The 72089-nt window shown below is 44.9% G+C and overlaps 1 protein-coding gene across 1 annotated transcript; it reads left to right on the top strand.

The window, feature by feature from the left end:
• Positions 1-43598: 43598 nt before the first annotated feature.
• Positions 43599-55178, top strand: LOC119650785. Its single transcript, XM_038053900.1, has 4 exons — positions 43599-43720; positions 54284-54433; positions 54503-54673; positions 54899-55178. Exons 1-4 carry the CDS (start codon positions 43652-43654, stop codon positions 55076-55078), a joined length of 570 nt encoding a protein of 189 aa, XP_037909828.1. The 5' UTR covers positions 43599-43651; the 3' UTR covers positions 55079-55178.
• Positions 55179-72089: the final 16911 nt, after the last annotated feature.

Below are 72089 nucleotides of genomic sequence, written 5' to 3'. Positions count from 1 at the left end.
CTTGCTGCATCAAAAATTTCCTCTTCTACCACTTCAGGGATTTCGTCGGGGTTTACATGCACTTTAGGCAGATTTGTGTAGTTCACATCCTCTGGGAAGAGAGTGTCCACTATGTTTTGTAGTAATTTTGGACAGGTAATCGGTGGGGAGCGCTTGCCTTTCAGTGATGACATTACAGACCTGTAGGCGCCACCCCATGGATCAGAATCAGCTTCGGTACACATCCGCTTGAAATGTTCGGATTTGCTCTTCGTGATAGCTACTTGCAATTTTTTCCTCGCGTTCTTGTATTGCATGTGCAGCTCAACGAATTCAGGTTGATTTCTTCTGCGCTGGGAGCATCTCCTAGCTCTGAGGCAGTTTTTCCGACATTCCTCAATTTCTGAATTCCACCAGAAATTGGGATTTCGTCTTCGGAAAGCGCTACGCCGTGGCATAGAGGCATCGCATGCCCGCTGCAATTTTTCCGCGGCCTGTAAAGCTTTTTCTTGTGCGCTTCCCGATACTAATGTGTCATCTAGAAGTACCTCCTTGAACATTTCTTCATCGAATTTGCTAGTTACCCAGCTCATCGTTATTCTTTTTTGTGGCTTCATGTAATTCCTACGCGAGGTTTGGAAGACAATAGCCTGATGATCGCTGTGTGTGTACTCTTCGCTAACATGCCACTGCAAGTCTTTGATAAGGGTGTCACTGACGAAAGTGAGGTCTACTACCGATTGTAATTCTCCCCTCCGGTATGTGTTGGCTCCCCCAGAGTTCGCAAGTACGACATTTAGACGCGAGAATGCCTCTAGCAGTATTTGCCCCCTTGCATTTGTTTTTCTGCTTCCCCATTCTTCTGCCCATGAGTTGAAATCACCGGCAATTATTTTGGGATTATAGCGCCTGGCATCAAAAGATAGTTTCTCAAGCAACAAAGTGAACTCCTCCAGCGTGAGGCTCGGGGCTGCGTAGCAACTATAGATGTATATACCTCCTATTTTGGCACGTGTAAATCCGTTCTCTGGATGTTTTTTTACATCTTCTATAGCACGACTTCCGCAGCTCCATATCGCGGCTTTGCTGTTTTTGTCAGCTACCCATACTCCGCTATGAAGATTTTCATATTGTTCGCATACAATAGCTACGTCGACATTATTTTCAAACACGCTCTGGGAGAGCAGGTCTTGGGCCGCTCGACAGTGGTTCAGATTTAGTTGCATAAACTTCATTTGTGCTTATTTATGAACGCCTTTCTGAATACTGGGCAATTACTGCTTCCTGCAATGTGGGCGCTGTCGCTATTTTTCATTTCGACACAGAACACGCATTTGGGCTTTCCGTTGCAATCCTTCGCAAAATGGCCTTGCTCTCCGCACTTACGACACAGACTAGATCTGTCTTGTGAGCTGGTACAGGCTTTCGCAATGTGGCCGAACTGCCAGCACTTAAAACATTTATGCACCTGACTTTGCTCTCGTATCCGGCAACTGTCTGTCTGTCTGTCTGTCTGTCTGTCACACCCGATTTATTCGGAAACGGCTAGACCGATTGTCACGAAAATTGGTGAGAGTATGTAATCTGGTGATCCCTTTACATGCAGTAAGTGGCGCCATCTTGTGTTAAGTTTAAGGGGGGACTTCCCGTACATGTGATTGGAGGGTGCAAATTTTTTTTTCGCAGAATGTAGCCATGTAGGGTATCAAATGAAAGGTCTCAATTAGTACTTTTCGAATCTGGTTCAATATTTGATATTAGATGAAACATAGGGGAGTGAGGGTTCAAAATATGACCCACAAAAAGTGTAACAGGTCTCGTTCTCAGAACCTATCCAACCGAAAAATCTGAAAAAAATCACAGTGGTGCTTCTCTACGAAATCTAGGCCTCAAAATATATCCGGTTCCGATATCTGCACAAATAAAGTTAATAATAGTATATTTCCACATTTTAGAAATTTACCCAGCACTCCCCCTTATGTTCATCCCAGAAGTACAAAATTTGGCATGCCTATAACGAAGAATATAGTGCACAGTTTGGTCAAGTTTGAAGAAAATCCAACTATTACTAACAAAGTTATAGGGGGTGAAACTTTACAATTTTTTGTGAATTTCGTGCACTCTTCAACCTGCATGACGTCATCATCACATATTAATTCGTCAATACCACAACGAAATGAGTTCTTAAGAATGAGGTCCCAAAGAATTATTTTGTTTTAGTTTTTTAGTCATTTGCATATATCAATTACTCCAACCAGACATGTTTGTATGTAGGTATATAGTATATGCGTGCTAATGAACTTTGCGGGTAGAGCCGAATTCAGATAGATATAAGAAGTAAATCGGAAATATGGGCACGATCAATTTATATACGTGCATATATGTGTACAGTATTCGGAAATAGGCAGTTTGTTTGTTTAGGGTGAGCGTGATATCTATGGCTGCAATATGTACGTATGTCTCGTAGTTTGGAAAAATATGAAGGATTATGTTGGATTTGTAGCTATATACGAATAGAAAAATGTGCGTTGAAGTTTCTTCCATAAGATGAACACAAAACCTTTATACCCGAAGCGCGAGCTTCCGGTATTCCGACTTGTTATAGTTTTGTGTGAAACAAAACCTTATTAGAATTGAGACGGTGTCGGTCGGTCTGTCTGTCTGTCTGTCACACCCGATTTATTCGGAAACGGCTAGACCGATTGCCACGAAAATTGGTGAGAGTATGTAATCTGGTGTTCCCTTTACATGCAGTAAGTGGCGCCATCTTGTGCTAAGTTTAAGGGGGGGGGGCTCCCCATACATGTGAATGGAGGGTGCAATTTTTTTTTCACTGAATGTTGCCCTGTGGGATATCAAATGAAAGGTCTCAATTAGTACTTTTCGAAACTGGTGCAATATTTGTTGCTGTGCTTGACACCAAGGTGTTTCGAGCTCGTTGAAACCTGCTATGGTTTTAGTTTTCTTACTCTTGGATTCAGATGTTTATTGCATGCCCGCTATTCTTCCAGTGTTGCTTCCATGGGGGATATTCCCTTCTACGGTGCGGTGCTCCCTTAATGTATTGAACTTGTTCTGTCAGCTGTCTGATGACGAAAATGAAATTGTTGTTGTCAGAGAGCGTGGGGGTAGTAAAATCCTTGTATTGTTGGTTTCATATTTCCTCTTAGCAGAAGGATTCAAGATCAAGGTGCTAATATTGAATAAACTCCTGCAAGAGCCTACTATTCAAGGCAGTCGAACTTGGACTAATTTTTGGTAATTTCATGATTTCGGGAGTGGAATTTAGTTGAGAGATCCTGCTTTCAGGGTATTAATTGTGTAAAGTAAACAATCTGCTGGTATTGGCCGGTTGAAGATATGTTGTGGACGTACCCATATAGCCAACGCCGTTGGGTCCTCATATTTTTATCCTAGACGTCACTTTTACAAAGTATGTCTGGGCTTCGTAAATAGATATGCTAATACTTACAGGTAGGTTCGGATGTTTCAGGTCTGTAAAGAAGTCTATGGTATCAATCATCACCCACAATACCAGTTCAATCCTTTTTGAAATCGCATTAGCTGGATTAACCGCGTGCTAACATGCATCCTGCTTCTATTATGCAAACTTTAAAATGTCACAAAGTCTAGGTGAAGATGCATTTCTCCATAATTGTTTGTTGAAAACTGAAAGAAAAGTGAACCAGGGACTCGTTCACTGCAACCTGCGACGACTTCAAGTTCTACTATTCGGGGTTTCTGGTTATACCAACCTTTCTGCTGAAGATAATATCTAAGCCTATTATCCTGATTTTGAAAAAGCCTACTTCAGCCTAAAATAGAGATCAATGCACTAAAACGTGATGATCCTTTTTTTTTCCTTTCTGAGAAAATTATCAAGTTCGTCTCTTAGGATATATATATTTTCCGAATCCCCACCATAATTCGTTTCGTTTAGAAAAGGCTCTCGTTTGCGTCAAAATGCTTCCGAAAACTAAAAATAAATTTAACAACACATCTGGAAGCCTCTTTTCAAATCAAAAATGTACTTTAGAGCCTCTTATCAAATCGCACGTCCTTTTTAAAGCCCTGTAGTTACTTAAACTTCTTACGCACACTTAATAGAGTACGAAACCCTTTCCTACTATCTGAAATTCGAGAAAATTTTCTGGGAGTTTCAATCAATTTACTCCTACGTATTGAATTTTAATAGAATTGAAACGTATCCTTTACGTCAACATACAAGTATCAATCATCTCATTTTTCATGGTCCCCATGAATTCATGTCCAAAATCTACAGTTCCCATCATGAATCAATAATAGATTCCGATATCGTCTCTAACATAAATTCAAGTAATGGCAATGACAGAAGGACATGTTTCTTTGCTGAAACCAATCGTCCTGATTAACGACTTTTCAATGCATTCAGTTTTGCTCCAGAGATTTCTTATAAAAATGTTATAAAATAACGAGGTACACATGACTTGTCGAAAGGTTTGTGGTTAAGCGTGGTACACATGGCTAACTATAAAATATTATTTGCTTAAAGGATACTTGTTGATTGGGTTACCAGTCATAATTTTTTTTTTTTTTTTTTTTTTGGGAGTAGGGTAGGTGAATGCGTTTACGCACAGAGTGTTGGACTCCCGCAACAGCACGCTGGCGGACTACCAACTAAACACCTCCCTGTCATCAGAGAACTAGCCTGGAACCGTTTGACACATTACTTCGGGCTAGCCCTCCCGCTCTCCCGGCTTTGGGAGCCTTCAAGTCAGGGAATTCCCTTCACCAACGGGAGGGGAGGGGAGGAAGGGAGTTGTTAGCTCAGGGAACCCCTTACCGTCCGATCCCTCTGCCGGTCGAGTTCAATCTTCTTCGTAGTAAGAAGAGCCCGAACATAATGCGCAATACGATTCCAGCTGCCAGCGCTCTTCAGCATCTCTCGCACAATGTTATCTGGAGAGAGCTCCCCCGTGTCTGCATAAAGCTGCTGGCGGAGGCCGTCCCACCTCTCGCAAGAGAAAAAGGTGTGTTCAGCGTCATCCGCCACTCTATTGCAGAACACACAATCAGGAGATGGCGCCTTCCCAACCCTGTGCAGGTAAAACTGAAAACCTCCATGCCCACTTAGAAGTTGGGTAAGGAAGTAATCAATCTCACCGTGCTTTCTGCTCAACCACGGATGTAATTTGTCGATGAGCCGTGCAGTCCACCTGCCCCTTGGCTCATTTTGCCAAGAAAGTTGCCACTCGTTAAGGGTGCGTTGACGTTCTTCACGGGCAACCACTTCTCTTAAGCTTTCGCTCTTACGGCGATAGATAGCTTTGCGCTCCTTGGCAAGGAGGGCAACGGGGATCACTCCTGCAATCACCATCACAGCCGGTTCGGAGACCGTGCGATAAGCAGACGCCACTCGCAAAGCTCCCCGCCTCTGCACTTGAGCGAGGCGTTTACGATGCACCTCCTTGTCAAGGGCATCAGCCCATACCTCCGCACCATAGAGAAGGACGGACTGCGTTGCTCCCATGAGGAGACGTCTTCTAGTTGATATAGGGCCCCCGACATTCGCCATTAGCCGACTCAAGGCCGCGACTCCTGCTGCAGCCCTGTCCGCTGCTGCTTTGATTTGCTCGAAGAAGCTCATCTTTGAGTCGAGCATTAAACCAAGGTATTTAATCACTGGTTTTGACTCTATAGTCAACTCGCCGATCGATATGGGACGCAAGGTCGGGATTCTCCTTCTGGTCAGGATGACTACTTCGGTTTTTTCCAGCGCAAGGTTGAAACCGCGAGCAGTCATCCATCCGCTTACCCGTCGCATCAATATGCCAAGTCTGCTTTGCGCCTGTTCAACAGTGCGTCCGGCAACAAGTGCCGCAACGTCGTCTGCATAACCGACCAGGCGCGACTCTTCAGGCATATCGAGTCTCAGCAGACTATCGTAGGAAGCGTTCCAGAGGTCCGGCCCTAGGATGGATCCCTGCGCTACTCCCGACGTGATTTCCATCCTCCTCTGGCCCTCTAGCGTCTCATAGAACAGGGAGCGGTCTTTCAGATAATCCCTCAATATCCGCAAGAGATAGCTTGGCACGTGAAAGAAGTTCTCTAGTGTGCCTAGCATATCTGTCCATCTTACGGAATTGAAGGCATTTCTGACATCAAGCGTTATGAGGAGCACTATCCGTCGAGATCGGCGGCTGTGTGCCCCGGCTCGATTAAACGCATCTACGACCTCCATAACAGCATCCACTGTAGATTTCCCTGTTCTAAACCCGAACTGCCTTGCGGATAAGTCCCCGGCAGCACGGATCGCTTCAGCGAGTCTACTCCTGATGAGCTTCTCGAGCACTTTTCCGGCCGTGTCAAGCATACACAGCGGTCGGTATGCAGACGGGAGCTCCGGGTCTCCTTTACCCTTACTGATCAACGCGAGTCTGGCCACTTTCCAGCGACAAGGAAAAATGCCCTCCTTCAAGCACGCGTTGAACGCTTCGAGCAGCAATTCTGGCCGTTGGCGGAACACCAGTTTGTAAACTTCCGCCGGGATGCCATCAGGACCTGGCGCCTTCCTGTTTTTCATAGTGAGAACCGCTTCTTCGAGTTCTCCCATTGTGAAAAGGGGGCAATCCACGACGCTTTCCGCGCTGTTTACATCAACCCGTACAGGGTGTCTGGGGAACAATGCCCGCACAATGCGGTCCATCTGGTCGGTGCTCAATATGCAGGGCTTCCGCAGAGCCCCGATTTTCCGAGTGACAAGCTTATAGCCAAGTCCCCACGGGTCATCATTCACCTCATTTACAAGATTTTGCCAGCCGCGAGCTTTGCTTTTATTTATAGCGCTGCGGAGTCTCCTTTTTGCTGATCTATATTGTTCCTTTATGGCACATGCCTCCTCGTTGGCGTACAAACGTTGTGCCAAACGGCGGAGCTTATGACACTCCTTCCGTAGGTCGGCAATTTCTGCCGTCCACCAGTACATAGAAGGCTTGTCGCGCCTGGGGCCTCTCCGGGGCATGGAAGCCTCACACGCCGTCGTTATCAGGTTCATCATTGAATTTACGACGGTGTCAGCTGCGACACCACCACCCCCCGGAGTGCCCCCCAGCGCGGCCCTACCTGCTTTAAGAGCTTCGACGAACCTTCCGATGTTCACCTTCGCGACATTCCACACGCAGGGGGAACCAGTCATAATGGCATCGTTGCTACCGTCCTGTATAGACAAAACTGCATAGTCAGCCCTTTCTTCCATCCTTTTTCTGCTGATACTTTTTGTAATCTCAGTTGGAGCCAACATTCCTAATCCTGGGTGCTTTCAAGCAGAAAAATAAGTGTCCTTACATCCATGACTAAGAGAGCATCTGGACTTTTTAAGAAAGTCTCGACTCTCCTCTATAAGAATATTAACCGATTGAAAATCATCCCTTAAAACATTCCACGAAGCTAACACTGATTTTCTCTAGAGTGAGATGGTAGCCATAAACTGACTCCGTCGTTGCGCTAGCATCCTGGCACGTTTTAGCTCATGCTTGTCACCGACTGGAACAATGATCCTGATCTGATAACACGAAGAACACATGTGGAACATGAGACATATGTATCTATACGATACTGGAAGCACCCCAAGGTCATGTTCATTCATATCGACTTATGTCGAATGGTTATGGAATCGGCAAAGGATTATAATTTACGATAGACAATGGTGTGGTGTGCGATTACGGAATGATTTGTATGAGGAGTTGAAGACGGGTCAAACGCGTGAAGTGGAAACAAAGTCAGTCAGTCGGTTTCCATGCACCACTTTGGGGAGCATTAATCTGGAAAATCGGTTTTGAGGATGCCTGCACACAAATATTTATCTATGAATGAAGGGTTTTCACAGTTGGCTTGAAAGGAAAGATTAACATCCTTGAAAATTATTTCAAGGCTGATGCGGGCGTTTGTTTAGTGCGAGTTGAATAATTCATCTCAGAAACGATGACTTTTCGAGGCAACTGGCAACCGCTAAAATCCGTTCTCATATAATTTGAATGTTCACATTTACATTTTGTCAGAAAGGCACCGTAAATTACTCCCTTGTAAGGTTTGTGATGTATATGGTATGGTAGCTGGGATTATTGGTATAATCCTTGTTTCAATTCGTCCGAGAAATTATATGGTATAACCCTTGTTCAACCCCATGGAATGTAAGATTTCGCGTGGCAATATTCGTCATGTCTAGATAGCTTAATGATTAAAGCACTAGGTTTAGTATACAATGATCTAAGGAACCGAGTTTGAATTTCGGTAGGTACAGGGGGGGGGGGGGGGGGGGGCTGCTGCAGCTCCCAACAGTCAGTCCTTCGTTTGGCCTATTGCACTATTCCCAGAAATCGACTATTCAATAGGTTCTTCCCTGGGGTATTCGCAGGCTTTTCCAAATGTGAAAACATTCTCCGGAGGCAGAGAGCTCTCTTTTATAGAAAACTTTACCTTAGGTGATTTCGTCTGAGATCTGATGAGGTATTCCATGACTGACCTGTTGTGTCTTCTCTTTATATTAACCTGCGCCAGAAGGTTCAAACGGACTTCCACTTGCAAGTTGCACAACTGATTTGGAAGCGTCTCAATAGCTCAGGATGAACTGCGAAAACCAAATTCAATTTTTGTTCTTTGTTTTAATCTTGCCTTTAATTTAATTTAATATTTTTAGCCTTTTTTTAGGATTTACATAAGTTTAATTAAAACAAAGCACCGAAACCGATCAAGAAGACACGTCTGCTTACACCGCCGCGGTTGGAACACAAGAGACCGACTTATTTCCATGCGGTCCTTACTGTCCCAACCAACGGCATATTTTTCGCCGCTAACTCTCCACTCCCCCGGTGCGTTCGGAAAATGAGTGAGTGGAGAGCTCGCCATCTACCCGTCCGCATCCGCAACATTCGAAATAAATTTCGAATGCCGCAGATCCTGCCGCGCCACATCACTCCGCCCCCAGACGAAACCTAGGGGGTTTCGGCGACGGATCCCCGAACTTCGTTCGCCGTTAATCCACAAAGCGGACACGACGCTGCTTCGGGGCGCACACGGGTTTCAGCCTGGACAAAGAGATCGCCTTTTTGTGACCACCGATCTCGAGCTGGAAGAAATGCTCTCCCCTCTCGAGAACGCGGTACGGGCCCTCATATGGAGGCTGCAGCGGCTTCCGGACGGCATCCGTCCTGATCAGCACGTGCGTGCATGTGTCCAGTTCCTTGGGCGAACAAGCAGGTATGGACGAGTGTCGAGTGGGTGGTGGCGCTTTGATGCGTCGGAGATTGTCCCTCTGCAGACGCACCAACCCCGACTCCGTGAGACCCGATCTCTTGTCGAAGACCGGATCGCTTGGGAGTCTTGGGTTCTCCCCGTATACCAGCTCCGCGGGGCTGGCAGCAAATTCCTCTCGGCGGGTTGTACGAAGGCCGAGTAGGACGAGAGGCAAGACTTGCGTCCAGGACGGGTCGTCGCGTGCCATAATGGCGGCTTTCAGCGTCCGGTGCCAACGTTCCAGCATCCCATTGGATTGCGGGTGGTATGCCGTAGTCCGCTGGCGTTTAAAACCCAGGAGTTTGCCTAACTCCGAGAAAAGGGTGGACTCAAATTGCATTCCCTGGTCAGTGATGACCACTGCAGGGACGCCAAAGCGAGGTATCCACTCTCGGCAGAGGGTTTCGGCACAAGATTGCGCCGTAATGTCTTTCAGAGGTATTGCCTCAGGCCACCGCGTGAACCTGTCGATGATTGTGAGGCAATACTTGTAACCGTGCGAGTCTCGCAAAGGCCCTATTATGTCGAGGTGTATGGTGTGGAAACGCTTGGTAGTGCGGGGGAATGAGCCCACTTCTTTTCTTACATGCCTGGAGACTTTACACTTCTGGCATGCGATGCACTCTCTGGGCCAGGAATTGATATCTTTGTTCATGGAGGGCCAGAAGTATTTTCCGGTGACTAACCGGTTTGTTGTCCTGATGCCGGGGTGCGCCAAGTCGTGAACTGCGTGGAACACTTCCTTGCGAAATGTGGCCGGAATGTATGGCCGAGGTCCCTTTTCCGAGTCTTCGCAGCAGAGCGAGAGGTTTGAGCCGAAGATGGGCAACTCCCGAAATTTGTATTTGGGGTTGGACTTGAGGCTCTGAAGTGCTGCGTCATCCACCTGCGCCTTGGCAATAGCCGAGAAATCGAGTGAGGCGGGGATGTTAAGTTCGGAGACACGAGACAAAGCGTCAGCAACAATGTTGTCCTTCCCGGACACGTGCTGGATGTCTGACGTGAACTGGCTTATGAAGCTCAGGTGTCGAAGCTGACGAGGGGACGCTTTGTCGGGTTTCTGTTTCAAAGCAAACGTGAGAGGCTTATGGTCCGTGAACACTGTGAACGGCCTGCCTTCTAGGGAGAAACGGAAGTACTTGATGGACAGGTATGCGGCGAGCAGTTCGCGATCGTAGGTGCTGTAGTTCCGTTGAGCGGGATTCAACTGCTTCGAGAAGAAGCTCAACGGCTGCCAAACTTGGTCCACCTTTTGGTGAAGGGCAGCACCTACTGCGATGTCAGAGGCATCAACAAAAACGGCTAGGGGTGCATCTTGTAGAGGAAATGCCAAGAGTGTAGCATCAGCCAGTTGCTGTCTGGATTTATTGAACGCGCAGACAGCCTCTTCAGACCACACAATCTCTCGTGTGTCTTTTGTTTTGGGGCCAGACAAGTACGCGTTCAAAACGGACTGGTGATGGGCGGCCTTGGGCAGGAAACGAGGGTAAAAGTTTAGCATGCCCAAGAACCTCCTCAACTCCCTCACTGTTTTTGGACGCGGGAAGCTTGTGATTGCTTGCACCTTTTCTGGGTCGGGCTGTATTCCTTCCGAGGAATCTCACCTGTTGTTGAAGGAATTTGCATTTCTCAACGTTTAGGACTAAACCGGCCTCAAGGAGACGTTGAAAAATGCACTCGAGATGGGCTAAGTGCTCAGACTCAGTGGAAGAAGCGACCAAAACATCATCCAAATAGACGAAACAGAAATCAAGGTTTCGCAGGACTGAGTGGATGAACCTTTGAAAGGTTTGCGCCGCATTGCACAATCCGAAAGTCATTCGGGTGAACTCGAAGAGTCCAAAGGGTGTGCATATTGCCGTCTTTGGGATGTCTTCAGGAGCTACTGGGATTTGGTGGTAGGCCTTGGCTAAGTCCAAGGTCGAAAAGATGCGGCAATTCGCGAGGTGATGCGCAAAGTCGTGGATGAGTGGAATCGGATATCGGTCAGGAACAGTCTGTGGGTTTAGCCTTCTGTAATCCCCACAGGGACGCCATTCGCCATTTGGCTTAGGGACCATATGTAAAGGGGAAGACCAACAGCTGTTTGAGGGCCTGCAGATACCCTGTTGAACAAGTTGTTCAAATTCTTTCCGCGCGATAGCCAGTTTCTGGGGTGGTAGAGGACGCACCTTTGAGAAAATCGGGGAACCAGTAGTATTTATGTGGTGCTGCACATTGTGCTTCACTGGTTTCGAGAGACTACACTCGGTAGTAATCTGGCTGAACTTTTGGAGGAGTGTCCGAACACGAGAGTCGGAGATGTCTTCCAAAAGAACGAAAAGGTTATTGTCAGCGTGAGATACCATTTGGCCCGACGAATTTAGGTTGGTTGTGGGGTCTATAAGGGACTTATTTTGCAAGTCCACCAGCAACCCATAGTGACACAAGAAGTCTGCGCCTAATATGGGGAAGCTGACATCCGCCAGGATGAAACGCCACGGAAACGTCCTACGCAAGCCTACGCAAGCCAATACTCACGTCCACTTGCCTGTACCCGAATGTATTGATGCGGGAGGAATTTGCTGCCGCCAGTTTGAGGGGTTGTGGAAATAGTCGATGATGCTGGGGTACGGGAAGAACCGAAACCTCCGCACCCGTGTCGACGAGATAGTTGCGCCTGCTGAGGGGGTCGAAAATAGTTAGGCGACGTGGCGCTACGCTCTGGGTGGCCGTCGCCAAGACCCCCCGCGGACCTAATTTTTTGCGGTAGGCGCGAATTTGCAAGGTAGCGTACATCTTGTCGCTTTATCTCCGAAGTTACGATGGTACCAGCAAATACCTTGGTCCGCAGGCTGTCTTGACGACTTGCTACCCGAACGCCCTTTTCGTGTGGCAGACCGTGAGCGAACTCGCGACCTGGCACTCGAACGCTGAGCGTCCAACGTCGCCCGCATCTCGGCCACGCTGGCAGTTAAAGCCGCTATCTCGCGCCGTAAGTCGCTCACCTCATCCGACTGTGGTTGAACGGCCGCTATGGTTGGGCGAACGTACACCTCCTGTACCTGGTCGGCCGTCGCTGCTAGTTCCTCCAAGGAACCGGAGACGCAGGCTAGGATCGCCTGGGTGCCCTCCGGGAGCCGACGCAGCCAGAGCGACCTGATCAGATCGTCGCCGATCTTGCTCCCACCCAATTGCCTCATTTCACGAAGCAATTGGCTGGGAGTTCGATCCCCCAACGTTAAACCCGCCAGCAAGTGGTCTAATTTTGCCGACTCGCTTGCCGACAGGCGCCTGATCAACTCGCTCTTGAGCTGCGAGTACGATGCCGACTTCACTACGTCGGACACCAGAAGTATGGACTCTTCTTCCAGGCCGACCACCGCGTAGTTGAAACGGGTCGCGTCCGATGTGATGCCGGACATTTGGAACTGCGCTTCCAAATGCACGAACCACAGCTCGGGGTTCCGCCGCCAAAACGGAGGAACGCGTACGGCGAGGGCGGTCACTTGTGGGTCCGATGGACCTGCCGCGTCTTTATTGTCAAACGACATTTTTCTTACCGCAAAGTACGAGTTTGTGATGCAGACGCGGTGAGTTTATACTGAAACGCGGTGAAATTTACACCGACACGGCAGGCCGTACCCACAAATGCACGCACGAACCGAGAAAAACGACGACCGAAGCGGACGCTCTCCAGCGCAGACCAAAAACACCAAGGAAATGGAGAACCCGCGATGCGAAACACTTCAACGCCGTCTCTTGCAGCGATTTTTGGTTATTATTATCACAATTTTAACTTTAAATATAATTAACAATTAGATGGATATAAATGAATATAGAGATGGGATAATAATAATTTCACTTGATATAATAATAAATAATAACAATAATAATATTGGCACGCAGTATAAATGAGGTCATGAGTCGGCCGGAGGAATTTCCACCTTTCCTCACTGCGGGAATTACCTACCTTATCCCTAAGAAGGACACGGTGCAGGACCCCGCAGACACAAGACCGATCACTTGCTTACCAACCCTCTACAAATTCATCACGTCCATTATTAGTGGAAGGATCAATGCGCACCTCGAGACCAACAACATTCTGTCCGAGGAGCAGAAGGGCTGCCGAGTTGGGTCAAGGGGTTGCAAAGAGCAACTCATTATCGACTCGGTAGTTGTAGGACAAGCAACTAGAGGCCAAAGAAACCTCTTCAGTTGCTATATCGATTATGCCAAGGCTTTTGATAGCGTTCCGCATACCTGGCTAATCGACATCCTACATCTGTATCGCATTGATCCGAAACTAATAAAGTTTTTGGCGACAGTCATGGAAGGGTGGCATACCACCTTATCAGTCCGTACATCTGAGGGTGCTAATACCTCAGAGCCCATCCGTATTCGGAGGGGCATCTTCCAGGGGGATTCATTGAGTCCTCTTTGGTTTTGCATGGCACTGAACCCCCTTTCATGGCTACTGAATGATGCTAGAGGGCATGGTTTTGCAATAAAATATGGCCTACGTGCTAAGTGCGAACTGACACACTTGATGTACCTAGATGACATCAAGCTGTATGCTGGTACTGACAACCATCTTAGAAGTCTGTTGCGAATAATAGACATGTTCAGCCGTGATATTCGGATGGAGTTTGGATTAGACAAATGTCGAATCCAAGCCATTCGCAAAGGTCATCACGAGCCGCATGCCGGACATAGCATTGGTGACCTCCACATCGAAGCTATGACCGAGACAGACTTCTACAAGTACCTAGGAATTCTGCAAGGAACCCATGCTCGAGTTGGTGATCTGAAGGAAGCTCTGCTGTCCGAATTCCTGCGACGTGTGAAGCTGGTGCTGAAATCGCATCTCTCGGGGAAGAATAAAATAAGCGCGTTGAATGTATTCGCTATCCCTTCACTGGCTTATACATTCGGAATATTGCCGTGGACGAAGACCGACCTGGAAAACGTCCAGCGGCGGATACGGACAACTATGTCCAAATTCCGAATGCATCACCCAAAGTCTGCCGTGGAGCGGATGAACCTGCCTCGTGACATCGGAGGTAGGGGCGTGGTTGACGTGGCGGCACAACATCATCGCCAAGTCGACTCGCTGCGCGCTTATTTTTACAGTAAAGAGCAGGCGAGTCCCTTGCATGCGGCGGTCTGTAAGGCAGACTGTGGACTGACTCCACTTAACTTGAAGGATCGAACTTTCAATCCTCTGAGTGGGGTGAAGTCGGACCAGGAGCGGATCGAGGAATGGAAGTCGAAGGCAATGCACGGTAAACACGTGAATTGTCTTTCGCAGCCATTTGTTGATTTGCATCTGTCGAACAGGTGGCTGTGTGCTGGGGAGCTCTTTGCTGAGACGGAGGGGTTCATGTGTGCCATTCAGGATGGCGTGGTCGCCACCCGAGCTTATAAAAAGCTCATCATGAAAGAACGGGTGGAGAACGACCAGTGCAGAATGTGTGGTTCGGCGTTAGAGACGTTGGACCATCTCATTTCTGGCTGTACTGTTATGGCACCGGTGCAATACATCACCAGGCATAATGCTGTATGTAAGGTTATCCATCAAAACCTTGCATATAAGCATGGGCTGATCACGGGAACATGTCCGGTTTACCGATATGAGCCGCAAGCAGTACTTGATAGTTCTGCTTACAGCATGTATTGGGACCGGCAAGTTCTGACTGATCGCCATACCGCACACAACAAGCCTGACGTACTGCTAGTTGACAAGACGGGTCGCTCCGCGTATATTATTGATGTTGCTATCCCCCATAATAGCAACATTGAACGGAAATACGTGGAGAAGAAGGTGAACTATGAGCCATTGGCTCGTGAAATCAAAGAAATTTGGCGTCTCGAGCGGGTGGTTGTAGTTCCCATAATATTGTCAGCTACAGGTATTGTACCTAAATCCCTGACGGCTTCCCTTGATGTCCTGGGACTTTCGCACAGTCTGGTTCAAACCATGCAGAAGTACACCATTCTGCATACGTGCTCGATGTTGCGGGGGGTACTCGACGGATTCTCCCACTGACCTACCACCGGCCACCACCACCAGTGCCCCTTTAGTTTTTAAGTAGGTAGGATCGTCCGAACCTAAATGCTTGGCACTTAGTGCTAGTATTAGGTAAAATCCGGCATCTGCCGAGATTGTGATAACTCGGAAATAATTAAATAAATTTGAAATTGATATTACTAGCTGTCCTCGACGGCGGCGCTGGTTCGAATTCGTCGGGCTGTAGCTGCGGCGTTGGCGGTGCTAGGGACGGCCGTTTGCTGCTGTTGTTGGGTATAATTGTCTGCTGATCTTTGTGCTGCTGTTGCTGGACAACTGGCTGACTGGACCCGTAGACGGACGGGGATGTATGCGCTTATGCGAAGTGCCTGCCTATGCCCGTCGTAGAGTGCGGAAGGTTTGCTATGCGACGTTGTTTACGTCGTCGGCTCGTAGCACAGTTGAATTGTGCGTAGAAAAGATGTTGATGAATCGCAGCTATTTCCTGCCCTTGGTGGCCTTTTCGTCTTGATGGTGGCGATGATTGTGGCGGCGGCGCTTGTGCGTTTTCCTAGACGGGCTCTAGTATCGGGGTCACCACTGTTGTGTCTTCTCTTTATATTAACCTGCGCCAGAAGGTTCAAACGGACTTCCACTTGCAAGTTGCACAACTGATTTGGAAGCGTCTCAATAGCTCAGGATGAACTGCGAAAACCAAATTCAATTTTTGTTCTTTGTTTTAATCTTGCCTTTAATTTAATTTAATATTTTTAGCCTTTTTTTTAGGATTTACATAAGTTTAATTAAAACAAAGCACCGAAACCGATCAAGAAGACACGTCTGCTTACAGCGCCGCGGTTGGAACACAAGAGACCGACTTATTTCCATGCGGTCCTTACTGTCCCAACCAACGGCATATTTTTCGCCGCTAACTCTCCACTCCCCCGATGCGTTCGGAAAATGAGTGAGTGGAGAGCTCGCCATCTACCCGTCCGCATCCGCAACATTCGAAATAAATTTCGAATGCCGCAGATCCTGCCGCGCCACAGACCCATTGGTGATGATTATTGGGTCTGGAATAAAAAAAATACTGGTAGCCATTTATTGGCCGTTCTTCCCTTGTGGTGATAGAGTATGCCTTCTCAAAGACGAATCTGAAAAGAGAGTCATCGGATGTTTGTCAACGAATTTCCAGATGGAGCAGAGCCATCGGATGTTTGTCAAAGAATTTACAGATGGACATATGCTTGTATGATTCGCCGCCTTTTCGCGCACCAATTGTATCGAGTCTATATGCGTCGTTGGTTGCTTTACGTTTCCGGTGTTCATTTTCTTCATCTTCTTTTTTGTCTAAAGTCCTACTTTGCGCATCTTATGGCCTACGAAATGCATATATTCGCGTCTAACGCATTCCCAACAATTTTCGTGAGAAACATTTTTAATTGTACAGTCTTGTCATTCCTTTGATTATAACTCACTAGCTTAGATGAGTATGAGCATCCAAGTCTATTGAACACGACCCAAAAGCGTGTAATGACTCGCGGAGGTGGAGAGGGGAGGGGAGGTGGTGGATGATCTTCTTAGATAGTTCAGTGGCTTTCGACGAATGCACATTTTTGGATGGAAACATCTTCTATATTCTACCTTAACTATATTTGGGGGTGTCATGCCAGCAGCTGATGAACTGCTCCTCCATACAATTTTAGCGAAGGTCACATTACTGCATCGGGTGGTGACCAACACCCTCAGACTCTCTGGAGATTAGTTCTTGTCTTTAGCTCTTCTATCTGAAGTCAAATGAAGAGTTGCGCCCAAGTTACCTGTAGTAGATTGTGATCTTCTTCTTTCTTTAGCCTTTGTCTCGTTCACAAGCGGGGTTGCCTCTTCGTGGTCGTTTCCGCCATTTGGTTCTATCAAATGCCTGGTCAGATACAATCACGACGCTATCAACTCTCCACCCAGGGGATCAAGCCATCCTTGTTTCGGGCGGCCTTTTGGTCGCTTACCATCGACCCCGATGTTCAGGTCAATCTTGGCAATTGAATCCTTGTTAGCGCGAATAACGTGACCCTATCATCGAAGACGCCTCCCTCGCAATTTTTCCACGATCGGTGCAACTCCATATCGATCGCGAATATCCTCATTTCGGATGTGAGGGGGAGTTCAAAAATCCTATTCCTAGCCCCACAGTTCAAGTTGAAGGAAAGAATTTTTTTATTAAACTTAGGCTTCGCGCTGCATTCCTCAACAAATACCTGAGTATTGTACGCTGATTTCACATCTACAGCCCTTTTAACAAATCTTACTCTTATCTCGACGTTGGTAACTCCTGCGCAATGCCATCTGTGCGCGTAAAACAGAGATGGTTGGGCTGGGGGCTATGCAAATGCTAACAGCTTGTTCACAGTAGACCATTGTCCTACAGCCCTAACTAAGTTTCGGATCGGATCAGAAATACAATGATTACGACAACAGGAAAGGGACTATCAGTTTGGAATCAGGAACGTGTTGTTTAGAACTGGCGCTCTTAAATCATTTATTGAACAGGTCGGCAAACAGAAGACAGATGTCTAGGCGGTCCAGAAACGAAATTATTAGGCAATGGAGAACAGGGTGCATTATAAAAGTAATGCGCATTTACCGGGAGAAATAAATTTATTCATCTGATTCTTCAAAATAGACTCCTCCCGCATCGATACACCTGCGGACACGATTCTGCCTGGGAAGCACCCTCGACTGGAATGTCTCTCAGGAACCTGTTCCCCACCGACTCCCAGTGCTTTCTCTCCAGCTATGTTTTTAGTCGGGGGAACAAAAAAAAATCATATGGAGACAAGTCAAGGCTGTAAGGAGGTTGGAGCACCACGGAGGTCTTGTTCTGGGTTAGGAAGTTGGTAGCGACGAAGGCATTGTCGTGGTGGAGTTTCAAAACTTCCCTGATGTCAGGCTTGACGCGTTTGACCAATCGTTTCAGTCTCTTGAGCACCTCCAGATAAAAGACTGCGTCGGCAGTTTGTCCTTGCGGTACAAACTGAAAATAGACGATTCCTCTGACGTCGAAGAAGACAATTAGCATTGTTTTGATGCGAGGCTTGCTCATGCGCGCTTTTTTGGGTTTGGGAGAAGATTGTGTGTACCACTCGGAGCTCCTTAAAGGCTTCCTGAAGCATTACATAAGTTCCCAAACCACACACAAAACTTGATAGCGTACCGCTGTTCCCATGAGCGCTCCATTCCATTCATCCAGTGACACAATCGAAAAAAAGACTGAGTCAGATGAGCCTGTCCACCGTGGAACTTATGGGTTCATAGTCTTCACGATATAATTAATTCGCTTGGAGAACATGGTAACCGCCGCCGGATATCAAATAATAGGAATACCAGTCTCACCTCAGCTGTCAGTTTTTATATTGAAAAACCCTTGAATGAAGAAATAACATGGAAACATGTCAGAGTGTTAGAAGAATAAAATATGAAAGCGTTGAATCAACCCCAGAAAGCAGATAATGAGTCAACTTCCATCCTTGACATTCTCATCTAAGGTTTATTTTGACGGTTGCCAATTGAAGAAATGATGAAACCAATCGTCAAAATAAACCTTAGATGAGAATGTTAAGGATGGGACGGAACCTCAGGGGCAGCGCCTCAATAAATATCTAAGGCAGAAGAAACTATGACCGGGATTGTGATCCGCCGTTGGTCTTCCCTCTCGATCGCGGCATTCGGCTCCGAAGACTTACGGCTCCACGCGCGCGGTCGAGCGGTTTTTTTATTTTCCATTGTTAGTTCGCGTTCTGGTTTTCATAGTTAGGCCGTCGCGAATTCCTTCGTTTGTTGTCTATTTTGAAATCCGGTGCGGATCCACGTATCAGTATAGACACGTTAATTTTGTAATAATGACACGTAAGGTTTTAGGTTTCTGGGATAGCTCTTCCCACTAGGACGTTTTCGGCCACTTAGGATGATCGTTTGATCCTCCTACTCTACTAAGTTCATTACAGTATCCTAAATTCCAATCGGAGGTAGATAGATTGAACATTGTTTTTCTAGCATTCAGAAGGAGGACAGGACACTATATCGAAGGCACTCCTCCAATAACTAGAGGAGAAGTCCTGGGGGACATTGAAAAGGGTCCAACATAATTCACCCTCCGGTATTGATTGAATCTTTGACAAGGCGCTGAAACTGGCAATTAGAACGGCATTAAGTATACTCGCACAGATGTTCATCGAATTGCTTAAAAGAAGGGTTTTTCCCCACTGAGTGGAAATCACAAGACCTATCTATCTTCTCAATACAAAAGGAAAGGTATTTTTTTTGAGAAGTGTGGGGTCCTAAATCCGCATCAACTTGATGCCAGGCCGGACCAAATGGGGAGCAACTTACTCCCTCTTTTTTTGGTCAACGGACCCCTTCCTTAGGGCTTAGCACCCAAACTTTAAAAAAATGTTAGGCGATGGCGGCTTTGCGGTTTTCCACCAGGGCAAAGGCAAATCGTCAGACGCTGCCTCACCTCTGCCCTGGGAGCGACTCGCAGATGCTAAGTGCTCCTTTATATAACCGTAAAGCGTAAAGCCGTCACCACCTGACGTTTTTTAAAGTTTGGGCGCTAAGCCCTAAACGAGGGGTTCGACCCTTTGTCGAAAATGTGCGTGATACGGAGATAATCCCAATGGATATTTTCGCTGATGAGCGAATGCGCTTGTACGGAAACAGGAAGCGAGCCTAAGTTAGTAAACTCAGCAAAGAGGTCATCAGTTGTGTGGCAAACAGCGTGGGACTGTGCCAAGAATGGTAGATGAACACACGCACCTATCCCAAACCCAAGTATTTGGACTACATGAAACCACGGGAGAAGAGTTATAACGTTACTCAGTTCCTAAGCGGATATGGTGCATACTGAGAGTATCTCAATAGGTTCGGCTTGAATGAATCAACAGATTGCCCTACGTCCGAAGGCGCAGTCGAAGATGCAAAACATGCTTTTTCCCCTTGACCTAGGTTTGAAGTGACTAAAAGAAGCTGAAGTAGAACGAAGGCACAGTAAGGGAGTTACTACTAATTTATCTAGAACGAATAGTTAATGAAGCATTTCTAAGACGGTGGTCACGGGAGGAGAATATGGAGAAAGTGTGGGTGGTCCTAATTGATAAGAGTCCGGCATGCGCGTCCTCAATTACAGTTGCGTGTCTTTTACTCAAATCTTTTTTAAAATTGGTTTAATGTCTGCCTATTTGTCTTTTTCGCCTGAGGGAAATCCATCATGGATAAGCAGCTGTAATCCAGGACACACATGTCGGATTAATTGAAAACATACACAGGAAAACAAAGTTAAAAATATATATAACTCTGATTCGTCGGATTTTGCGGTTAGTTATCGAGTCGTGAATGATGAACCATGCAGGAGAGCAAAAAATTAATGTTTTCAAAAGTCGAGTCCTCAGGACTCCCTTAGGCCCAATGAGAGTGGACAGCGGATGGGGAACCAGACATAGCAGTGAGTTGCATCAATTATACCACAAACCAGAAGTCGCCATCCATATTAAGATTTGATATCTCCGGGGGTGACCTATGTAAATGATAAGGACAACAGAAGATGCCTACTCAAAGGGAAGGTTAAAGGTAAACATCTATCAGGGACACCCCGAAGGAGATGAAAGTCCTGGGGGTTTAACGTGAGTACCTGCCGTGTAGGCATAATCCCATGGTCTCCTTCAGACGCGGATTGATTTTGGGACCACAATCAGAGCCCCGACATGCAAGCACAGTGGTCCTGGTTTATACTGAGTGCAGGCTCAGCATTCACACCAGTGGATGCGAGGCCTATCTAACACCTCTGCTGCAACTAAGGAGTACGGCACCCGATTTGTACACGCTTGAGCTCCGAGGCATAGGCATAACCACAACCACCATAAAACTCCCACTAGGGGCCAACCGCAAATAATCGGGCCGAGAACACATCCTCCAGGAATTCTCCTGGAGCATATGCTCTCAGAGGGCCTTCCCGGTTCCCATGGTACCAGATAACCTCCGGTGAGGGTTCGTGGCAGAGCCACTTCAGATGAGTCCCTTGCAGACTCGGGTCTGATCGCCCTCCGCGAGTACGTGGGGCGACCCCGAAGGAGATTTGAGGACTTAGTGGACAAGGTAAGTTACACGCTGCTTGAGGAAGCGGTCCCCCGTAATAGAAAAATGGAGATGTAGACTACGGAGGCCAAGGACCGACACCAAACTGTAGGGTTAGGGAAAAAGAAGATACCCTAGCAGTTTTGTTTGATTTTTTTCGGGTGGTGCCCAGAAATAATCTGCCCCAGCATCTTAAGAGTCGGGTTCCATTTTTAGAATGGCTTTTGCTATCAGCAGACAAGTTGATCAATTCTACTGAGGTCTTAAGCTAGGCACCTTAGCTGATGGCTACCAAAAGGGTTTGATGCTAGAAAAGAAGCTTTTTCCTGTTGTAATAAGTAACTGACCTATAAGACTGACCTGGCGGAAGAAAACTACAGCACTTAAAGTCAAATCAAGTGAGTGGAATATTTGAAGATACTTCTGCGAATTGCTGATCAAATAATTCAGATTTTATGAACAATATTATTGACCGTTATTGAAATTTAAAAGTTTTTGCAGCAATAATAAGCCTCAGATTGATTCTCCAAAACAACCCAATAAACGCGATATTCATTACCACAAAAGCCTGAAACGGAAATGTTCACAAAATCATTATAAATTTTAAATGAAATTTGCTGAAATTTAATTGATTATCGGTTTTCAATTGCAATAAAAATCTGCATATGAAACTCGCAGGATTATTTTTGTTGGATCGATAAAAAGATTGATTTACGAGTATGTGATAGTCTGTGAAGTTTTGATGTGAATACAAACCGGACATTGTGGTTCGGCTTTTGTTATCCAAGGAACGTACAGTGAAACGAATGTGGGCGTACTACTCGGCGATGATTGAAGTTAAGGAAGGAGATTAAATCGAAAGAAAGTATATTTTAACAAAAATGGCTAACTGTAACTTGGCGGTCATATCCTGAATTGAATATTTCAGAATAAAAAGAATTGGGTTTTTTTCTGTCGCTTTCAGTGACTTTATAGGAAATAATAAAATGAAGACATAGAGCATCTGAAGCAGTTTGAACTTGCAGTCTGTAATTTTCAGTAATATTTTTTAATTGTTCCCTTTGGTATGTTGCCGACCATACTGGAACGAATTCTTCACTGAAAACGATCGTTTCTAACCAAGATGCGATCCTGTGCCTTGAGGTATGCTTTCCTATATTTTAGCATTACCATGATATGTAAATTTCCATGCTAGCACGCAATTAAACGCATTTTGTTTAATTCAGCTGACTAATACAATATAGTAATGTTTATGGACGTAATGTTATGACATTGTTAGAGGACCTTAGCGGATATCTTGGGTACGACACTTGTCCAAACAAAATTCCATCCGAAAATTATGACTGAACATATACCTAAGCGCAAAAGACTTCTAAGATCGGTACCAGTATACAATGTGATACCATTTAAGTACATGAAGTGTGTCCGCTTGCAGGTAGATCATGTTTAATTGCAGAATCACACTTTCTAGCATCTTTCAGTAGCCATGAAAGTGAGTTTAGTGCCATATAAAACCGGGTAGGAGTAAATGAACCCCTAGGGAAATGCTTCTCTTTGCGCGAATGTGCTCTGAGTTGAATAAACTGACTAGTTTAGAATCATTGCGATACAGACGTAGGATATAGATTAGCCAGGTTGCTAAGCAGATATTGAGTCCACAGTAAACTTCTCTTTGGAATTCCTCTATACAAATCGGTAAACTTTCTGCCCCTTCCACTTATAATCGTCGTTATGAATTGGTAAAGGGTTCACAAGCAGGTAATCGGTATTGTATCTGTGGGCTCCGATTGCACGTCCTCTTTGGGGAGAAGAGGGGCAATCCTACCCGGCGTCGGCACGGTTCCCCAAATTATGCTTTAATTCACCCCTTTTCGAGACTGCTCTACTGTTCAATGCCAAGCGTCCTTGCGGCGACCCACTCGTCGATCATATTAGGAGAGACACTTTCCTTAATTTGTGACCTATCCGTTGCCACTTTCGCCTTTCGATCATATTGCCCACCGGAGACAAGCCCGTGTATCCACCAAATTTTTCATTTGAAATAGTATCAGGCCAGTGTACTCCGATGATATGACGCAGACATTTGTTGATGAAGGCTTGGAGCTTTTAAGTAACAGTGGAGTTCACTGTGCTACTCCCACACAGCAACACAGAAAGAACACTAGCACAGCGGTGGTAGTACGTGGATGCTCTGGCCATTTATGTAGATAGGGAGACCATCAGACTGACACCCTTGGGTTCATTGGTGTTTATCTTCAGTCCAACTCACTTGCCTCTATTTCCGAATCCAGAGTCATTTGGCCAAGGATCATGACCTGGTGAGAGGGCGATAGGGTGAGTGGGTCATAGTCCATTAAATTGTTCTACGTCCTCCAGGTAAGGCAGCATGAAGACGTCATCGCTAATAAGAAGAGATAATATTGGTGACAAGATGCAACTCTAGCGGACTCCGCTTTTGACCTCAAAATCTTCCCAGATTTTAACGGTGCAACACATGACATTTTCCGCCATCATATATCGCTCAGATAATATCTATTAATTTCCCCGGAATGTCTCTCCTGCGTAGAGTACTCAAGATACACTCCCTGTTCACGCTATTGAAAGCTTTCTCAAACTTGATGAAGAGCAGGTGTAGCGAAGATATGAACTCCGCGCACTGTTCTAATAATCCGTAAGTCCGTAAGGTGTTGATGTGGTCAATGCAGGACGATGGTAAACGTAAACCAGCCTGCTCTCTACCCATCAAGCTTTCGAGATATTCTCTGTTCCAGGATTATTGCGAATTCAAGGAATAGGCAGATACACCTCCAATTGTCACACTAAAATAGGTGCCCTTGCTTGGAATTAAAATTCCATCCACTTCTTCCGTTTTCTGGAAAAGGTTTCGGATTTCCTGGATTTTCATATGGCTGGTAGTAGAAGATCTGCAGAAACTGCAGGTGCAGCGATAAATAACTCTGCGGGCAGACCGCACTGATAGCTGAAATGATTTCACTTGGAGGAACACTCGGTATCTGCTTGTTATGGTAACTAGCCATTTCATCCACAAGAGGAGAAGCTTCACTGGATGTGATACTGTTAAGAACCGTAGTAAAGTATTCTTTCCACCTTTTCAGCTATTTGTCATGGTAGATGAGAAGTCGACCGTTAGCCTCGTTCAAAGGGCCATCGAGAAATTTGCGACAACATGCAAGCTCTTTAGTGATGCCTCCTTAACAGCGCAGTGGGAAATTTCCTCTTTTCACGGCACACCCTAAGCTGAACTTCTTGGGATTTCGCCCGGTATCGGAGTTCGAGCAGGTCACGCCTGCCATCACTCGCAGCGGTTAATAGAGCTTCCAATTCCTTCCGTTGATCAATCGGCTTCCACGATTCCACAGCGAGCCAGACCTTTTAACGCTCCTTCGGGAAGTGATCGGAGAAAGGAGTATTTCTTATGGCAGCCTAATACTCATTAATATTATCAGTCGGCTTACTCAGTATATCTGCCGTCTGGTCAGCACGATAGCTGTCCTATTGTCGAGCGACAGCTGCATAGGACAAGCGGTCGGTATTACCTTTGAGGGTTCGCAGCTGCCTAACCCTGCGAGAAATGGTGGATGCAACACGCAAGCGACCATCAGATGGTGATCTTTTTCGAGGCCAATGTTATTTCCTCTCTTTGACGTACATCCAGGAAAGAACTCCTAAATATACTGCTGATCGTGCAATTATTGATCTGATTGCTCGAGAAAGCGGGCATCTTGCGGAATTTATCGAGGAGCGTACACACATTGCAGAAAACAATCGTGGTCCGTTTTCTCTAACCAGAGGTCTTCGCATGAGGTAAGTTCCTGTCCTAGGCATTGTTGACGTTTCCGTAGCAGGTTTGCAGGTTGCTAGCCCACAAATTTCTATCTTTTGAGTGGTGCTTTGAAGTGGCGGTGAAGAAGACGAGATAGCAACCCTGCAGGCCAAACCAAAGCCGAGGAGAATGTCCATGTGGTGGCATCGAGAAACGCTGCACTCACTCTGGTCTACTTGGCGTGATACAGTAGGTGAATACTCCATAGGCCTAATCAGGGCGATCAGACTCGAATCTGAACGGGGACTCATCTGAAGTGGCAATATCGAGATATACCCCCCCTCCCCCTCGGTTATAGCTGTTGGCTCTGTAATGAGAATAGAAGTTTAGGAGTAGGAGGTGCTTACGTTCAAGCAAACAGAGACCTTCGGGTTTCAAACGTGATCTTGCGTTTCAATATGGATGCTATAATCCAAAGTTCGGTAAAGATTTAGGTAGGTCTTACATTCAACAGTATGAATAAACTTAGCCAAGCACTCAGTATAGACTGCTACCGTTGTGTTAGTCTCTGCGGGGCTGCAATTGTGATCACTAATCAATCCGTGACTTACGAAAACTGTGGAATTAAGTCAACATGACAGGTGCTCACGTTAAACCACTCGGATGTAACTATCCCTTTGAGTCGCCTCTTAGGAGAAGCAGGGAGAATTTTGGGTGTATTCTCAAAACCTCAAATCACAGGGCAGGTCCTGTAACTTTGGGTTCTGGTACCACGTCCTTTTAGGGGAAGGTGGGTGATTCCCGTAGTGACAAAGGATAAAAATTCCTATGGCTGACTAATGACCTAATTTATACCATGTATCAACCGACCGTGTATATTAGCGATCTTCTGATACATGAAATTCAGGAAACCCTTTTGAGTTGTCTATGGTTCGTCGAATCGCCTCTTCGAAAACTTCCGTAAAATTCGTGCCTGGGACAGTGACATAGAGGATGCCTCCGGCGGTACTCCACTTATCTTTAGCTTCTGTCACTTAAAACTGCATTGAATGGACGACCTGATAGGATTCGATCGGTGATTCGAAAAAGGCTTCCCTGGCTTCTCAGGTACGTTGCATTCTGAACATGTCTGGAGTGACTTTCGGACCCTCGTTTCATTATTCTTCATTCGTCTGCGCGCGGTACTGATACTCATTGGAGTCAAGTCATGTTTTACCTCGATAAGTCGCATTTTAAACGAATTTTTCATGGTCGATCCCTTCAGTAACTCAAAAGAGTGATACGACAGTGGATCTTCTGGCGTGCAAGTTGATAGCTGCAACTGTACCACAATACACAAATGACTGTATCTAAAGTAATGACTTATCAGCGCACAGTCAAGACAAAATCTCGTCATTAATTTGAGATAGAATTCTCGGAGTCACTGGTGATGCATAAAACCTTGTCTATGCGGAGGATCTAATTCGGAAAATTATTTATTTAATTAACGGACAACAAACAGAGAGAATTCCAATTAATTATTGTTAATTAAGTTAAAAGGACCAAGCTGTTTTGCATTATAATTTCGGCAAAGCTTGGGAATCGGGGAATGAAAATAGACTTCGAGCTCCGCAAAGGGCACGTTGAAAATATCTGCGTTACGTGTGTTATAAGACGCAGGACGGCAGGTGATCTCGTCAGCGGCGGAGCAGTCCATCAGGCCCGAGGAAAGAATGTGCATAGATCCAGATAGGATCTACGCTGTTGTTGGAAGGGAAGGTTTAGAAAGCGGGAGGGGTAATCCGCACGAGGGAAGCTTTTCTTAAAGAAGAGGGAACGGGTGAATTTACGTTGCACATTTTCAAGGGCAAGACAATCACAGTTACGGGAGGGTGACCAGATCACGGAGCAATACTCGAGGGTATTCCTTACGAGGGAATTGAAGAGAGCTAAGGAGGGTTGAATGGAGTCAAAATCAGAGGAGAAGCGAACAATAAAGCCTGACAATTTTGCTGCTCGATTGATGACATCGAGGCAATGGGTGTCAAAGCGGAGCTTATTGTCGAAAGTGACTCCCAGGTCTTGAGTGGAATTTAAGCAGGATAAGGAATGTCCGTCAAGCGAGTAGGAGAAAGAAGTGGGTGAGGATTTTAGGGAGTAGCACATAGAGTGACACTTTCTGACGTTTAGCGCTAAACCATTAGTCGAGCACCAACGAAGCAGAGTGTCCAGGTTATTCTGAAGGGAAACACAGTCCATAAGCGACGATATAGCGGAAAACAGCTTAAGGTCGTCTGCATAGAGCAAATAGGGACAAGTAAGGAGGGGAGGAAGGTCGTTAATAAAAAATAAAAATAGCAAAGGACCCAGAATAGACCCCTGTGGGACGCCAGAAGAGAGGGAGAAGGAGCGGGAAATACAGCCGTCAAAAGAGACGCGGCAGGATCGGTTGGAAAGGTAAGAGGCAAGCCATAAAACAAGTGGTATGGGAACGTTTAGGGACGAGAGTTTGGATAGAAGTATCTTGTGATTTACAGTGTGGAAGGCTTTCGCGAAGTCAGTGTAAATGGTATGCACTTCTTGCCGTGAATTTAGACATTTGACGACAAAGTTGGTAAAGTCAAGCAAGTTGGAGGCAGTGGACCTACGTTTAACGAAGCCGTGTTGTTCTTTTACTATGTGTTGGCCAAAGTGGGCGGACAACCAGTCGCTGACATATCTTTCCAGGATTTTGGAACAGGAGGAGAGGAGGGAAATGGGATGGCAATTCTCGGCAAGCGAACGATCGCCACTTTTGTGAATGGGGATAATAAGAGCCTCTTTCCACAAGCTGGGAAAATGATACTCTTCAAGGCTTTTGTTGAAAAAATTCTATACAAGCTCTTTGGAGTTCGTTTTGAAGCTCAGTGGAAACTCCAGCCTGACAGTGAAGAAAAGTGTTTCGGCTAGTGTTGAACCTGTTGCCGCGCTATAGCGTGATGTTGCTGTAACACCGCCCCTGCCTCCTCAGTGGTCTCAAGTCGAACATGCTGCTGGTGTACAGCCTGCTGTATAGTCACGTGCATCTTAACGGTTGACGAATTATTTGCATAACAAGAGGTTGCAAGATGTTGTATCTGCTCCTAGTATTGGAATTTCACAGTAGCAGCGGATTATAAAACGGTTCACTTCTTCAGATGATTCGATTCGCTGCTTACGCGAGCCTGCTGAGCAAGCTACCGCAGGCGGACCCGTGATCCTTATAATAAGACCTGGTATCCATCATGGAAAATAAGTCACCAAATCAAACGAATCCATCCGGTTATCTATACCAGACTGTCAGGTGTGGAAGCTATCGTTTCCTCAGTGCGTTATCTATCTCTCTAGCTTACAATTTCCTTATTCTTATGGTTGACTTCAATCAACCCCGACGACCATTTTATCCATTCCAACATCTACGTTCATTAAAAATTAAATAATGTCCCTTTTAATAAATCCCGAAGCCTGTATGAAACGATGTGTTATGGTAAATACTTTGTCAAGAAATGCAACAAGCAAGAAGTTCAGTGAACAAACACATCTCGCAAAAGATTCCGACGGAAATTCCCTCTATCAGATCAGATTATCTCGGATGCATTCCACAGTATGAACTAAACAGAATGGGAAGCTTTTCCAAAATATCTCCACAGATTGGGGTATGGAGAAGTGAATTCGCCGTGGCCACCCTGGAAAGCTCTAGTGAGAATCTGTTGCTCCTCTGTTAGCTAGCATTCACGCAACATTGTTTACAATCTTTTCTAGATAAAATGAGTACGATAATCGTATCTGCAGACAGTTGTGGTAGGCACGTGGTCGATGGATTCGTGTGTCTTCCCTTGGTTCGGTAGGAGTATGTCGAATGAGTTTTCGATGAATTTGGCACCTTGGGACATGCTCTGGCTACTAACTGGTTTCCCAAACCTCAAAAGAACTCTATATGAAAAGTGGAGGTCTATTAGCATGTCTTCCGCCTTTCCTGCTTCCAATATCCAATTCATTATCGTCTCTCGCCACACTTGTCTCCCGGCGTGGCGTTATCTGTTAAAACTTAAATTTATTGATAAACGTGACATGATTCTTTCCGGTAATAGCTTCTGAACTTTTTTATGGAAGCAGAGGTGCGACGTTGTTCCCTATAAAAACAATCCCCAGAGTAATACCGATGAAAAAATGATGAGATACTCTTGTTTATGTAATTGGTGTTATGTTGCATGGTTGATTGAAGGCAACGGTGCTGGAGACGACGGTAAAGTTGGAGATAATAGTCCGACGTTAACTGGATAGATTGGAATTTATGCTGATAGTGGCTCACTTCTGTGGAAAAAACGGTAGCGTTCCAACATTGGCTTGCGTAGTCATCGCAACCATGTACAACCTTGGAAGTTGGTGAACATTGGCGGGAGGAGATGGAGTCTTGTTGGATCTATCTCTTCTTCATTGGAGAAAAGTTGTTTTAAGCTTAACAAGTGATGCTAGCAATAAATTACTTTAGATAATTGCATCCATTGATGCGATCAGCATAGAATTCATGCAATCATGCATAAATAACGTAAATCAATGTTAATAGTGAATTGTTCCGCTTCATGTCGGACTGAAGGGTATGCAGGCATGCGACTTGATGATATCTCTGCAAATATGTAATTACTATGGCGAGGTATTTGTTCAATTTTCAAGTCAGATATTGAGGATATCGAAAATCTAAATATATCCTTGGATTTTCAACACTGAGACATGAGACCAACAAGATCCGTGACTACCAGCTTGGGGATTTTCAGTAGCATATCATTCAACACTGTTGATCCAAACACCTTGGTCGAAAAGCCCCAAAATTCTAGCACCTGAAGAAGCTTGCAATTTAATAGCCCCGCTAGCCTCTGCTGATCCACTCATATGGTGGATTGATTGTATCCGACATTAAACAAGATACTGCGCAACGGAAAAATAATCGCCCTTCATCCGCTATCGATACACAGATACAGAAGTAACTGCTGTCTCATCTGGTTAGGCTTCATTACTGCTGGCTAGACTTTTAGTGACCCATCCGGTTCTGCTTCATTTCCATTTTTCAACAGGTTCATCAGAATTTGACCGCAAAAAAAAACCGAACTAAAGGTATTCTAGCATAAAAGTTTTCTATTAATTTTATTGCTAATTAATTGAGTGAACTTGAGAAGGTCTCGGAAGTTACAGGTTTAGGGAATGTTGTTTATATATGCATGTTTGTATATATGACTCTTTTCATTGATGTTTTTTTTTGGCTTGAGTTTTGTGTTGAATAGAAGAAAATTCTCCTGAAACGAAAACAACAGATAAATATGGTAATAAGGAAAGGATAAGCCGGATTCGCATTGACTACTTAATCAAGTTTGTTTGCTGAATTTTGTGTTAGTTTGATACTATCAGGGGAATACCGTTGAACTCATTAATCTGTTTCAAGAGGATAGAATCGTTATTTTCAAAATCATTAGCTTCGCAGCAATCATCTACTTCACTTACATACGTCTAAGTGGCCTAGTTATCGATTAGTGGCCTTTATTTTGGTGGCTACTAGCAGACCTAGATAGATAAATTGTTCGCATATTCAATATTCCGCCCATTATTCGAGATAGGGAGAATACGATATGTGAGACAAATTAGGTTTAACTGTTGATCTCCTTCATGACGTGCAAGCATAAAAAAAGTGAAGAGTAATGGCCGAATTTACAATTTCATTCCATGGAGGAGTGGTAAATTTACGGAGGGGAGAAGAAGAGCGAGAAGAGAGGTGACACTGGGAAACGCTGTATACCCTTTAGTTTGCTGGCCGTGATGCAACAGGCGAATGCTTCATAGCCTAATTAGGGCGATTAGACCCAAGTCTGCATGGGAACTCATCTTAAGTGGCCTTGTGGGAGTTTTATGGGGGCTGTTAGTTACGTCGAAGCGAACAAGAGACCTTGGGGCCTCAAACGTGGTGTTGCGGTTCAACACAGGTTCCGTACTCCAAAAATCGGTAGAAATTTAGGTTAGTCTTGCATCCACCAGTATAAACAAACGGACCCGCGTACTGTGTGCTTGTATCGGCGGGACTCTGATTCTTCTTTTTCTTTAGCCTTTGTCCCGTTTGGGGTCGGCTCGTCGTGATTGGTTTCGCCATTTAGTTCTGTCAAATGCCTTATTTGGATGTAATCTCGAAGCGTTTAAATCCACGTCCAGCGTATTAAGTCACCGTTGTTTCGACTGTCCTTATGGTCGCTTACCGTCGACAGCGATATTCAGACCAATCTTGGCAAGTGAATTCTCGTTACTGCGAATTACGTGACCATACCATCGAAGACGCCTCTCTCGCAGTTTTTCCACGATCGGTTCAACTGCATATCGATCGCGGATATTCTCATTTCGGATGTGATCAAAACGTGTTACGCTGAACTAGTGGCGTAATATCTTCGTCTCCATTGCCGCAAGACACCGTTCATTGTCTTTTATAGTCGGCCAACACTCAGAACCATAGAGAGCGACAAGAGGGACACGTCGATCACAAAGAACACCAGTTGTGGAATGCCACTTTATCCAGAACGCGTTAATGCATAAAGTAATTTCATTACGCAGTTCTGCATTGGCTGATAGCATTGACCTGAGATTTTTAATTCGTTCAGTTCTGGGCAGGTTACTGAAGCTGACAACACTGAGCGATTTAAATATCTCGAGTCAATGCTGTCAGCTAATGGAGGGAAACACAAAACCGTTCATACTTGAAGCTTTCGGTTTCGCAACTTGTTTAACAGGGTTCCAGAGAGAGAACCTCTCACTTCTCCATTTATGCTCACCTTTTTCTCTGCGTGGACAAACTTCGAAATTAAGCCCTATCGTTTTGACATGAAAATAGCTTCACCTTGGGTGACCATATCTTCTTAAGAGGGCAGGGGTTAGAAAGAGGAGAATTTTCTTCTACTTCTTATACCCTCTCCGCCCTCTTCCTCTTGCGAGGTTTTTGTTGAAAATTCAAGCTTTACCATGGTGATAAGAAAAAACCCACTTTGAGGAGTCCTCACTTTTTAAGGGGGCTGGTAAACGAAATGAGTTTTCAACGGATTTGGAAAGGGGGGACTTCCTCCCTCCCTTTCAATAAACTCCTTACCTCTTCCCGGGATGGGGGCGTCTCCAGCGACTCCATAAGGGAGTCGTACCGTTCCGTAAGGGACTGCATACGAATGCACGGTCAAGATTAAATTTTCAATCTCACCGAAAATCATAAAGTTCCTCCTCTTTATCTTTGGCAGCCACCCTCACTTAAAAGTTATAGCGCCCCCAAGTTGGGCTACTTTGCCCACTGGAAGGCAATTATTGCACATTTGCTTAGAGAACAAGATATCCTCTTTCCCCTTCCCCATTCCGTTGGTGGTAGACAGAAAAGGACAGTTCTTCCCTCCGATCCCTAAATCGCTGTGATAATTACTAATAAGCTTTTTTATTATAAGAAAATAGCCCCACTTTGAGGTGCCGTAATTTTTTAAGAGGAAATCGTCGGAAATTTTCAGTAGAATTGAGGAAAGGCATAGGTTTCGAAAATCAAAATTTACCATGACAATATTAAAATATGAAGTTAGAAGAGAAAACTTTAAAAATTAAAACCTACTGCTTTTACATTAAAATAGCCCTACATTCAGGCGCCTTAACGTTTTATGTGGGAGACCGCTTCAATTCTTTTGATTTCTCTTTCTCTTACATATCCTCTCCACCCGACCGATCTGATGATCTGGATGTAATCGCAAGGCTTTCAAATCCCCATCCAATGTATCAAGCCGATTTAGCAGGTCATCTGTATCTCTATGTGCAAATCGAGAGGAGTTAATCCAAGAAGGTCCTGCCGTTGGGCATGTTCTCATTACTCTTCTGATACGCATGCGAGCCCAGTCTTTGGAGTTTGTGTAACTCTCTGGCCTGTGTGCTAAGTTCAGTTCTTTCAGGGCCTTGCTTTTCCAGTGTATATCCAAAGTTGTATCTTTGGAGTGTAACCCCATTTTTTTCCTGCTATGGGCCTACAAGTCATCAAACCCTCGTAATTTTCCGACAGGTGTTTCTGACATGCGTTTTCCAGAGTAATTTTTGGGTCTAGTGTACTTCCCAAATATTTGACCTCTGTTTCTAGTTTCAACTCCATGCCATGTAGCCTTATGGCTCTCAGGTGATCAAGGTTACGTTTCCTAGTGAATGGTACTATGGTGGTTTTGGCTGGATTGATACGCAGCCCCGCCTTCCTGCACTAGGGACTAGTAAGCTTTAATTCAGTTGCGGTTCTAGCGCACTGAGTATCTTCATGTTTGTCGCTACAGATTAAAACAGCGTCCGCGTAACCCTGGATTTGCATTCCAGTATTTGTTAGCTCGTCTAGAAGTTCATTGATAAAAGATGGCAAGATCCGAGTTGCATAACCCTCCCTTGTCGGGATAAAGATCGAAACACTCGCCAACTAGGTGAAAACACAATGGTGGAGGAGGAAAGACTATTTAAGGAGTGAGCGGTGGTCTTATGGAAAATGATAGCTGCAATCATCGCTCAACAAAGCGCCTGCAACGAGGGCCCCGGAACTTTTGCACTTTATTACACACCGGCCAAACTCCTGGAAGACCATTGCGCAGCCCCTAGCTGCACGTGGTGTCCACAGTCCCCCAGACGTCTTTCCTCAAACACCTCCACTACGATGCTGACATCTGTTTATTTTCTCACCGGACCATGGTGCTTCCCTAAATGGCTCTGAACGAGAGGTAGGTAGAGTTGGACTGCGTATAAACACCAAGAAAACCAAGGTTCTTAGCCTGACGGGTCATCGCATGCTCTCTATATGCATTAATGGGCAGAGCATCGAAGGCTTCGATCAGTCTGTATATCTAGGTAACCATCAACCCATTGTCAACACGTGTCTGCGCCGTATCATCGGAGTATGCTGGCTTGTCGGTCGAAGTGGCAGTGGATAGGTCAGGCATTAAAGAGGGGCGACAACAGAAATGCCGGCTATATTCTGTAGATCTTAGTGTAATTAAGCGGGATTTCATCAGTGCTAACGAGTCTCTTGTTGTTTGTTAGACCAATAAGTCAACACTAGCGAATAGGAAAAACAAGTTTTTATGATTTGAAATACGTCATGTAGTAAAACCCACTTTCCCAAGAAGGTCAATGAGTGGTTGTCCCGGGCGCACTTAGTGCAGAACAGTATAGGAGGTGTACGGGCATCTCGGAAAGCTGTAGGGCATTTCAGGTAACCGTGACAGGTGGCATAACCAATGAAGAGGAAAATGACAACCATATATATATTAGTCCGCCTGTGGGAAACAGAAAATTGATAAAAGAAAACTAGAGAAAAACACTGTAGATCTGCTGCCAAAGAAGCAGCCAGAAGAATTCTGCCAGGTAGCAACCGAACGGATGAAGCAGCCTTTCACGGAAGTTCTTCGAGACACCAAGTGAAGCCTTTGGAGTCGGGAAAATATTGTTTTCTTTGTGAGGACCGTGGCCTGCAGAAAGGAGATGTTGCCTATGTTCCCATTGCCAGCCAGTGCCAGGTCTTCAAAGAAGAGTTGCAAAAAGTGATAAGTCAGGCACCATAATCCACATCCTATAAGGAACATGCACCGGAAAGCAACTGCACACGACTTGATGTGAAAGATGATGCAATAAAGAAAAGTGCTCTTGAACAATCTATATAATACAATACGCTATCGTGGTATATCTATCACTGCTTCCACCTGAGTGAAATATACCGTTAATTTCCGAGTGCAGGGAATGGTCGAGGAGATGGTTTGGTTTGAGTTCGTTGTGCGGAATTGAATTTTTTCAACACACTGAATTCAACAATGAGCCTTATTACCGCAGTTTGCGATACATCGGCGCCTGAAAGGAGACGTCACACCTATGTACCGGCGAGCGGCTGAAATTGCAGGTCTATGAACGAACTGAGGCACGTTTCGACGGATCGTACAACGTGCAAGAAGCAAAGATGAGGTAATCCCTCGATGCACAGAATACGAGAGGGTGGAACAGGAACTCCGCCATGAAATCAACAGTTGAAAGGTACGCTGCTGACAGCGACTACTCAGCGATGTTAACGGGGACCCATTTGGCTTTGGGCATAAGTCGGTTACTGAAAAACTAGGTATTCATCGACCACCTTTTTCCAAGGAAGAAGCGGAGATGGAAGAAATCGTACATGCATTTTTTCTGTCCCCTATTTGAGCTGACACTGTCAGTGAGAGGGATGTACTGAGGAGTGCCCATTCTTCGCCGAAAAGAAAATAAAAGCAGGGCCGGTTGGTATTCCCAACGAAATGGTGAAACTTGTATTTAAGTATGAGTCGGATTTGCTATTCAACACATTCAATGTATCTTTGACGGCGGGTATTTTTCCCTTCCGCTGAAAAATTTCGCGGCTCGTGTTAATAAGCAAAGGCAACTGTGGCCCCGATGTGTCATTTGCGTACTGTCCTCTCAGTGTGTAGGTCACAACTTATCAAGTCAATTCTGACTGACGAAATACAAGCAGTGACCCTTATGACACTAGACTAGATGTAAAAAATGCCTCAAATTCTGCGAGATGGTGCGACATGTTCAAGGTGCTGGAAAATTGTTTCTCTATTTTAGAACTGCGCATTGCTTTCCGACCTGGAAAGGACAGTATACATCGGGGCGGCTCAGAGATCCGTTCGTGGTCCGTGCTTTTGAAACGCCTCATACGATAGTCTGATAAGACTCGAGACAAATCGCCCCTACGCAAAAGATATCACCGCACTGGTTGTCGCACGTACGGTTGAACGAGCTCGGCGCACAGGAGGAATAGTTGTGTGGCGAGTCTCGAGATGGATTACTGGGTAAGAATTCTCCCTGGCTTTGGGGCAATGGTCGTCCTGGGCAAGGAGAGGGTTCCCACAGCTCTCACTATTCGGGCTGGTGAAGCCATGTTCTTGTCGAAGCCGGCGCGGAAACACCTTGACATCATGATAGACATGAAGATCAGTTTCTTTTCTTTATTGCTATCGAAACGACAACAACGCCTGTAATAGGGAATGACCTTACGGTTACGGCCTTTGGCTGTCGAAAGCGGACCATGATTGGTTACTGGAATATGCGCACGCTCTTCGACAGCGGTAGCGAGGACCCTCACAATGCTCGTTTTCTTCAACTTAAGTGGGGATTTCAAAAGTGCAAGCAGGATATTCTGGGCTAAAATGAAGTAAGATGGTGGGACTTTGGAGAGTACTCCTCTTTCTCTCTCTTTTGTGGTAATATACTTTTACACTCTGGAAAATCGAGTAGTAGCGGTGTCGAGTTGCTTCTACCGCTCTCTTGACCTGGGCGCCAGTTTCTTACAGACTTCTAACTGCAAGATTCAGGTCTAGGTAAAGTAGCATTACAATTGTACAATGCTATTCACCAACGGACACTTCCGGTATAGTGGAGAGGGATGTTCTCTACCAGCAATTACACGTTGTTGTCACCTTCCTAAAGGTGAGATTTTAATCGTGATAGGTGGTCTGAATCCGCAGGTAGGCTCTGTCAACACCTTGCTCGGACATGTGATGGGGAAATACGGTTATGGAGACCGTGATGATAATCATGGCAAGTTAGTGGATTTCTGCAACTTCTACCACCTACTATAAGTTGGGTTTGAACTAATTGACGATGACGAACAATAAGATCGACCATTTCGTGATCAGCAGTAGATTTAAAAGTTGTCTCCTTCTCTCTCCTTTCTCGCAGATTTGGAAAGATACGACCTCCCAAGTTCGACATAGACCACTTGTATGGTTCAGCTCTTGGTAGATATACTGGGTAACCCGCCTAAGAATATCGATGAACATTGGGCTGCCATCAAAAATACTCTTTTCTCAGGTACTCCGCAGGTTGTCGGCCATGCTCCGCAAGTGTGTCACAAAATCTGGCTGACTACGGAATTGTGGAAGCGGAACGATGAAGAGGAGGGACTGAGAGCTCCATTGACCGTTACGAGTGATGGCGGCTGTGGCGCACTTAAACTTTGATATCGAGCGAAACTCGGAGAAATTCAGCGTAGTGTGTAGACAAATGAGAATTTCCTATTGCGCTGGTAAAGGAAGATGCTTCAGAATTCAGAAGTGTATACTGCATCACGAAAGAACTTGCATGTGGTCGGCAATCTTAAGATCGCTTTGTGGAGGACGTTAACGGTCGGCTTCTCAAGCACGATGACGAACAACTGAAGAGATGGAAAGAATACCAGGTTCTCCTCTTGTGGATGAAATGGCTAGTTACCGTAACATGCGAAGAAAGACTATTCCCTAAGCAGAAGAAAAATCATTTCGGCAGCTCGATGGTCTCCCCGCATAGTCATTTATCGCTGCACCTGCAATTACTACAGACCTGCTAAATCGACTCGTATGGAAATCTGGAGAATCCGAGAGTTTTTCCAGAGATTGGAAGAAGGGGATGTCCGCCAAGATTTCAAAGAAGGGGACCCGTTTTGAGTGTGACAATTAGAGCGGTATTTGAGTGATCCTTGCACTTGTGAAGATAATAGCCAAAATAATCCTGGAACACATCAAAGAACATCTCGAAAGCTTGATCGATAGAGAGCATGTTGTTTTCCGCTCGACCGGCCACATCAACCCGATACGGAACATTTTGGAATAGTGCCCTGAGTTTAGGTGTTTGTTGCACCTGCGCTTCATCGATTTCGAGAAAGCTTTCGATAGCGTGAATAGGGAGTATATTTGGAGTGTTCTAGAAGCGAATAGCTATTATCAGAGCGACATATAGTAAAGTTCGAAGTATGGCGGGTGTATCAAAACCGCTTCGTGTCTCTGTTGGTGTTCATCAAGGAAGCGCTCTCTCACCACTCCTCTTTGTTCTTGTTATGCACACCGTCACACGGGATGTCCAACGTCCTGCGCCCTACACACTGCTTTATGCAGATGATGTTTTCTTAGCATCTGATAGCAAAATGATCTCGAGCAACTTGTCCAAAAATGATTGCCTTATGCAACACGATCACAGATTCAATCATAATTAAACTGAATTTTTGACGATCGATCCCCATGAAACAGGCACAATCACTGTCAGCGGCAGTGATCTGCACAGAACTGAGCGATTTGAATACCTCGGGTCAACGCTATCAGCCAATGGAGAACTGCGTTATGATATTGCTTCACGCATTAACGCAACGTGGATGAAGTGGCGTTCCACAACTGGTGTTCTTTGTAATCGACGTATCAACAACGTATCAACATCTTAAGTCTAAAATTTTCCGCAATGTCGCCCGTCCTGTCGCTCTCTATGGTTCTGAGTGTTGGCCAACTATAAAAGACAATGAACGACGCCTTGCGGTAATGGAGACGAAGATGTTGCGTTGGACTAGTGGCGTGACACATTTTGATCACATCCGAAATGAGGATATCCGCGATCGTTATGGGGTTGCACCGATCGTGGAAAAGTTGCGAGAGAGGTGTCTTCGATGGTATGGTTATGTAATTCGTGCTAACGAGAATTCAGTTGCCAAGATTGGTCTGAACATCAAAGGAAACGAATCCTATCTTCGAGAAATGTTCTGCCCATTGTCAATGCGGGGAAAAATGATGCCGAAACCACAATGTCCTTACATTCTCTTTTCCACTTTGCAGCCTGTTCCAACTTTTAATTTGATTCTTCACTTCATAATTCTTACTATCAACTTTTTTTTAGTTTCCTTTCATACTTTCAGCAAAAACAGACCCTGTTCTATGCTATGTACTAGAAGGCTTCCTCCACGTTCGAACTACCAACATCCCTGATAAATTTCCCAATTCGCCCACTTGATTACACTTTTCTCAACTGGTTTTCTCTTCAGTTCAGTTGCCCGTTGATCTTAGTTAGTGGTTAATGGTCATTGGACTATCTAATGACTCCACTACATATTATATTATTGCACATTAAGTTTCCCATGTGGAAACAATAGCAAGCTAATGGAAATATTTTTGAAAAGGTCAAAGAGTAATATAGGTCCCAGGACGAAATGTGGATTGGTACCCACGATGGAGCATAACACCTGGGAAACGCCTGCTCAACCAACACCAACAGCTCTACTACCAAACCCTATCTCCACCTCCACGTGGGGACCGCTAGGAGCTCTTTCGTAACGAAAAGCTGCAGACGGAGAAGGATGAAGGCGAGTCTCCCGCGCCTAAAAACGGGACAAACTGTACCAACTGGTCCTCAAGGTTGGGGGTTGGGTAGGGCTAACAACCCTACACGGAAAACCGATGTTACGAAGCCACGGGAGGAGCCTCGGACAGGATGGACTTTACAACGACGAACCCAGCAACGACAACGGATTAACGATTTGCGCATTTTCTCATGGAACGTGCGCTCCCTGTACAGAGATAAAGCTGATATAACAGGGCTACAAGAGATGCGATGGACAGCGACCGATTTCCTGGAGAAGAGCCTCTACACCATATATTATAGCGGTCATCCAGTAAACCATGTGCTAGGAGTAGGTTTCTTAGTCAGCCAAAAAATGAAACCTGCTGTTATCGGCTTTGAAAGTATAAGCGAACGGCTATGCACTCTGCGCTTGCGAGGCAAGTTTAGAAATATAAGCCTCATAAACGTTCACGCCCCTACAGAGGAGACTGCAGAGTCGGAGAAGGATACCTTCTACGAGGCAGTAGAACGAACCCTCAAAGCCTGTCCCAGATATGATATCAAAATCATACTTGGGGATTTTAACAGCCAAGTAGGGAAGGAGCCCGTATTCAGGCGATACGTTGGCTCCCATAGCTTACACGAAAAAACAAATGATAACGGACTGCGGATTATTCAATTAGCAGGGTCACACGAAATGGTTGTTGGAAGTACCTGGTTTGCGCGGAAAGCGGTCCACAAACATACGTGAGCCTCTCCAAACGGGACCACTTTCAACCAAATTGACCACGTGTTGATCGAACGCCGCCACCTCTCAGCATTGATGAATGTCAGAACATATAGGGAGGCCAATATAGACTCGGATCACTATCTCGTTGGCATGGTGCTTTGAGCTCGAATAACAACACCACCTAGAATCCTCTCTGACAATTAGCTAAGAGTGAACACTGAGGCCATCCACAACACAGCTCTCCGCGACACCTTTAAGAGAGAAATGGATGCCGCAATAACTGCAGTTAACAGAGGACCTGGAGATGAAGCACCAACAAATGATCTTCACAATCACCTGAAGAACGTTATCATGGATACGGCCACAAACATACTTGGCCCCAGCCGCAAAAGGAGTCGGAACGGCTGGTTTGACGATGAATATAAGCTAGCAACGCAACGGAAGTATGCTGCATACCGAGTAATATTGCATTCTCAAAGAACGCGGGCACACGCAGAGACTTATCACGAACTCCGTCGAGCGAAGAAGTGACTTTACAGACGGAAAAAGGAATCCTGGGAGAACCAACAAGTCTGTGAACTCGAAAAGTACAGGGAACAACCGCACCAGGCGCGGAAGTTTTACCAACAAGTCAGCAGGATGAGGCCTTATACACCTCGATGCTCATCCTGCCGAGACAAAGAGGGAAATCTGATTTCCGACAGAATGGGCATATTAGAGCGATGGGTTGAGTACTTTGATGAGCTATTGAACAACCAGAACATCGGCGAGTTGGAGGTCCAGCCAACTGAAGACGACGGACAAATACTGTCACCACCAAGTTTAGGAGAAACAGTCCGTGCAATTCATCGGCTTAAAAATCATAAGTCGCCAGGTTCGGATGGAATTACAGCCGAATTGGTTAAATATGGAGGCGACCAGTTACACCAAGTGGTTCATCAACTTGTGCTCAAGGTATGGGACAGCGAATCAATGCCTGACGATTGGCAACGAGGCATTATTTGTCTCATACATAAAAAGGGAGATATCACACAGTGCAGTAATTATAGAGGTATGACGTTGCTGAGTACCATCTATAAGATATTTTCTGCTATCTTGCTAGGCCGGATAGCTCCATACGTCCACAACATCATTGGCCCACACCAAAGAGGCTTCACTCCAGGTAAATCAGCAACAGATCAGATTTTCTCTGCGCGGCAAGCGATGGAAAAACTGTTGGAATATGGACAACAGTTGCACCATCTATTCTTCGACTTTAAAGCCGCCTATGATAGCATAGCCAGGGTAAAACTGTACACGGCCATGATAGAATTCGGTATCCCGACGAAATTAATAAGACTGACTAGGCTGACCGTGACCAATGTGGGAGGCCAGATAAAAGCAGCAGGATCACTCTCAAGATCATTCGACATCAACAACGGTCTACGATAAGGGGATGCCCTATCATGCGTCCTCTTTAACCTGGCCCTGGAGAAAGTGATCCGTGATGCTGAGGTAAATGTAAGAGGTACGATCCTCTTCAAGTCCACCCAACTACTGGCCTATGCTGACGATATCGATATCATGGGAAGAACCACCCGAGACGTACAAACTGTCTTCATCCAGATCGAGCAGGCGGTGATTGGCGCGAGATCTTGGGCTGCACATCAATGAAGGCAAGACAAAATATATGATGGCAATGTCAGCACAGAAGACGAATCAACCAACAACAGCAAACCGCACTGGTCAAACAGGAAGAATAAGGATAGGAGAATACAACTTTGAGACCGTTGGCAATTTCTTCTATCTAGGGTTGAAAATCACAACCGATAATAATTACGATGATGAAATCCGCGCATGGTTGTTGTCAGTCAACAGAGCCTATTTCAGCTTACAAAACCTTTTCCGCTCGAAACGTCTCACCATAGGGTCAAAGCTCTTACTGTACAAGACTATGATCTTGCCAGTCCTCATGTATTCCTCGGAAACTTGGGTTCTTAGCAAGAAAAATTGCGAACTCTTGGTCGCGTTCGAGAGAAGAATCCTCCGAAGAATTTTTGGCCGCCTACGTGAGGATGGACGATTCCGTAGCCTACACAATGACGAAATCTATGAGCGATACCATGACCGTCCGGTTGTGGATCAAATCCGGCTCAATAGGTTACGGTGGGCGGGTCACTTAATCCGTATGAATGAGGATGATCCCACCCGGAAAGTCTATAAGGGCAATATCTATTGTAGAAAAAGAAGACGAGGCAGACCCTGCCTAAGATGGAGCAATGGCGTAGGCCAGGACGCCAGATAGCTTTTAGGGATATCGAATTGGTGGACCTCGGCGCAAAACCGGGATGTTTGGAGTTCCTTATTAAGGCAGGCCTAGACCGGATACCGGTTGTTGCGCCGTTGATGATGATGAAAAGGTTTCGAAGGGGGAAAACTGGTAAAGGCAAATTTTACTGATTGGGAATTCAATTAGGATATAAAGCGACTAGAAATCTTAGGTGGAGGGAGTCATTAAAATGGAATGGTTAAGGAAGAAAAGGGGATGACGACAATTAGGTGTACTTTTCCAGGAAAAAGGCTGGGCTAGAAAGTATCCTGGGGAGCAGTGTGAGAAGTGACATTAAACGTGTCATGGCTCATCTCCAATCTTAGTGTCTCTTGTCAAAGTGGCCACCTTCAGATTATTTAATTTTTAAACATTACCAGCTCTTCAATCAGTTTTTAAGGAATAAATATTTCACGTGAACAATCAGACAGATAAACGTTTGTGGAAATTTTTGCGTCTTAGAGGTGCCTTAGAGGTTTCTAGAAGAAACAAATAAATAAACAGAATTCAATCTTTATAATGTAACAAAAGGATGTCTCGGAGGGCCACCATTCTGGAAAGGATCGATTAGAATGATTCAAAGAACTTTTCTCCTAGCATCAAAAAAGGCTAGTCCTGTTCCATTAGAACAGTCATAAATGTGTATAGAACCCGGTTCTTTGGATAAAATTCCTAGAACGTAACTACTCCCTCTACCTGAGAATCAGAAATGAAATTTACTGTGAGACCAGGTTAGTCTCGAGAGGATTCAAGTTTTCAAAATATTTCGATGATTTTTAAATGAATGGAATTGCGAAGGATCAACAAAAGTTCTAAGGCTCCAAACATCTATAATTTATTTAATGTCCCCGGTGCTCCTAACGGCTCTTGATCTATTGATAGAGTATCAACAAAGCGTAGATTTCATAGTCCTACAAATGGAAATTTCTGACCCCGCGATTTAATGGAACTTCATTTAGAAATGACAATTTCCTCGTTAGTTGGAAATACTTTTTTAACAAGCATCACTGAGCTTATATAGCGAGTTTATAGTATGATATCAAAACTAATTGTGAAAGTTATTTCACGGCCACTTTCTCACTTTTATTATTTTGTTTGTAAATTGGAAAAACGAGCCAAATCGGTGTCAGCCTAGTCAATCATTGTGGGCTCATCACCGTTCCATGATTTTTGTGATAATTTCAATTTTCATCCATTAATATGATGGCAGCTAGTTAGTCCAAAGTGACGAGATGGATCCATGATAACATTTCAATAAGTGATAAATATTTATATACAGAAAAGTATCTTTTACCCCGACTAGTCTGGATTTGATTTTTTGTGAGAATTGTTCGATTTGCAATGTCTGACTGGAGAATTGCTCTTAAGTGTTGTGTTGTTTTCCTTGTAATGACTTCAGTGACGGGTGATGTAAGTTGGATTGGTTTGGTGGTCGCCATAGGATTTCCCTAGACACAATAAAGTTGTTGACAGAATTCAACAGATTATATCTTAAAATTTAAAAGTCTAAAAAGGAAAAAATGGCAAAAAACTGTAGTTAAAATCGGTTTTACCCATTAGAAAATTTTCCAAAGTATAATATAAAAAAACAAAGGAGTGTCTGGGGTTTTCAGGAAATGATCTCATTGCCAAAGATAATTTCTGGTTTTTGTCAATAGAAGAAGTTTTTTTTTTGGCAAAAATCTCCCGTATTACTATTCTGTTAAGGGAAAGTCGCATCGAGTCTTTAAAAAACTATTGTGCCCCTTTTGCTGGTTATAGTGTACCTATTAATCATAGTATTTCGAGCAAGCCTATAACCGCCAGAAACTATAGTATATTCCTTACTTCCAGATCTTTCAACTTTGAATCTGGTATTAAGTGATCTCCCAGATGCCTCGACCTACTTTGCGCAAGGTTTCATCACACTCTGGACAAAATCCGCAGGCAGTGCCTGTAGATATCCCTAGCTTCCCTAGGTGATAGTTTAGCCGATAGTGGCCAGTGAGAATTCCTACAATGATTCGGAGGTTCTTTTTGGTGAGGTTTAAGCAATCCTTTGTGCGTTTGGGTTCGTATCCCCCAATAAGCACCCTGGACTGCTCCATCCCTGGTAGGCCCGCCCAGTATAGTTCCCTCAACCATTCCTCTTAATTTCTTAGAGTCAAAGCCACGAAATCGTTTCCGATTAGACAGAAGAGTTCTGGCCCGTGCAAAAGCGTCCCTGCTCCATTTTTGGCTGGTTCGTCCGCTGCCTCATTGCCTTCCAACCCAGCATGGCTTAGAACCCAAAGTATCCAGATCTTGTAGGACGAGTCGAGCGAGATCAATGATGCTGGCACCAGCTCCCTCTGCAGTGAGGGATCCGTCAGTGTACCACGTAATCAGTTGCTGGTTTAAGCCGTATATCGCAGCGATGCTCTCCCAGTTTGCCTTGTTACTCCAACGTGTTTCAAACTTCTTATCGAAGTCAAACCTCGTTGTTATGTTATGCCTTGTTATCAGTAATTCGGGGTACCGCCTAGAAAGAATACTAATCTTCCTTCGGCTCAGGCAGTTCCCCGCCTTACTGATACTCCCGGCCATCCTGAAGATTGCTCTCCGTGCCTGCACCTGTATGTACAGATGGAGCGGGGTTATTCTCAGACGGACCTCTAGGGATGCTGTTGGGCATGTCCTCATTGCTCCACTGATACACGCGCTAGCCAGTCTTTGGAGTTTGTGTAATTCCCTGGCTTGTGTGCTGCGTTCGTTGGTTCTTCCTGCCCAGATTACCGCTCCATAGGTAATCATTGTCCTTACTATTGCAGTATAAATCCAAAGTAGTATCTTCGGGTTACATTTTTTTCCTGCTATGGACTTACAAGTCATCAGAGCCCTCGTGACAAGTGTTTCCAATATGTGTCTTCCAGAGTAATTTTTGGTCTAACGTAATTCACAAATATTTAACCTCTGTTTCTCGTTTCACCTCCATGTCATATAACCTTATGGTTCTCAGGTGATCAAGCCTACGTCTCCTATTGAATGATACTATGGTGGTTTTGGCTGGATTGATCCGCAGTCCCACCTTGATGCACCAGGCATAAGTAACCCTTAATCCATTTTGGATTCTATCACATATGGTATCCTCATATTTGCCCCTACACAGCACATCCAGGAAATCGTCCACTACCATACTCCACATAAGCGGTGATAGCACCTCGCCCTGTGGACAACATTGAGTAGTATTCACGACAATAGAATTTGTACCTGTTGGTACTTCTATTTGCCTACTCTCTAACATTTTGTCCATCTAGATAGCCAGGGAGCCCTTGTGGTTCAGGGATCTTGTATCTATGTGTGCAATGTGTTGTCGAATGCTCCTTCGATATCCAAAAACGCACACAGTGTTATTTATTTTGTTTGTATGGCATCCGGTAGTACATCCGTCAGCTGATTCAGAGCAATTTCAGTTGACCGTCCTGCCCGGTACGCGTGTTGACACTGATGTAGCGGATTACGCTGTAGAACGTTGGTTCGAATATTGTTGTTTATGACCTTTTCCATCATTTTGAGTACGAACGATGTTAGGCAAATTGGTCTTAAAGATTTAGGGTAAAAAGGATTCTTTTCCGCTTTCGGAATAAAGACCACTTTTGCCCGTCTGCATGCCCTTGGTATATATCCCAGCGCTCCCATTTACCATCCTAAAAAGGGACTCTAAGATGATTCCCAGGCCTCTCTGGATTAGTGCGGGGAAAATGCCATCTACTCCGGGAGATTTTAGTAGCTTAAAAGTTCCCACTGCCCATCTTAGCCTAGCTTCTGAGCATACCTCTTTTGCTAATTTCCAGTTCTCCTTTTTTCCCCTTTTATTCGTTGTTGGAGTGTCAGGCAGGCATTTTTTCGCCTGCCGCCGTGGGGTCGGACCACGGGAAATGAGTTCCGAGAAGCAGATGTACCCAGGCCTCCTCATTTTCGGTAAATGTCACATCTTTCTTCTTCAATCAGACAGAGAATATTGCCCCGTATTTGGTTACAGTCTTGTAAAGCCTGGTTGCTTCGTTCGTTCGTTCGCCCCTCTCTACCTCTGCGAATCCCCGGTTTGCTTTGCTCGGTTGAAGAGTTTTCGTACCTCTGTTCTCAATCTGGCCAGCATCCTGATCCACTATGGTACATCCCTTGATGACTTAACTGTCCTCATAAGCGCCAATGACGACTTTGCTGAGGTTTTCCGCCACGGTTTCTAGTTCTAGTTCACCCCTCATGTCACCGCCTCCTTGGAGGTGGGCGATATGGTTGCTTAAGTGCGTTGCATAGGATTCCCAATCCGTTCTCCTGCGATTTATTATTATTATTTTTTATTTCGGAGTTACCCTCAATGTTGAATGTGATTATTCTGTGCGCAGACATAGAGGGCTCATCCCACACCCTCCAAATCCTGACCAGCCCGTTTATTAGAGTATTTCCTAGAGTTATGTCTAGTATCTCTTGTTTAGTGCTGGTCACAAATGTTGGAGTATTCCCTATGTTATATATTTCTAAGAATAAATTCAAGAAGGTACTCACCTCTCCGATTGGTGTCGCTGTTTTCCCAGATTTCGTGATTGGCGTTGGCATCCCAGCCGAGGAGAAGTGGTACAGCCCTTTTCTCACAGTACTGCACCAGTTTAGCGGCTTGTCCCGGTGCAACGCGGATTTCAAAGTATCCCGATTCCACGACTGCCTCTCGAGTGCTCCTGTGGATAGCAACAAGATCTCCGGTCAGGAACTTTGTTTAAGAATTATGCAAGCTCTTGGTTTTTCACAAGAGGAGACCCAAATTACCTGCTTCCTCCTTACATATAGCGAATCTGACCCCTTCCTGCCTTCAGGGATCGGTCATCTACCCCGATGGTGAGGAGTTTACCCTCTTTCTCTACCTTGCTTCTAAAGACTCTCCATATTCGCGTATGGAGATCCTTATTCTGAGTGAATAGCAGGCCCACAAGATCTTCCGTTTCTATTGTCGCGGCTTTTGGGAGAAAAACGGTCACCATGTGTGTTTTTGGTATATCATCCCCAGTCCATGTTGACAGTTCTGCTCCTTCTCAGCCTGGCAATTTAGGAACTATTGTCCTAAGCCACTCTACAGTGTCTTCCGTCATGCTGTTCACCAGTATATGACCTGGTCGAAAGCGTATCCCGGTGAACACAAGTTTCGCAGTTCATCCTTTGCATATCTGCCTAATGACACGGTCTTCGATGGTTCCCTGCTCCTCACGAGTGAGTATTTGCTCGGGAAACATTTTTAGTAGTATAGTCAGCCGAATGGCTTTGACCGCACCAGCATAGACAATGGCGGGCTTCCTGAGTCCTACCTTGTCCCCTGACCTGCTGGGGTTTTCTCCACCCTTGGGTTCAGGTTTGGATTTTTTGGAAGCATTCCTTTGATGCGGGTTAATCTCTGCTGCTCCCCGCTTTCTTGGCTCCGGTAAAGATGGCTTAGGTCCGTTCGAATACACTCAGTTACCCCCGACTGCAAACTATCTAATGGGCATTTAAATAAATTTAAAAATCAGCAGACTTCATACTTAACAAAGATAATTTCTGCTTCCGAACTGTGCACAGTATTCCTAGACTTGCTGCTTCCACTTGAAATCTTAATTTGGAACCTCATTATTGATAAGGCTCTCAGAAAAATAATTTCCATTTGGCTACATTTCTACATATTTATTCAATCATTCGAAAACCAGGATGTTGTTTTCCTGGACCTATTTCTTTCGTTGAAATATTTATCAAACTCAAATCTTTTTCATTCGACGGGGCGGAATTATTTTTCAATTCATTTACAAATTTTAAGGGAAAATGAGGGTTGGCGAACAATTACTGGACAAGAGACTACCAGTCTTATGTGTTGATGCACTTTCCATAATTAAAAATCGATTGGTTATAGATCTAAGGCCGTTAGGTAGTATTGCTGAAGCAATCATGAAGTTAGAAAGGATACACAGGGTTTAGATTTCTGGCTCCAATAATCCTCCAGTTTTTTCATGTATATCGGATGGCCCTGCAGGTCTAGAAGGAGAGTGAATGAATTAGCGATTTCTACTCGAAAAATGATTAAATTCATGGGAATAAGGTCAGAAATTCTGCGATTCATGGTCAACGAAAATGATTTACGACGAAGAAGGAGAATGTTCAGTCGAAAGAACTATTGAGTGCTAGACTCGTGGAATCAAAAACTAATACTGCTAATGGCTTTCTAAAATTTAAATTTATGCGTTCTTACTTTCAGATGATAATCTCTTTAATAGGATATACTTATTTCTCTAGTTTTCTGCATTATAGTTTGGAAAAGGAAACAAAAGATACTACCCAGAATCTAAGCCGTAGTAGCAGTTGTGTAGCTTAGATATGGTCTCTTGTTTGTTGCAGGGGCAGAAGTTAAGCCAGTTAAACCAGTAGTTTCTAGCAATGTGTCGAATTCTCACCAACTAAAATCACCTCTACTTTTTTATTTCCTCCCAAAAGCCGTCGAAAAGACTACTTTGCGATCAGAGTTATGTTTCGCGTTCCGCTTTGCCAAGCTCCGCCTGAATATTTTTTATTTCGGAGTTCACGGCTGATTATTTTCCCATTGACTTCAGAATTTCATTGACAATGTTTTGCGTTTTTAGGCTCACTTTTGGAGCCAAGGGTAGAATATGGCTGTTCTGGATCTTGGAATAGTGCATGTCTCAATTACACTATTAGATCAGTCTGTTTGGGCATTAAAAATGAACTTAAAAAATCTTCACAAGTTCCTTTTCGATTACGCAGGTATAATAAAGATGTCCAAAGTTTTGTTTCAATTTTCACCATTGAACACTCAAAATATCCTTCATTCCAATATCTGCTCAAATGTAGTTAATAATAGTAATCATTACATTTTGGCAACTTGGATGAAGTGGGGTTCCACAGCTAACGTTCTTTATGATCCACGTATCAACGAATATCTCAAACCAAAAGTTATTGCAAAGTGGTCTGCCCTTTCGCCCTCTATGGTTCTGAGTGTTGGGAAACTATAAAAGACAATGAACTGCGCTTCGCGTAATGAAGACGAAGATGTTGCGTTGGACTAGTGTCGCGAAACGTTATAATCCTATTCGATATTAGGATATCCGGGATTGATATGGGGTTGAACCGATCATAGAAAAGTTACGTGAGGGGCATCTTCGATGGTATGGTAAAGAATTCGTGCTGATGAAAATTCGCTTGTCAAGATTGGTCTGAACATCAAAGTCGATGGGAAATGATCAAAAAGTTGACCGAAACAATGATGGCCTGATACGGTGGATGACGATATGAGAGCCTCGCGGCTCCCTCTAGATCAGGCTTTGATAGAACCAAACGATGCAACCAATCAAGGCGAGCAGTCTCTCCTTCTGAACGGAAGAAAACAATTTCGCGTTAGTAGCAGGTAACACAATATTGGCAAGTTTAATAGAACTTCGACTCTTTTTCAAGTTTAAGGTTTTGTTTGTAAAACAAAACTGTCCCTCTGTCTATCTGTCTGCCACACGGAGTTTTTTCTGCTGGAAAGTGAAGAATGAGAGAAAGTGAAAATTCTCGATTAGTACTTTTCGAAAGTTTGCTCACCTCTGAGGGCAAGGGCTGTAGAATGATCGCAAGACTGGTAAATGGTTTGAGGCAATGTGGGATCAAGGGCTTGAATACAGTCGACTAGGTGATAGGCTTGTGCGTGAACTACACCCGGTATTTTGTTTTGATCTTCTGGCCAGTTCGTTGTATGTTTTGAACCAACTATCGCCAGCAGTTCTCTCCTCACTGTTGTGTGTGACACATCCTTATTGGCCAATCTAGTCATGAAATTAATTGTATGGTTTTTCAGTTGTAGACTAAAACGTCTATTTTGATAACTTCCGCAGTATTTTGGGAATCATTTGGTCCATTTTTCAATGCTTGGGACCAGTATGTGAGTCCCGCGGGCAATCACCATCAGTTGTTTGAAAATCCATTACCATTGCCCCTTCCGAAGCGCAAATACCAAGCACCGTTGCCACCATATATTTTGTCTTGCCTTCATTGATGTGCAGCCCAAGATCTCGCGCCGCCTGCTCGATCTGGATCTGGACTTTCTATTGGCAGAAGTAAGTAGCTAGAGACACCCTTTCTGATACAGTGCCCTTAGTCTAACTGCAGCTGGCCGAATGAGAAGAATTCTTGGGTTCGGTGTCCAAGGCCATCATGCCTCAAACTATCGGCCTCGCCAGTACCTATATTGCCATTATGATAGGCCACCGACTTCCTCAATGAATTTGAGTTGCCTATTCTATATCACGCACTCCTATGCTGTCTAAGCGCTACCATAACCTGGTTGGGAAAAATCCGGCTTAAAAGTTTGCGGTTTGAAGGTCACAGAATTCGTATGGATGAGGATGATCAAGCCCGGAAAGACTATAAGGGCAATATCTATGGTAGAAAAAGAAGACGAGACAAACCCTGCCTCAGATGGAGCTTTTAGGAATTCAAAATTGGTTGCTCTCGACGCAAAACCGGGATGTTTGGAGTCTCTTATTCAGGCAGGCTTAGACCGTATACTGGTTGTTGCGCCGTTGATGTTGATGATGCTGTTTAAAGAGAAGATAAGGCGATATGAAGAGGTACGTATACTCTAGTTGGTTCTTGATTTTTCTGACCTGCTCGATCTTGCAGAACAGATATTTTTCCTCTAGTTCACCTAGGTGTTTGTATTCGGCTGTTTTTTCTGCGCTTTTAGATAGTGGCTTCTCGGTTAAAATGTTCCCGGTTGTACGTGAAGTTGTCCACTGACTTTTTGGTCGACTTATCCAATTTCAGCGTTAAGTCTCCTTTCTGCGCTCTCCTGATACGATTCACGTTATAGTCAAATTACTTCGGTTCTAGATCGACTTGTATCTTTTTTGGAAAGAAAATTATTATTTTCAGATGGACTTAATTTTTGTCAGTTCCCTTCTTTCTGCTGATATTGATTCCGTATTGGAGTTTCTTTTAGTTTAATTTCTTCTGGCTCTGACGATATTAGGATAGGAAAATGAATTGACCCTCATATGGTTGGATTATGTGGTAGATTTTTCGCCATTCGTTTATGATTTCACATAATTCATGAACCTGTTTGCGGAGATGCCCCGATCAACTGCTCTTTCAGTTGAAGGGTAAAGGATTTCCATCAAAGTCCTTTTATTGTAGATAATGTAATCTTATCAGATAACATCTCTTTGGTATATGTCAATATTCTATCAATTTTAATATTCCCTGCATCGTTGTTGAGAATTGATCTGTCACCTTTGATACGTGTCAATGTAAATTCCGCCTGCGTTGATAGTCTCTTTAATGAGTGCGCGTATGTGTCTCAATCACGGGGCCTTTGGCACTAGGGTTTTACGTAGGCATGTACTGCCTGTGATGACCTAAAGCAGTGAATCGCATACCTGGATGAGGTAGTTCCGTGTATTCACAGAACAACATTCATCCTGGTCATGGATGCGCATACGGTCTCCCTTATGTGACACACACCAGAAGGTGTTTGAGAGTTTTGGGGGGTAGAATATGTTACTCGGATGAAGGAGTTAGTCGACCGCTCGCCCCACGATGAGTTTGTGCTTCCATCAGTGGATAGAGTTGTTGAGCTTTTGGATAAGTGGATGTGTTTCGTGAATGATGATATGATGAGGAAGCCCAAATATGGGATTTGAAACATATTCCGTGATGGACGAATGCTTTTCACAGCAAGCAGAAAAGGAAGTGATGTCGATCTTTCTGTTGATGTTAACCGCCTTTAGCTCACTTACAGACGAGATGCATCGTATTATAAAGAGATATTGAGTTAAAGGAAGAAGCCTGGCGGCGATTCATTGGTGAGCATAGTGATGACGCTTCACGAAGGGTCGTTCAGATATGTAAAGGGAAATGAAATTACGACATTGCTTAAGAGCCAGACAGTTGACAGGGTCCGATGGTATTTGTGCCTTTCTGGGCGAACTTCTTCCGAGATTTGAGCTTTGTTTGCCTCCTGGTGATTGCGCTGAAGAGAGAATATATTCTTCTACTGCGGTATTGCGAGGTTGAGGACAGCAGGGCGAGGCTCGTGTCTAGGAAATCACGTGGTTGGAGCATAACTGGCAAGATGTGCAAAGCCATTTGACAGGCCATTCCATCTCGTGCCCAATGTCTGTATGATTATTGTTTTTTGGAAGACTGCCAGGCTTGCTGTGCTCTTGAAATCACCAGAGGAGGATAGGGACAATCATCGATTTACAGGGCTATATCTCCTTCGGCAGTTTCCTGGACGAAATTACAGTCCTGTGACTGAGGGTGAAAACACCCCGTCTTGTGTCGGATAGGTAGTATGGCTTTTAAATTGGTAAGTTCATCAACGACGCCTTACTGTATGCGAAAAACTTTATTGTCCATTGTGCTAACAAATATATCGTTAGAATTTTTTTGCAAATTTCAAGGGCGTATTTGTTCCTAAGTTGTATTGTATTTTCTGTATTTTCCGAACAGCTCTGCGGAAGAGCAACTTCGTTGGTAGGAAAGCAATCGTCCAAACGTGGTTGCCCACATAGGTCTATCGCCGGTGCATTTATATGGAACCTGATGATGGATGCACCGCTGGGTGAGCTTAATTCGGTGGTTGAATGCGTTGCTTAGGCAGATAACCTCCTCATAAGTATATGATCTCTTCATTCGAGAGTCCTGCGTACATCTACATCCTTAATGCGTGGTTCCTTTAAGTCGGTGTCCGGGTCTCAACAGAGACAACTTATGGCCTCTGCCTCTGGTTAAGTTGAGCAAAGGGAATTTGAAATACCGGAAGAAAGTGTCATACTTGCGAGTTAGGATCGTGAAATGCATATACTTGTACTTACACCTGATTGAGCTCAGGACGCGATTAACGAAATTGATGCAGGTGTTCAGGCCTGTTATGGGGTGTGAATAGGGTCAAGCAGGAGATCTGTTAGACTCATATATGTGAGCCTCTTTCTTGCGTGTTTTATGTACGGGTCCCCTCTGCTGTATTACTTTGTGATAAAGGTGCAGGCAGGAAACTGCTCTACTTTTTTCAATGAATGGCGTTGTCAGCATGTCTTCCTGTATATCGTACGGTTTCGACCGACGCCATGCAGGTATTGTTGGGGGTTTTTGTCCTTGGTCTAGCGGTAAGCTGGCGTCTAGTTAGTGGTGACCAGGTGGAGGTTTTAGGAGCGCTTGGAATCAAAAAGTTGTAAGATGAGATTTTTACGTCTGAGGGCAGATTAGAGAGAGATTAGAGTTACATATGAGTACGAAAAATATGTGTCTGTCAGAAGGCGGTAAATCGTGGACTCTGAACTCGAGGTTGGTTTCCTCTTGTCGGGCATGGTAGTATGATTGGGTTCCATTTTTCGCGGAACCTTGCCTTCACTTAGGGTTATGTCCTGGATGGGGCAGATTTAGAGGACTGGTTTCATGTCTTCTGTGTCTGTCCAGTGCACTGTGAAGTCCGCAATCAAGACGAATTTTCCGCGAATGTTGGAAACTCTATCTATCATAGTGGGGTGGTGGGCAATAACCAGTTTCCTTATTTTTGTGTTAGTATTGCTTTGTAAGATCTAAAGAAAACAGAAAACTTTGCTCAATTATTTAAGGATAGATCGAAAGCAGGCAAGAAAAATCAGTTATTATAGCATCCTGGAAGATCCCGACCAGCTGCTGTTCTATTGGGTCAGATTTGAAAGTGGGAGAAAGAGGTTAAATCAGGCGCTAAAACCGAATAAGTGAATAGTGAACAGAAAACTGGTTTATAATAGTTTCGCAGAGGTTAGATCTGATAATCGTGAAGGGATGGGGGAGGGCATAAATATTTTTAAAATGTAACATTATTTTCTCTGCATTTCTGCGTTTTATTATTCTTTTGTGTTTTTATTAAAGTATTTTCGTGGTAGTTTGTTTCATTACTGTTATTCGGAGACCATTTATCCCACATATACATTATATTTTATTTTTTTCCAGTATCGTAACATTTTGCGACTATGTAAAATTGAATGTGAGTTCATTGATACTTTGATGGCGAACTATTCATGCAAAATCAAGGCCCTAAGTCGTATCAGAACTGCAATCTACCTCGAATTAAATCTGAAACGGTCGATTACAGATGTGTTGGTAAATACTGATTATTTGAATTTAATTTACCCTTGAGTCAATTACTTATTGCATCTTTATCCTACATAGGTCAACATGCAAATATTCAAGAAGAATAGTATGCACTATATTCCGTACATGGTCAACACAACTTTCAATGCCTGCGATATCCTTGACAATGCCACTAAGAATTGGTTCGCCAAGTTCATGTTTAGCTGGATACAACCGCATTCAAATTTTGACCATCCGTGCCCATATTCGGTGAGAGTTTTATCTTTTTTCTGAGTAGTATCAGCAAATAGGGGGAAGGAGTGAAATTATCTATATTTCAACTCAGTTTTGTGTATTGCAATGTTAGAGTCAGTTCTTTCGTTATTAGGAGAACAATCCCTGGTACCAAACACAATTCCTTCCATCTCCTTGCTGGAATGCAGAATGTACAATTTCATTGTCGTAATATCCAATCATTCTTTTTTTATTTCACAGGGACATATTTATATCAAACGGTTGGAGCCATTTGCAGATAATATTCCAGGATTTATATCGGTTGGTGACTATCGCTTAGATCTGCATTGGTATGAAAAAACCTTAAAAAAATGGGTCGGCACTGTTCGTGGCTATGGGACAATGACGGTGAAACCCTTTATCACACAGGACATGGAATAGCTTGAACTACGAGGGAAATTCTGGATGGAAGCAGAAAATTGGAGGTTTTTTGAACAATTCATATCTGCAGTTTTCTAGACAAATCTGGAAATAAAATACTTGATGGGAGTGAAGACTGTTTATTGAAAATATGTTTCATTTTAAGGCATTTTTGAGATCATACTTTGTTGTTTGATTTGTTGTCTGGGACGGGGTTTTGATATGGGAATACACTATGATATTTAGAGTTTCCTCACACTGAAAAGCCGGAAATAAGTGCCCTTAACGTTCAGTACACGCATGGGCTCAAGAAGTTACAATGAGCTGTCAATAAAAGCAGAAAAGGTTGGCTCAAACGTCTTTCGGAAGAACCAAATTTCGACCCATGAGAAGGCGGATAAAAGTCGATGATGTGAATAATCAATGGAAAAAGATATGTCTCTATAGTGTGCCCTAGATTGTTGGGCGAGGTTTTTATCGAAATTTGTCCATTATGTACCAAGATCTTCCATCAGTAATGTAGTTTTGGATGCTACCAAAACATGTTCAGACTAAACAGTTCACGATCTAGGTTAAATCTAAATTTAAGTCCGGTAAGCTATTGGGTGGACTATCATCCTGAAACCCTGCTCTCCTTTTGGCCTGCAGTATAGTAAATAATTTATTTCAATTCCTGTCGATTTCAGTGTTTTTTTTTAATTTTACATTAGTTCGCCAATCTTCCGTTTATATCCGCCTTTTTTTAAGTGGTTGGGCATAACCGCTCGTCTAAGCAACGAATTATCTCAAACAACTTATCCCCAGTCATTCATACTAAATCGTAACTATCCACCGCTACCCAATGTCCATATCGTACATTCTGTTGATTATCATGCCAGCAATAGCATAACAATAATAGCTAAATGAAAAGTAAAAAAAGTCATTTTTTAATAGTTAAATTAAAATTTGAATATTACAAAGTTATAAAGTTTATTTTTCATTGCTAGAATTTGAATTGAACTAATAATTCCGCCTATCAGTGCTGCAGGGTTGTTCATGCAGAATTACTGTGGGAAGCATTGACCTCCCTACATTGCATTCTTAGAATGAGAGCAGGAGTTTGACGGTGCCCTATGTAAATTCATCTGGCACCCATTCCGGCAACACGCAGTTCTTGAGAAACTCGTACGCTGGATTTTGCGTTTTCGTCGGTGCGTGGTGCTTGAACATTGGTTCCAACTTCACGCCAGAAATAAAGACACGAATCGAGACCTGTTTTTGCTGTGCTCTGTTTGTGTATCCGCATTTCACGCAGCGAAATCTTTAATACGGGGATAAAAGGAACGCATCCTTTGAGATATTTCTCTCTCACAGCTTTCTCTAGCCAGGCATTGAACATTTTCCGAGGCTCTAGTTAGTATTTCATATTATAAATCAAATACAACCACAACGAGCGAGCATCGTTATACGTGGATGAGTACACCATTTTCTTTATAGCAAATGAACGAGCATTGGCGGCTACCCACATCGTATAAAGAAGAACATCCTAAAGTTTCAAAGCATCAAATACGGCGACCAGTCCTTGATTGGGAATAAAGCGGACAAACATCAAGTCGGCATCGAAGCGAATTTGCGTTGTTATCTTTCGCCCATCTGGAACACGAACCCCGGACTATTGTTCTTGTATATGGAGGTGGCGCTCCGCCGTTCACTGAATCCGAAATACAAACTGGTTATTTCTTCTTTCGATAGCGAGATCGTCCAGGATGTGACGGTATTCGACCGCCAGATTCAGCTGGCCGGCAACTAGATAAGTTGCTCACCGAATTCGAACATAGCAAGAGGAAACCTTCGCAGCTCGTCAGGCAGATGCGTTCACTCGCAGGGACGACCCGCTACGCTAGTGAAGTGACATGACATGCTATCCTTGATGGGTAGATTGCTGAAGGTAATTAAGGCGTCTAATTTCGACAAGCATTCAATACTTGTAAACGAACTCGTCTTCGCGCAAACCGCACTCTAATTGATTTCCCCGGCAGATGTCGGTCCTGTTTCAAAGGAATTACCAGCGGTTCGGCTAAGTATGACCCAAATAATCTTTCTGAGCAGGCCGTCGGTCAGTCGAGAGCCAGATACTCCTGCTTCTACCATTGATCAGCAGCAGCGAGAATGTTCGAATCAGACGGGACGAAGCCGACCAAGAATCCGTCCAAACTCTCCGGCAGCTGATCCAGGGTGGCGGCCCGCAGGCGCATAAACACATCATCATCATCACCAACGACGCAACAACCGGTATCCGGTCTAGGCCTGCCTTAATAAGGAACTCCAGACATCCCGGTTTTGCGCCGAGGTCCACCAATTCGATATCCCTAAAAGCTGTCTGGCGTCCTGACCCACGCCATCGCTCCATCTTAGGCAGGGTCTGCCTCGTCTTCTTTTTCTACCATAGATATTGCCCTTATAGACTTTCCGGGTGGAATCATCCTCATCCATACGGATTAAGTGACCCGCCCACCGTAACCTATTGAGCCAGATTTTATCCACAACCGGACGGTCATGGTATCGTTCATAGATTTCGTCATTGTGTAGGCTACGGAATCGTCCATCCTCATGTAGGGGGCCAAAAATTCTTCGGAGAATTCTTCTCTCGAACGCGACCAAGAGTTCGCAAGTTTTCTTGCTAAGAACCCAAGTTTCCGAAGAATACATGAGGACTGGCAAGATCATACTCTTGTACAGTAAGAGCTTTGACCCTATGGTGAGACGTTTCGAGCGGAACAGTCTTTGTAAGCTGAAATAGGCTCTGTTGACTGACAACAACCGTGCGCGGATTTCATCATCGTAGTTGTTATCGGTTGTGATTTTCGACCCTAGATAGAAGAAATTGTCAACGATCTCAAAGTTGTATTCTCCTATCCTTATTCTTCTTCGTGTTTGACCAGTGCGGTTTGATGTTGTTGGTTGATTCGTCTTCGGTGCTGACGTTGCCACCATATATTTTGTCTTGCCTTCATTGATGTGCAGCCCAAGATCTCGCGCCAATCATCGCCTGCTCGATCTGGATGAAGGCAGTTTGTACATCCCGGGTCGTTCTTCCCATGATATCGATATCGTCAGCATAGGCCAGTAGTTGGGTGGACTTGAAGAGGATCGTACCTCTTGCATTTACCTCAGCATCACGGATCACTTTCTCGAGTGCCAGGTTAAAGAGGACGCATGATAGGGCATCCCCTTGTCGTAGACCGTTGTTGATGTCGAATGGTCTTGAGAGTGATCCTGCTGCTTTTATCTGACCTCGCACATTGGTCAGGGTCAGTGTAGTCAGTCTTATTAATTTCGTCGGGATACCGAATTCTCCCATGGCCGTGTACAGTTTTACCCTGGCTATGCTATCATAGGTGGCTTTAAAGTCGATGAACAGATGGTGCAACTGTTGTCCATATTCCAACAGTTTTTCCATCGCTTGCCGCAGAGAGAAAATCTGATCTGTTGCTGATTTGCCTGGAGTGAAGCCTGTTTGGTATGGGCCAATGATGTTCTGGGCGTATGGGGCTATCCGGCCTAGCAAGATAGTGGAGAATATCTTATAGATGGTACTCAGCAACGTGATACCTCTATAATTGCTGCACTGTGTAATATCTCCCTTTTTATGTATGAGACAGATAATGCCTCGTTGCCAATCGTCAGGCATTGATTCGCCGTCCCATACCTTGAGCACAAGTTGATGAACCACTTGGTGTAACTGGTCGCCTCCATATTTAACCAATTCGGCTGTAATTCCATCGGCTCCTGGCGACTTATGATTTTTTAGCGGATGAATTGCACGGACTGTTTCTCCTAAACTTGGTATTGACAGTATTTGTCCGTCGTCTTCAGTTGGTGGGACCTCCAACTAGCCGATGTTCTGGTTGTTCAGTAGCTCATCAAAGTACTCAACCCATCGCTCTAATATGCCCATTCTGTCGGAAATCAGATTTCCCTCTTTGTCATAAACACAAGGTGCGTTATTTCTTCAAGAGCAGTAATCATGGAAACTGGTAACGCCGCCTCCTGATCTACTTAGTTTTAGTCACCTCTCTGCTTCCTAAGACTGTCGTCAAAAGTAAGCACTCTCCACGCAGCCAATCCAACACCGTTCGTCACCTTCGGTAAACATAAGATTACACTCAATTGGGGCCTGTAACGGCCGTACTCCTGTCAGTTCACCATCGCAGACGTGCGATCAGCGATTATCGGTGTTGAATTCTTGTAACAATACAACCTCCGTATCTTCATCGAAGAAGTTACCGGATTTTTCGGCAGGACTTACTTTCTTCAGTTCAGAACATTTTCATCATTTCAGAAGTCGCTATACCTTCGGCTAAAATCGGAAGTCGCTATGCGACTCTTCTAAAAGAATTCGAAGCCGTTTGCTCCCCACAGAGCGTAGCTTTCCCGCTCCCCGCCCTTCCAGTAAACCACGAGATTCACACAACGGGCCTACCATCTTCGAACGCATGCTTTGTGGACACCGCCTAGATGCAGGTTCGCGGTTTACAGGAGCACTGTATCAATCACAATCACAAGAGACTACATTTTTCTGAACGTTTGCGCGACAACGGGTCATTATTCACTGCCTTTCATCGGGAACTAGTCGCAGGAGATGAGGGGCAAAGTTTTTTCGGTGATTCATCTCCGCAAGGCCTTTTACCAGATTCCTGTCGCGAAAAGGACATTCCGAAGACGGTGATCACAATTCCATTCGGCCTCTTCCAATTTACCTGGCCGTATATGGATATCCGAAATGCAGTCCAGTTGCTCCGTTCAAGGTTTCGGATGACCACGATCAACACCTCAGACATTTCGAAGCCTCTTTTCATCTTGTCTCTCGCAAGACTACGCATCAACCCGGACAAATGGGCAGTGGGCAGGAACGAAATGGAATACCTCGGCTACTCCATCTTCAGCGCTTCAACTAAATTACCTCCTGCAGCACAAGGTATTGCTCAAGTATGTGGAGGGACGGGAAAAGTAGTTGCTGAAGCCCTTTCGCGGTTGCACGAGGAAATCCATCATTTGACAGAAACTCCAGGGTAGCTTCTACCGAGAACGTTTGGCCCTACCTGCGAGCCGCCTTTCGTTGGCAAGGTTTTGATGTGCGTCACAGGCTGGCGCCTCAAAGCATGAGAGTCTCAGATTGTCTATTCTCATAAAAGTATGGTTCGTCGGCCATGGGGGAAGATGTCGCTCGATGAGCTCAATTGCAACCCGTTGTGGTCCTTCGATTTGCCCAACAACAGACTCGACCATGTCCACATCGATATTATAAAACTGCCGCGATTGCTCAACAATTGCTAACGTCCTGTATTCGCAGTGAATCCGTATCTTTGGTACACCGCTCAGGCTGATAATTTTCTCCGAACTGGTCAAACTTCCAAGTGCCAATCGAATCCGAACAAAGCCGCAGCTCACAATCAAACGACATGGTTGAGCAATTCCACTGAATGTTTAAAGTCGCACTCATGGGCAATCGAAACACAATCTGCTATCGACAGTCCTCCTCATCCTTTGAAAAGCACCCAAGAACCACCGGCAAGCTTTACTAATCGAGATTCTATCTGGAACGACGCTCCGAGGCCCCGGTGAATCCTTTTCTTTATGAGAATGCAAAAAATCGAATCCTTCGTTGTTCGTGAAAGGCTTATGTCTGTTTGCTTAGGTTATCAAAACTATACCATCATTCCGGCATGTCGTAACTCAGAAACTTTCCTTTTTCAGGGACTTGCAGAGTTGTTTCCACGTTTTTAAGCGACTCAATTCTATACGAAACCCATCAGCTGCCTGCATTAGGTAATTCCGTAAGTTTGCCATCGAAATTTATAATCTGCAGATGCCTCTTCCATCGAAATCGGCTAGAAGCAATCTCCTTTGTGTTTCGACCCGCCAATATTCGGCAATATTTGGGGCCCTCATCCAGCCTGTGATTATTATTATTATTATTATTATTATTTTGTTAAGGGAAAGTCGCACCGCGTCCTTGAAGAACCATTGTGCCCCTTTTACTGGTTATAGTGTACCTGTTGATCATAGTATCTCAAGCAGGCCAGTAACCGTTAGGAACTTTAGTATGTTCCCCACTTCCAGAAGTTTCAGCTTTGCATCTGGTATTAAGTGTTCTCCCAGATGTATCGACCTACTTTGCACAAGTGCTGGACACTGTCCCAGGACGTGCATAGAGGTTTCGTCCTCCTCCTCACAGAACCTGCAGGCAGTGTCCGTAGATATCCCTAGCTTCCCTAGGTGGTAGTTCAGCCGACAATGACCAGTGAGAATTCCCACTATGATTCGGAGGTTCTTTCTGGTGAGGTTTAAGCAATCCTTTGTGCGCATGGGTTCGTATCCCCCAATAAGCACCCTGGACTGCTCCATCCCTGGTAGGCCCGCCCAATATAGTTCCCTCAACCGTTTTTCTTCGTTTCTTAGATTCACAGCCATGAAACCGTTTCCGATTCCACAGAAGGGTTCTGGCCCGTATAAAGGCATCCCTGCTCCCTTCTTGGCCAGTTCATCCGCTGCCTCATTGCCTTCCAGCCCAGCATGGCCTGGAACCCAAAGTATCCAGACCTTGTTGGACGAGCCGAGTGTATTCAGTCTCTCAAGGCATTCCCATACCAGTTTAGAGTTCACCTGGTTGGACCTAAGTGCCTTGATCGCTGCTTGGCTATCGGTGAGAATAGCTATGTTCTGCCCCCTGTAGTTCCTTTGCAGATTAAAGGAGGCACATTTGTCTATGGCGTAAATTTCCGCCTGGAATATGCTAGTGTACCTGCCCATTGGCTCAAAGTACATTTTCCTTGGACCAATGACACCGGCACCCGCTCCCTCTGCTGTGAGGGATCCGTCAGTGTACCAAGTAATCAGTTGCTGGTTTAAGCCGTATGTCACAGCCACGCTTTCCCAGTTTGTCTTGTTACTCCAACGTGTTTCAAACTTCTTATCGAAGTGAAACCTCGTTGTCATGTTGTCCCTCGGTATCAGTAATTCGGGATACCGCCTAGAAAGGATATCAATCTTCCTTCGATTTAGGCAGCTCCCCGCCTCACTCATGCTGCCGGCCATCCTGAATATTGATCTCCTTGCCTGCATCTGTATGTGCAGATGGAGAGGGGTTAATCCCAGAAGGACCTCCAGGGATGCCGTTGGGCATGTCCTCATTGCCCCACTGATACACACGCAGGCCAGCCTTTGGAGCTTATGTAATTCCCTGGCTTGTGTGCTGAGTTGGGTTCTTTCTGCCCAGATTACCGCTCCATAGGTAATCATTGGTCTTACTATTGCAGTATATATCCAAAGTAGTATCTTCGGGCTACAATCCCATTTTTTTCCTGCTATGGATCTGCAAGTCATCAGAGCCCTCGTGGCTTTCCGACAAGTGTTTCCGACATGTGTCTTCCAGAGTAATTTTTGGTCTAGCGTGATTCCCAAGTATTTGACCTCTGTTTCTCGTTTCACCTCCATATCATGTAATGTTATGGCTTTCAGGTGATCCAGCTTACGCCTCCTAGTGAATGGTACTATGGTGGTTTTGGTTGGGTTGATCCGCAGTCCCACCTTCCTGCACCAGGCACTAGTAACCCTTAATCCAGTTTGGATTCTATCACATAGGGTATCTTCATATTTGCCCCTACAGATTAGAACAATGTCGTCCGCGTAGCCCTGGGCTTGTATTCCAGTATTATCATAGTTAACACGTCCAGGAGTTCATCCACTACCATACTCCACATCAGCGGCGATAGTACTCCGCTCTGTGGACAGCCTTGAATGGTGTTCATGATAATAGAATTTGTACCTGTTTGTACCTCTATTTGTCTGCTTTCTAGCATTTTGCCCATCCAGAGTGCCAGGGTGTTTCCCACTCCTTTGCGGCTCAGGGCATCCTATATCTCTGTGTGCGATGTGTTGTCGAATGCTCCTTCCAAAAACGCGCACAGTGCAATTTCTTTCGTTTCTATGGCGTCCCGTAGTACCTCTGTCAGCTGATACAGAGCAGTTTCAGTTGACCGTCCTGCCCGGTAAGCGTGTTGACAGTGATGTAGGGGATTACGCGTTAAAACGTTAGTTCTAATATATGATAGTTCTCTATGACCTTCTCTACCGTTCTGAGTACGAACGATGTAAGGCAGATTGGTCTGAAAGATTTACGGTGAAAAGGATCCATTTTACCCGCTTTCGGAATAAAGATCACTTTTGCCCGTCTCCATGCCCTTGGTATGTATCCCAGTGCTATGCTCCCCTTTACCACCCTCAGAAGAGACTCTAAGATAATTGCTAGGCCTCTCTGGATAAGTGCTGGGAAAATGCTATCTACCCCGGGAGATTTCATTGGTTTAAAAGTTTCCACTGCCCATCTTAGCCTAGCTTCTAAGCATACCTCTTTTGCTAGTTTCCAGCTCTCTTTCCTTCCCCTCTTATTTGTTGTTGGAGTGTCAGGCAGATTGTTGTCGCCTGCCACCGAGGGGTAGGACCCCGGGAAATGAGCTCTGAGAAGCAGGTGTACCCTGTCCTCCTCATTCTCGGTACATGTCCCATCTTCCTGTTTCAAGCAGACAGAGGATATTCCCCCGTCTTTAGCTACAGCCTTGTACAGCCTGGTTGCTTCTGGGATCTGTTCAATCCCTTCACAGAATTCCCTAAAGCTGTTCCGTTTCGCTTCCCTGATGGCGTTGCTATACGCAGTCAGTGCATTTTTATACCTCCGCCGTCCTCGGTTTGTTTTGCCCGGTTAAAGAGTTTACTTACCTCTGTTCTCATTCTGGCTAGGTTCTTGTTCCACCATGGTACATCCCTTGATGACTTGACTGTCTTGGCCGGACAGCTGACCTCATATGCGTCAATGACGATTGTGTTGAGGCCTTCCACCACCGTTTCTAATTCTAATTCGCTCCTGATGTCACCGCTCCCTTGAAGGTGGGCAATGTTGTTGCTCAGGTGCATTGTGTAGGATTCCCAATCCGTTCTCTTGGGATTCCTTATTATTCTTTTTATTTCGGAGTTACCCTCAATGTCGAATCTGATTATCCTGTGATCAGACATTGAGGGTTCATCCGACACCCTCCAATTCCTGACCATCCCGTTCATTAGGGTATTTCCTAGAGTTATATCTAGTACCTCTTGTCTGGTGCTGGTCACAAATGTTGGAGTGTTCCCTACGTTGTATATTTCTAACTTATTACTAAGAATAAATTCGAGAAGGTACTCACCTCTACGATTAGTGTCACTGCTTCCCCACACTACGTGGTGGGCGTTGGCATCGCAGCCGAGAAGAAGTGGTAACGCCCTCTCCTCGCAATACTCCGTCAGCTTTGCGACTTGTTCCGGTGGAGCCCGGCTCTCGTCTTCTGGGAAGTATCCCGATGCTACCACTACCTTTCGAGTGCTCCTCCCGGCTTCCAATGAGACTTGGATAGCCACAAGGTCCCCGGTTAAGAACTCTGAAAGACATATGTATTTTAGATTACGTTTGAGAATTATGCAAGCTCTTGGTTTTTCACAAGACGAGTCCCAAATTACCTGCATGTCTCCTCCTTGCAGACCGCGAATCTGCCCCCGGCACACCCAGGGCTCCTGAGCCAGCACTATTCCAATGTTCTCCTTGGAATTTGCCCTTGCAATCACTGCAGATGCAGCTCTCGCATGGTGGAGGTTTATCTGGGCTATCCTAGTGCTGGCCACTGTCGGAGTGTCACCCTCCTCCTCCGACATGGCGCTTTCCTGCGCGTCGCTGTCCACCCCGAGCCCTAGCAGTCCTAGGTCTAGGTCGTCCAGCTTCTGCTCTTCACTGGGCAGCAGGTCTATTTCCCTGGTTGATCCCGTTCTTTCCGCCTCTATGGCTTCCGCGACTTCTTCAGGGACCTCGGTAAGTTTTCCACCCGATGCCTCCTCCGAGGTCTCTTTCCTTGGCTTTTCCTTGTGCACATGCACGGGTATGTTGCCAAATCGGTAGTTGATATGACAACTCCGACGTTTAATTGCCTCTAGGGATCGGTCATCTACCCCGATCGTGAGGAGTTTACCCTTTCCCTCCACCTTGCTTCTGAAGACTCTCCATAGTCGAGTATGGAGATCTTCGTTCTGAGCAATTAGGAGTCTCATGAGGTCTTCTGTTACTATTGCGGCGGCCTTTGGGAGAAAAACTGTCACCATGTGGGCTCCTGGTATATCATCTCCAGCACATGTTGACAGTTCCACCCCTTCCTAGCCTGGCAATCTAGGAATTATGGTTCTGACCCATTCTGCGTTACCTTCCGTCGCGCAGTCCACCAGTATAAGGCCTGGTCGAAAGCGTATCCCGGTGAACACCAGTTTCGACGTCCATCCCTTGATCATCTGCTTGACGACAAGTTCTTCAATGGTTTCCTGTTCCTCCCGAGTGAGTATTTGCTCGGGAAACCTTTTTGGCAGTATGGCCAGTCGAATGCCCTTGACCGCACTAGCATAGCTAATGCCGGGCTTCCTGGGTCCTGCCTTCACTCCTGACCTGCCCGGGTTTTCTCCTCCCGTGGGTTCAGGTCTGGGTTTTTTGGGGGCATTCCCTTCATGCGGGCTGATCTCTGCTGCTCCCCGCTTTCTCGGCTCCGGTAGAGATGGCTTAGGTCTGTCCTGAGCCTTCTTAAGGGCCTCTTCTGGTTTCAGGCCTTCCTTCAGATAGCGCAGGTACCATTTAACCCCGGCGCCACTGAGACCTGTCTCCTTCCTGACGTCTGTTATATTTATCTCAGACGTGCTTTTGCTGGTCCCTGCTCTTTGAGCAGTGGTGTTCGTTGGCTGTAGTCCATGCAGTATACCAATGCTCACCTTGGATCCACTGCTTGACGTCCCAACTTCTCCCTTCTTGGGTGTAGTCACCTGGCTTTCAGTAATTCGGAGACGTGCCTCCACCTGATTAACCAGTTTTGGTGCGGTACGGGGCCCCGCTTTTTTGGTTTTTGTTTTTTTTTTCTAATTTAGTACTCATTTGATTCCCACGAGTATGGGGGTTAAGAGGTCCGCCGTGCCATAGCCCCCCGTAGCACGGTAAGATCTAACTTACTCACTGAGGCGACCAGGTATCAGTGAGGCTCCGTTCGAATACAGTCAGTTACCCCCGACTGCAAACTATCCAATGGGCACGGTTCGCATGACACCCTGGATTGGGGGAGGTGTTTTTCGACTCCCCAGTCTAGATCCGTAGCGTTTTGTTAATAGTAGGGTCACCTCGTACAGGGTGTGGCTATCACCACTCACTAACGGTCTTGGTAGACGAGAGGCTTGGCCCCTGAAAAGGCACACACCGTCCCAGAGGAGAGACAACTCATCCTTAGACAAAGATAGGTTGGCCTCAGGGAGCTATGTTCCGCATCAGTCTATCCTGCAGTACACTGCTTGACCCCATCCAGCCTGTGATAGAAAGAGATAATTTTCTACCAGACTCGTTAAATACTCGGGAAAACCTATTTCAGCCAATACTCCTTTAATTCGGTTCCAGTTGGCGGAGTTGAATGCGTTTCTGACATTTAGCGGCACAGAAACTAGTACAATACACCATTGCTGCTCTCGATAATGGGCCGGAGTCTGTTGCATATGACTTTCTCTATCTCTGTTGACAGGAAAATCGGACGATATGATGCTGGGTTTCCAAATGGCTTATTGGGTTTGAGAAGCAATACCAACTTTTGCTTTTTCTACCGAGCTGGGAATATCCCTTCTTTCAGGCTCGCCTCGAAAATGTTTCATCCAAACCTAAGGCCTCGTTATCGTAGATCCTGCTTCACATTTTCCGCAGTTCCTTCATTATTACTGGAGGTATTATAAACTCGTCGATCTAGACAACCGTCTGTCTTCCAGTCTTCCCTGGTGAGGGAACAGAGTGGTAACAATCACTTCAGGAGGCACGCAGGTCACCTGGGGCAATTTTTTCAAGCTTTTCATTGCCACCCTGTAGGTCCCCCAAAAGGTTTATATCGGTATGGTCGCACAGCTGTTTGAAGCAATTTGCTTTACACCTCCAAATGGCTTCTTTTAAGCGACTATGCAATTGTCTGTGTGTCCACTCCCGACCGTCGCTACCGCCTTTCTCTTCGGGGTCTGGTGAAGCCTCCTTGATCGGAGGCATGCTGCCCGCAAACTTGCGAGATCGTTGCTTCACCAGTAGTTGGGTTATCCACTGGGGAGCGCATGGTTCCGTCCCCCATCGGGTGATTTCGATGATATTTTTCCTGGGTGTACCATCCAAGGATATTGCACTGCTAAAAATGTGTTCCCCTAAAAAACTTGCGTCATCCAGCTGGACAAACCACCCGGCATTCTGTGAGAGCTCTTTTTGGAGCTCGATTCGCCATTGATTTCCATGCGGATTGCCTTACGGTCACTGTGAGTATGGTCCTCACTGACTTGCCAAGCAATTCTACTGGCTAAGCGGCGGTCATGTATTTTAGGTCCACTATAGCCCCTAGGTCCCTTCACCTGAAAGTGTATGAGGTCCCATCATTCGCGAGTATCACATCTAGCTCCGCAAATGCTTCAAGTAGGACACCTCCTCTCATATTAATTTGCTGGTTGTCCCATTCAAGCACCCACGCATTTAAATGTGTGCAATGATTATTGGTCAACGTCCTCTTGCATCCAAAACCAGAGCGCTCAGTATCTGATGAAACGGTTGAGGGAACTATATTGGACGGGCCTACCTGGGATGGAGCAGTCCAAGGTGCTTATTGGGGGATACGAACCCATGCGTACAAAGGATTGCTTAAACCTCACTAAAAAGAACCTCCGAATCATAGTAGGAATAATCACTGGTCATTGTCGGCTGAACTATCACCTAGGGAAGCTAGGGATATCTACGGACACTGCCTGCAGGTTTTGTGAGGAGGAGGACGAAACCTCTATACACGTCCTGGGACAGTGTCCGACACTTGTGCAAAGTAGGTCGAGACATCTGGGAGAACACTTAATACCAGATGCAAAGCTGAAACATCTGGAAGTGGGGAACATACTAAAGTTCCTAACGATTACAGGCCTGCTTGAGATACTATGACCAATAGGTACACTATAACCAGTAAAAGGGGCACAATAGTTCTTCAAGGACGCGGTGCGACTTTCCCTTAACAGAATAATAATAATCTGATCATACTCGGCAAGTATAGCGCTGAGTGGAGTATAGCAGCAGTAGATGTGAACTCCGCTCACCTTCACTGTGATGTAGTCTTCTACCACCCACATTTTATTTCCTGGAAGCCTTATTTTGCGTAAGCCCACATCGTTGGCCCATTTGGTCTGGTACTAATTATGACCACATCCAAACTTTTCTCGCAAGATTAGGTCCTGCACCGTATGGCAGTGGGTTAACCTTATCTGCGATTTGTATTGAGAGCTCCCTTGAATTCCGGGCACTCGCTTCTACCTGCAATGTGCCTACTGTCCGCACCCTCCTTCGCTTTGGATAGTAAGTAGTTTGGGTCAGTTCCACAATTCTTACTGATACGGAATGCCGTTCCGTATCTTTCGCATTGCTTCGAACTGTCATTTGAACTGATGCATGCCTTCACAATGCGTCCGGAGCAAAGGAATCTAAAGCATCGTTTCAGTGCCTCCTGCTCCCTAAGCTGGCACATAAACCAGCCTATTCTTCTCCTCCGTGTTGCTAACATTTGGAGTGATGGCTTCAATCATAGGCAAATAATGACGGTTTAGTACCGTTTTTCCCGGTGATTCTTGCAATCCGAAAAGATCGAATTGCTTATCCTAATCTCATCAATATATCCTTGAAAGCTATAGTGATCTCCGATCTGTTAGTCCCTATGTCGGCTATCTGCCCTAACGACGCTCTGATTTCACTCAAGAATTTGTCCTCTGTTACATCTTTGGATTTTTTTTTATCTTCAACATAAGGTTTCCCTTCTGAGAGGGTCTACGGGGCTGACATTGTCTCTCAGTTTTATCAGAGGCTGCTATGTACTAATTGGTCAATATTTTCCAGCTACTGACAGATAAGTTTAGATTCAGCATTTCGCTTTCAATCATTTGTGCTCTTATTCAAAATTAAGGTGAATTCATAATTAATTGTAGATTCAGTTCTGTACCTTCCAATCAATATTGTTTTCCTCTAATCCGATCATGAATTTCAAAAATGTTTCGTTTGAAAATTGCCCATCCATATCTTATTTTCTGCTTTTCTAACAACATTTCGGGATAACGAGGAGGACTTTCTCGGAAAGGGATTATATGAATCACAAACAAAAAAGGGACGCTTGAATATTCTTCATGTCCTTTAAAACTTGTTACTCAAAAACAATATTTCATTTCAAAGTCCTCATTAGGCAAATTGATGCTCCTTAAACTTGTAAAGATTTCACTTCCTCGAAAAACTGACTCCTACTCGTTGAATAAATATCAGTTCGATTCCTAATTAAATCCCAGTTTTCCCTGTAATTTAAAAATAATTCCGATTTCCTACAATCTTCACTTTTTGTGGAGTCATCATTGGAATCAACAACCTCTGGATGGATTTGGGTCCAATTTAGCTTTTTCTCAGATTTGGACCGTCATCAAATCTAAGTTCCGAGGCATTTGTACTTATGTAGATACTTAACTATAAATGGATCTGCTTCTGTACACCCCGCTTTTGGATATGCCATTTCGGTTAAATTATATCAGGGGATTGATTAGGGTCAGAAAGTTCCTGTCTGCAAAAAGCTTTCGAAAAAACGAATGATTTGAAATGAATGTACAAATTCGATGTGCATTTCGGTTGAGATGATCCTAAAAATTCTGATCGGTTGATATTTTCTCATATGGATGCTATCTATCGATTCGCTCTTCAAAATTGAATAAATCATCAGAAAGCCAAAAGGATTCAAGAAGGAGGAGGCATTTTTGATTTTTCCCTGTGATGAAAATGATACGAAGCTGAAAGTGTGGGTTTCATTGATTTCAATTTCCAACAAAATGTTGTAATAATGGAAGGATATTCAATGAACCTTGGGTAAAAGGAAACAGCTGCGTAATATTTCACTTATTTCCTATTATAAAGATGAATTGTAAGATTTGAGCCTACAATTTATAAGAAAACAGTTTTCTTTGCATGTCCGCCCTTAAATTTTACTATATCTAAACTTGCCACATTCTGTCCATAAATAGACCTGAATGAATGATTTACATCACGTAGTCGCGTAAAGTTGAATGGATTCCTTCATTAGCTTGTTGGATTCCTGATTATAACGGTATAGCCTTGAATTCGAACCCTTTCTGTAATTTCAAGCTCCCACTTTCTGAACAAACATATTTGCCTAAAACTTTACCATCCCCCAGAAAGTATCTCATCACTTTGCATCAATATTCAAGCATCCTCCAACCTTCTGTCGGTATAAAATGTCAGAGAATAGAATATGGTGTGGGCTGAACCTTGAATTTCATATTTGAAAATGACTGGATTGGAAAATGATTCGCATGAATGTCTTATCGCCATTCTGTTTTGGGGGTTGTCTGTGGGAGATTTCCGGTGCCCTTTCATATTTCAACCGTTCTATAGTCCAGTTGGGTTCAAGCAGTGAACTGTAGGATAGACTGACGTGGAATATTCTTCCTTGGGGCCAACTTATCTCTCTACCAAGACCGTTAGTGTGTGGTGAGAGCCACGCTTTGTACGAGGTGACCCTACTATTAACAAAAAGCTACGGATCTGGACTGGTGAGTCTAAAAACTCCTACCCCAATCCAGGATGTCATACTAATCGTGCCCATTGGATAATTTCCAGTCGAGGGTAATTGACTGTATTCGAACGGAGCCTCGCTGATACTTGGTCGCTTCAGTGAGTAAGGTTGACCTTACCGGGCTGCAGGGGGCTATGGCACGGCGGACCTCCTCACCCCCATATTCTTAGGAATCAAATGAGTAAAATTATAAAAATAAAAAAAAATACAACAAAACAAGGGAGACCCGGTACTACACATAAACTGATTAACCAGGCGGAAGTACATCTCTGAAATACTGAGAGCCAGGTCATTACACCCAAAAAGGGAGAAGTTGGGACATTAAGCAGGAGATACAAGGTCAGCATAGATACTCTTCGAGGACAACAACCAACAAGACAAGCAAAAGCACGACTGAGATCAATATATCAAATGTTAGCAAGGAGATAGGTCTCAGTGCTGTAGGTGCTAAATGGTACCTTTGTTATCTGAAGAAAGGCCTGAAACGAGAAGATACGCTTAAGAAGACTGAGGACAGATTTCAGCCATCTTTATCGGAGCCAATAAATCAGCGCATGAGGGAAATGCTCCCACAAAAAATCTAAACCTTGACTCAAGAAGGGAGAAAAGGGGTGAAGGAAGGAATCAGAAAGCCCGCAATTAGCTATGCTAGTGTGGTCAAGGGCATTCAGTTGGCCATACAGCCAAAAATGTTTCCCCAGCAAATACTCACTCGTGAGGAGCAGCAAACTATCGAAAACCTTGTCGTCAGGCAGATGTGCAAGGAATGAATTCTACTGTTTGTGACACTGTAGAGTGGCTTAGGACCATAGTTTCTAAATTGTCAGGCTCGGAAGGAGCAAAACTGTGAACATGTGCTGAAGATGATACATCGGGAGCACATATGGTGACCGTGTTTCTCCCGAAAGTCGCCTTCTAATAGCTTTTAATGATGATCTCTATATGTGATCATGGAGAGTCTTCAGAAGGCACGTGGGGGGCAAACGTAGAGTCCTCTCGATTGGGGTAGATGACCGATCCCTGGAAACAATTAGACATCGGAGTTGTCATATCAACTATCGATTTGGCGACATAGTTTTGTACGTGCACAGGAAAAAGTTGAGGAAAGACACGTCGAAAGTGACATTGGGTGGAAACTTACCGAGATCCTCGAAGAAATCTCAGAGACCATAGAGGTCGAAAGGACGGGATCAATCAGGGAAGAAGACTTGCTGCCCAATGAAGAGCAGAAGCTGGACGACTGAGACCTAGATCTTCTAGAGCTTAGGGTGGATAGCGTCGTCCACGAAATCACCACGTCGAAGGAGGAGGGTGACACTCCAACAGTG

The sequence above is a fragment of the Hermetia illucens genome, chromosome 3 (genome assembly GCF_905115235.1).
Source record: "Hermetia illucens chromosome 3, iHerIll2.2.curated.20191125, whole genome shotgun sequence".
Taxonomy (NCBI): Eukaryota; Metazoa; Arthropoda; class Insecta; order Diptera; family Stratiomyidae; genus Hermetia; species Hermetia illucens.
Note: the sequence above shows the minus strand (reverse complement) of the source record. Positions and strands in the feature narration are given on the sequence as shown.

Coding starts and splice junctions, on each gene's coding strand:
- LOC119650785 (XM_038053900.1), top strand. CDS start 43,652: ATGTCTGACTGGAGAATTGCTCTTAAGTGTTGTGTTGTTTTCCTTGTA. Junction 54,434..54,502: donor GGTCGATTACAGATGTGTTG/GTAAATACTGAT, acceptor TATCCTACATAG/GTCAACATGCAAATATTCAA. Junction 54,674..54,898: donor ACCATCCGTGCCCATATTCG/GTGAGAGTTTTA, acceptor TTTATTTCACAG/GGACATATTTATATCAAACG.